Source organism: Dermacentor andersoni, chromosome 2 (genome assembly GCF_023375885.2).
Source record: "Dermacentor andersoni chromosome 2, qqDerAnde1_hic_scaffold, whole genome shotgun sequence".
Taxonomy (NCBI): Eukaryota; Metazoa; Arthropoda; class Arachnida; order Ixodida; family Ixodidae; genus Dermacentor; species Dermacentor andersoni.
In genome coordinates, this window is record NC_092815.1 from 106,332,833 (window position 1) to 106,404,921 (window position 72,089).

At 47.3% G+C, this 72,089-nt stretch overlaps 1 protein-coding gene and 1 pseudogene across 1 annotated transcript; one reads left to right on the plus strand and one right to left on the minus strand.

Moving 5' to 3' along the window:
* Positions 1 to 20,250: 20,250 nt before the first annotated feature.
* LOC126542106 (U2 spliceosomal RNA) lies at positions 20,251 to 20,413 on the plus strand (annotated as a pseudogene).
* A 1,002-nt stretch (positions 20,414 to 21,415) lies between these two features.
* Positions 21,416 to 22,048, minus strand: LOC126541929 (alpha-(1,3)-fucosyltransferase C-like). The gene has a single exon (XM_050188901.3). It carries the CDS (start codon positions 22,046 to 22,048, stop codon positions 21,416 to 21,418), a length of 633 nt encoding a protein of 210 aa, XP_050044858.3.
* Positions 22,049 to 72,089: the final 50,041 nt, after the last annotated feature.

Sequence of the window (72,089 nt, forward strand, 5' to 3'; positions counted from 1 at the left end):
TCTTAGTCCTTGTCTGATTATTTGCTGTTTTGGCAAATACGAACGTTTCCTCCGCTGCTGTGAGTGAAGCCTCGCGTTGGGCGGCGCTCTTTGCATGTTCGGGCAATATGGCTGATTTCATGAGAACAATAGCAGACAACGCCTCGGTGCGAGTGAGGAGGCCTGGACGCGTCTGGTGCGCTAGCTAGCTTCGGTTCATTAGCCATAGAGGCACCGCGATTGTATAGTTCAATGGAGCAGCTTAATATTTGCTGTGTACACACCTTTATCCCAGAACAGGTCCTTGATGTCGGTCCACTTGTAATCAAAAAACACATTGGCAACATACACACGCCGGTCAGAGGGTGGAATTCGCTGCGGAAAGGCGTTTTAAACTCCTCCATCGAACGAGCTTGGTGTCCGACAAGTCGGTACCACCATGCCGCGTGGGATCTTAGCGATCCCGGCCACGGCGGCCGCATTTCGATGAGGGCGAAATGCGAGAACGCCCGTGTGCTTAGATTTGGGTGCACGTTAAAGAGCCCTCAAATGGTCCAAATTTCCGAAACACCTCACTACGCCGTGCCTCATATCGTGGTTTTGGCAAGTAAAACCCGATAATTTATATCTAAATTTTTAAACCGCATACGTAGACCCGATGTCGCGTCCAAGCTTTATCTTGTTAGCCTCGCACGCGGACCCTTGAGGCTATCGGCCCGCAGTGGTACCATGGAGTCACCGTCTTACTTTTTTGACAGCCTGGAGTCGCAGCTGTGCTGCGACCACCGTTTTTTTTTTTCCTCTTGTGCCTAATGGCCACTCATCGAAGTTAACGACAACCTTGTAAGAAGATGAAGCTCTTTTTCCTATCCTTCTCGGCGGAGGAAGGTAGAGGCCCCCTTCTTCACGCGATCTGCGCTCTGCGTCGCTGCAATTTGCCCTGTTCAAAGGAGGTCGTTTATGTGAACGTTGGTGATTGTGTCTGCCTGTGACAGTGTGTGTGCTCGACTGCTGAAGAATAAGTATGCAGAAACTCCACTGGAGCTTGTCTAACTCTGCGTAAGCGTATACGCCCAGATTTCAGTTTACCTATACCCCTACTATTGACTTCCTTGTGCTTTCTTTTTTTTTTGTAAAGCCCTATGTATACGTATGAGTATGCATAAACCTGATCATATGGGCATTCTCTCTGATAAACTTTATTTTTCTTGCGGGGGAGAGGGGGGGGTTTCAATTGTGCCTTATCGATTATAAAGCTAGCAATCGTCTACATTTACACTATTATAACCAATAAATGTCCTAACTTCACAAATTATTCATTTTTGTGCCGATTCAAGGCATTACATCTTTTCACTTGTCTAACAGATTTTGCTGGGGTACTCACCAAAGACTGCTTACGCATTAATGCAGGGGTGTCTCCGAGCTAATTAATGTTCCGATTCCGGGAGTCATTGCCGTGCAGGAAAGTCAAAGGAATGTCCACCTAATTCCGGTAGATAACTGTTTTCTGCTAATTTCTAAAATTAGTATGATGCACGTTGTAGAGAAATGCGCTAACTTCAGCGCATTAAGTGCCTTGCGATAGCGGTATTTTCATTTTTTTTTCATAGCGAACAGGCGCTAAGTTCCGATCTCCTTGAGCAGTAACCTCCAAGATTTAAAGTTCTAGTTTATATAGATACCACCGCTTTAAACCCACCCCTTCCATCCGACCTGGCATACACTAACGGAAGGAACAAACCACCCTGCACTTTTTTGCGAACGATTGGCACCATATTTCGTAGCTAGTTCTTTCATTGTTTTCTTTTTATCCTTCCCGTTTAGTCAAGTCATTTCAGAGCCTTTCCCTGAAAAGCGCATTTCTTTGCTTCATTCGGCCTTTTTTCCCCTTGAGAACGCTGAAATAATGAAATAAAAAGACAACAAGAACCGGAAAAATAGTGAATGACCAAGAGGACTTAGGTAATCGAGCCTCCTAAGAGGCGCGGAAATCTCATTAGGACGTGAGCCTGAGATTAGAAGTAATTAAGTACTACGCGATCACTGCAAGCAAACATAAAGACTCGAAGATGAAAAGCGAGCAAACTTTAGCAGCGTACGTACTTGCATTCCTTTACGCTTAATTTCGTTAGTGGGAATTCGTTTTGTCGCTTTCTTTCTTCTTACTATAGCGCACGCTTGCATGGAGTTGCAAAGAGAAAATGGCCACCTATATTGGTTCTATTATTCTTAAGCCTTTTAAAAGATTAAAATACAAATACAACTACGCCCTAGAAGACCTTAAGAATAGAAAGGCGATGTCTCGTTGTGAAGGTGAGGGTGTGGCAGACACAACGTGGCGAGAAAATGCTTATTACGGAAAATGTGGGAAGGAACCATCCTTCCTGTGACGGATGCATGCATAATATGACGATGATGATTTTTAGTGTTTGGTTCTTGTAAGGTTACCCTGGCCTGTAACAACGCAGTCACCAACTCTTTCTTGGTTTTGTTCGACCTTGCAGTGCCCGCCGCTTAATATTGCACTTTAACATTTTAGACTTTTACAAAGCCACGGTCTGAAACATGCATTTTCGCCGGTGCTCTGCAGTAGGTATTTTTCCTTCCAGAGCCATATGCGGGACAGAGGTATTTTTATTTTGTTTCTGCAGAGAGACCACAATGATCTCTGCATCAGTCCCGCAATCGGATGTCGCACCGGCAGGCGCACCGGTGGTCGCTGCTGTAGTCAATGAAGATTCTGCAAAGGCGTGATAACTTTAGTGTTTGCTAGTCACTGTCTCAAATACAAAACATAATGGTCTGCCGGTCGTCTTGAGAATACGGCTTAGTTCAGCGGGAGTGACCGCTCTTAATACTTCTGAATTAGAGGCAATGGTGAAGCACCCGTTAGACAATCCCAACTTCTCAGTGAGATGGACTTTGTGTAAATGTAAATATTTGTCCGTCATGGGAAGTCCTGTATATAGTTGTTGCCATCCCTTTTTATGCTAAGAACTCTGTAAGTTAACTGCGATTCATGCCACATTCACAGAGCATAGGGTACAATACTAAATCTTTTTTTTTTATAATATGATATTCGCCTCTGAAAAGGTCATAGAAATAACATGTGAGAGCAAATCATTTACAGTTTTTCAGCTGTTAGCTTTTAGCCTCTATTGGCGCTTCAGTGCTGGAGTTTTCGTGCACATTTTAACAGAGATGTAGCACATTATTTAGCTTTCCAACTTGGTGTTCCTATGCTTACTGTCGCAATTTTACAAGCGTGCATTGGTGGCGATCGCCTATGGAAATGAACTTTTCCCATTATGATATTATAGGTCATGGTATACCATTCTATCAATACCCCTACGAAACGTCTCTGGGACCACTCAAATATAAATAAAAGCACCGTTATAGAATTAGCGCTTGCCTACGCATCTATCTGCTAATTTAGCTCCGGTGTAGCCAAGAAGTGCTACTTCATTAATTGCGGCATACGTGAGCTGGCCGACAGTTTCATAAGGCTCTAATATGTAAGTGCGACTACACATAGAAATTATTACACATATGTTTTGCATGTTCTTTCAATGTTATACGGCAGACCGCTTGGACTTCGGGTACGCTTAAGGCACGATAGATACCCTATACGAATGTCTTTTTGAAATGGGCACGGACGCTCGACTCTATAGCAACTGCGTGCAGGTAGAATTCAGGCCTCTGCGACCTTGAATTGAACCCGCGACCTCCTACTCAGCAGCAGGTCGTCACATCAACTGAGCCACTTCGGCGGTTGAAACATAAGAAGTCGTCGAACAGAAGCTAACCAACTTACGGCATCATGAAGAGATAAACAGGATGGGAAAGGCAGGGAGGTTAATCGGATGAGATTCTGGTTTGCTACCCTGTACCGTGGGGAAGGGGAAGTGGAAATGAAAGAAGGAAAGAACAGCGGAGAGAACAAAGCAAGGAAACGAAAAAAAAAAATGTAGGGAAGGTTGCGAACGACCATGAGAATTACATTCTCCCCAATAGGCCACTCAAACGTAAAAAATTCCAAGAGTGCCTTCATTGTCATGTGGTATGACGACTGCATAGGTCGTTGTTCCAGGACTGCCTGCTGCGAAAACGGCCGGTCGTCACGACGCGCCAGCGCGGTCGCGAGTGACTGCCTGTGTCCGCTGTGTCGGGGACAATGGCAAAGAACGGGTTCTATAGTTTCATCGTCGCTGCAGTGGTCACACGCAGCACTATCCATCTATACGTTGCGGGACGAAAACGGCTTCATAAATGCGACGCCAAGCCACAAACGCTAAAAGATCATGAATAATTTCACTGCACCGTTGGGAGCTCTGTTTGGTGGAGACAAGGAATACACGTTTTGACAGCTTGAGAATGGAGAGTCGACTGGTTTTATTAAAAAGTAAATGTAGATTTGCCGAGTGGCTGTGGTGGCGCCCCAGTAGGGCAGCCGCTTCGATTTCAAGAAAGAGCAGGGGGCAACGACCTCGCCCGCGAGGTAAACTGGATTTCTCAGAAGCCATGACAACCAAGTGATGGACGGTCGCAGGATGGATGGATGGATGTTATGAGCGTCCCCTTTGGAACGGGGCGGTGGGTTGCGCCACTAAGCTCTGTTATTATACTTCCTAATGTCCTACCCAGGTTAAAAAAGAAAGCCACGATGAATTCCCATAACGAAATTTTCTGACCCCCTATTACGAACTTTGCTTTTGTACGTACGCCTCCGTCTTTTCTTTTTGTCATTTCCCTATGTTCATCCACCAATCTTCCAGTCGCCTCTTACTAATCTCTATTGCGGACATGTTTACTTTCCCCTTGCTCTCGCTGAACCCAAGGGCTTCAAGGAGGCCACTGGTGCCTAAATCGGATCGGTGGGCAGATTTCTCCACATTCTAATAAAACATGCTTCATCGTTTCCCTATAGCTTTACCGCAGCAAGCAAATGCTTCTTCTTTCTTCTTATCTCTCGCTTTATATCTCGCTACAGCTCTACACACTGCCCACTGCGGTGAGTTATTGGATACGGTGCTATGTCGCTAAACTCGAGGTTACGGGTTCCCTCCCGGGCGCGGCGGTCGCATTTCGATAAGCGAGAAATGCGAAAACGCCCGTCTACTTGGATTTGGGTGCCTGTCGAAGCTCCCCAGGTGGTCAAAATTAGCCCGGAGTGTCCACCACGGAGTGTCCCATAACCAAATCAGCGTTCTGGTACGTTAACCTCTAGCATTGTATTTTTATACAACAATAAACTGAAGAGAAAGCATTGCGCACTGTGAAAACTAGCGAAATAATAACAATAATATAAAAAGATAAAGAATATGCAGATTCCTAGGAGACAACTGCAACGATGTTTCGCTTTGGCGTACAGTATGTACCCCTGAACCAATCTTGGCAAAACCGCAGAGATGGTAATTGTCTAGTATTTCTACAGCCTTTAAAACAGCACCTAAGCAGACGATGTGTCCAGCTGCTGACGTCGCTATGACATCATTGCCGGCACTCCATGTCCGAGATTTTTCAGTGCGCCGCGGCCATCCGCGGGCGCTTCGGCTGGACTCCGAGATTGCGGAGGTCATGCCGAGGAGCTACGCGTTAGGTCATGCGTCACTACCAGCGAGCGGTAATGGCAATGTTTCTTTTTTCAGTTTCAGTATTAAAAAAAAAAAAACGGATGTTTTTGCGAGCGCTTCGTGATCCTCCCGCTCGTATTTCAGATGTCATATATTGCCACAGAGGGCTCCTTTATATGTACATCATCTAAAGCTAGGCTTCATTACGGGATACAAGATTTTGTTGCAGTTGGTCTTTAAAAGTGCAAATTGACGGCGAGGGAGACATTTAACTTTATTCCTGAGAAGCTAACGGCCTCCTCTTTGTTTATCTATTTCTGTTGATCTTCCAACACCTACTTGTGCCGTGTTAGTACTGTTCGCATGTTCGTCCCCCATTTCTCTCGTCTTGAGACAACAAAATTAAGCTAACCGCGCCTTTGATTCTTAAGGAGGAGAAGAAGACGAAAAACGCCTCTCTTTTAAGGCGTCTGCTCCTGATTGGCTTCACTCGACACGGCAGAAGCGTCTGCTAATAGCACGTGGCCCGCGGGAGGCAACAAAACAAAGCAGGCGGCGACGCCACCGGTACTGCAAGCGCGCTCGACACGTGACCGCTTTTGTTTCTCGTGCGCCCGTACTCCGCGAGCGATCGCGTGGATCGTTACTTTACAGCGCGCTGTCTTTGTCGCGGACAAAGCCTCCACTCCTGCGGAGCCCTAGACAAATTATATTCCGTGGAACGCCTGGGAAAGACGCTTCGGAGCAGCTGCACACGCTTAAAGCATTTTTTTTGTTGGGAAAAAAGCGGGGGCGAAAATAAAAGGGGAAAGAAGCAAAGGAAACCACGCACAGGGCACTTCGGCACGGGTCAAAATAAGAAATACCTACTTCCTTTTTGGCCTGCGGCTACAGAGTTTTACACTAATGATGAGCGATCGGGCGTCCTTTGTAGGCGTCAGAATTTTCGTCCGCTGCCGACGCATGGTTCAGAGAGCGCTAATTAGAAGGCTTTGTTCCCTAACACTACCCTATTGTTCATACAGTAGGGAGATTTCTGACTAAATCAGAAGCAACGTCATTGAAGCAAAACTCAAGCAACACGGGGAGATCATGAACCGTAACACAAAGTGGCCTTCTAAGGAATCAAGGGTGACTAATTATTAATTTTCGTGACCACAACACAAAAATAAATGCATTCAAGGGAGGGCCCCTTTCTCGTAATTTTTCAGCTATATAGTTTTGCGGGTGACACTGACGCCAATAAGTAAGCAATATGACAACCGTTTTGGAAGTCTGGGCCTCTGACAAGAGTAGTAAGACTGTTACTTTGTAGAAAAGCAGATACGTCTGGGGGTCACGAGATCTGTAGACAAAAAAGGAAATAAGAGAGATAAAGCGAATGAAGGAGGTAAGGACAGAGGGCGGGGGGGGGGGGGGTAAACTGAATGTTTCTTTCTTTAATTATAACAACATCTTCATCGTGTCTTATATTTAAGGAGCTGTTCTCGTATAGCTTCAAAGGGAATTCGCAATTTTGAAGCTATTATTACTCTGCCCAAGGTTCTGCGTGTACTATATGATCCAAAATCTGGAGCGTTAGGTCTCGGTCAGCGGTGACGCTTTGCCTGGTAAAATCAAAATCTCATTTTTTTTTCGAGCGGCAAAGGGCTTCTAATGCCAAAGATTTCCTGTTTCTTCCTCAAGACGGGGAGAGATTTCATTTTCCCGAAGTGGACCGGGCCCCTCAGTCCTTGCCAACGTCCTGCCCTATATATGTACATATCTATAAGGTTTCCCAACTATCATGCACTATTATTTAGAGATATTCAAATACCAGGTATACCTCAACTGCACAGAGGTAATGTTGTTTGCCGTCGCTTGGAGATGTTCAGATTTTTTTTTCATGCCGCCTAATTAAATAGTCTTAATTAATAAACTTCTCATATATTATAATTAGATTAAGAGTGTCAATCAGAAAATTCTAGAGAAACGTGAGAAACTCCCGATACAGCTTTCTGTTGCTCAGTACGTGCTACAGAAGTGTTTTTCCGAGCGTGAAAGAATCCCACGAATGCACGCAAAATTGCCGCGTGACTGGCCTCTCGACTGTACGAGCAACTGCTAAATGCAGCTGCACATGTCGGGAAACTGGGTAGAACACAGCTCAACTTCAATACAAAATTTGCGCGTATATCAACACCACGCTGCGCGCATGTCAAATTGTGGCAAGTGGTGCGATATAGGCTGCTAATGATGACGATCTAGTGGTATCTTCTTTGAAACGGGGCAGTCACCAACGGTCACGTCACGAACGGTCACCTAGGCGGCTTGGTTTATTCAGGAATGCTATACAAGTCTTTCATTCCAGCATTTTTGTATTCGTTTAAGCCTTTTTTGCATACATCTCCTTAATTTTCTTTTTCTTCCTTAAACCTCCTCTGTCTATATACCTTGTACCGCTATCTATGAACTGCTAGGCGACGTGTCATCTTGTGTAATAATATGCAACTGCAATGCAAAGTGCGCTCATATCGACGCTACTCGGCGCGCATGTCGCATCACGTGGCGCCTCGTGCGCTAGGACGCGCGTGTAGGGCATTTTCCCCGCTGCATGCTAGCAAGCGCTGGCGTAGCTGACTTCCTCGTAGCGGGCCCGGGGTCGGTTCCGGCGCGAACCCCCTGGCGACCGCAGCATGCGTATTACGCTATGCAGCACGCTGCCGCTAATCTCGGGGGCCACGCACAGCTAACGCAGCTGTCGTGCGTAAAACCCAGTGCAGAGATCGATCATATTACTGTCTTTTTGATGTCGCAGGCGTATGCATGTTTCATTTATTTAACTAAAAATTAGCAATTGTGCATTACTGCGCCTGTTTTCGCTGTCGAGAAAATCAGCCAATAGCTGCTAGTGGGTCCAGCTGCTTGCGGTGACCGTGCACGACGACATTGGGGAAGCAAAAGCAAGCAGTTTCTCCCTGGTTTTCGACACGAGTTTGTAAATTACATTCTGAATGGAGTACAAGAATTTAAGCGGCCCTCGTTTATCCCTACGTGAGTGAATGCGAAAGCGTTGCGACCACCTCGCTATGCCTATGTTGTTTCAGTCGCCTTAATTCAACTTCGCCTTAATTAACGCCAGAACTTGTGGGTTCGACACCCACCAAAGGCCGAGTACTCGTAGCCTTTTTGGACCATGGTATGGTCACGCCAACGCCAGGTTTTCGGCCTCATGAACCATGTAATGCTTTCGCATTAAAATGTACTGCTGCCTTATTCAACTGTGTCGTGACATAGCACACTTCAACGTATAGCGTGTGTATACCTGCTTGTCTGCAATTTTCGTTCGGCCGTCCCAGGTCACTGATCATTGTACATGCGCAGTTTAGCGCTCGTGCAGTCAGGTTGAGGGATCCCGGCTTCTGTGGCAATACGCTGTCGTTTTCTTTAAAGCCAATGACACATCCCCCCCGCCTCCCCGCCCACCGAACGGCACATATATCTCCGTAAGCTATATATAATGCGCAGCCACCAGGTTCGTGGCCAGACGAGATGAACGCTTCTTCCTTCGGAGCTGGGAGTGGGCGGGCTCGAACACTGTGCGGAGTACTGTGAACCGTATACTGGGGAAACCGTGATTAAGTGAAGCTATAATACCGCGTCCGCGTGAGGGACGTATCAGCCGCACGACGAACTATAGCTCTGCACGTCATCGGTATAGCTGGAGCCAATTACACACGGTCTCACTTTGTTTTCGGCTGCAGAATCTATAGTCTCGGGCAGGACGTGCGTGGTTTTAGGGCAGGAGAGACTTGGTTTGGGAATAGGTGTTAAGGGTATAATGCCGCGCAAACGACTAAGTGCCTGTAGAGAAAATCACGCGTTTAATTTCAGAGTTTGCGGCTCGAGCGCTAACTCCAAACGCATGCAGTTATGAAAATAACTAGTGAACTCGTTGGTTCTCCCAAGGCCCCGCCAGCGACACAACGGTCATTCTGCTATAACGCTATAACTCACTCGGAACAGACACCTACAGTTGTGCCAGTTTAGAAACAAAAAAGAAACGCTTTTTTTACTGTAGTTAAAGGGTGCACAATATTGTTCGCGCACTTAGGGATCCTTTGCAATCTACCATTTTATTTTTTGCGAAGATATATAGCTAAGATATTGAAGAAACGTGAAGCGTTGTTAACGTTCCGCCAACGTATACTTGAATCCCGCAAGCCAGAGAAGCGGGAAAATACCATTAGTATTGAAGCAATGCAGAGGCGCACCGTATTGCCACCGCCAAAACTGGCTTATGGTGGCGCTGTCTGATAGCTGCGGCTGTTTTGCCGATCGTAGACGGTTCTCAGCAGCGGCGCATGGACGCAGCCATGTTTGATCGCGGGATCGCACCCGCATGACTGGCCTTGAAGGCCAACGAAGCTACCGCGTACAGCAAGCGCCGTTGTTCCGGGTCCACCGATGCACAAACGCTGAATCGACGTCACAAAGCTCAGGCCCGTGGTTCAAACTACATGTAAGTGAACCACCGTTTGTCCTTTTAACGTTGTATGTGCTCGCGCTGGAACGTGCTGGCACTCGATCGTCGTGCGTGCGCGTCCCTCCTTCGCGAATTGCGATCCAAGATCATGAAGGCGTTTTGTACGCCGTTCACGCCAGTGCGCTCATCGCTTGCAGTTCCTTTCTCTTTTTTTGCGTGTGTGTGTCTAGTGCGGTGTATTTGCGTCATGATCTGTTTGAGGTGGTTGTCCAGTCTTTCGTGATTTGCCTGACGGCCTCGAATGGGTGTGCTTGAGCGCCGAGTGGAAAAATCGGGTCCGCTTGTGTGTTAACATCTCGCTCGCTAGTATTTTAGCTTCCCGCATATGTTCCCGCTTGTGTCGGTACTGGTGCAACGACCCCTCTGGAATTCACCAGTGCAGCGGGCACGTGATAGTTTCACATAGCTGACTTTAGAGCTGCAGGCTGTGTTTATTAAATGCCCCAACTGAGTGCCCCCGAACGGGTGTTCTTTCATAGTAATACCCCTGTCACACGGGTACTTTCGTTCGCGAACGAGTCTCGATCCGAATACAATCGGTCGTGATCCGCGCGTCGTTATCAGACTTCCCGATTGCGATCGGAGACCGATGTAAGCAGCTTCTAGCTCAGTGTTAGAAAACGAGGTACAATGAGAAAGAAAGATGACCGAGGAAATAATCCCCTAAAAAAGGTGTTTTAACCAGCAGCACAAAAAAAAAAAAGAAATGCACGTGTAAATTTGTTTTCATTACCGCAGCACATACAAACTTTTCTCCCCTGTTTCAGTTGTCTACGAATTCGTGATCGAGGCAATCGACCAAGATTGGGAAGCCCGCAAATAACCGGCCTCGCGCATGGGCAGTCCTGATGCAGCAGCAGCGCGTGCATTTCACACACCAACGTGTTCCGCTGCTTCATGTCCCCATCCCAGTTCTTAGTGCATCCGACCACAGCACAAGCTATTCCTCTAAATCTCCACATTGTGCAGAATATTGTTCGAGATACAGCGTTTAGCAAACGGCGCTTGTCAGACGCCGCTGGCTAGTGCGTGAGCACTGCCATGACTGTTTAGTCATGCTTTTGTCGTGAGCGGCGTGTCGCGGGGCGTTTTTTTTCCTTGTTCTTAGGTTTCTTCAGTAATTTTTCTTTAAATTATGGGATTTTACATGCCAAAACCACTTTCTGATTATGAGGCACGCCGTAGTGGAGGACTCCGGAAATTTCGACCACCTGGGGTTCTTTAACGTGCACCTAAATCTAAGTACACAGGTGTTTTCGCATTTCGCCCCCATCGAAATGCGGTCGCCGTGGCCGGGATTTGATCCCGCGACGCATGTACTCACGGTGGGTTCGCGTTCCCATCTGTGTCTCTCCGCTGCTTGCTCTTCGATTTCTGCTCGGTCTGTTACAGCGTGATCCGTGTCCTGCGCGTGAACTCGTCTGTTATTTCCTTGGCACTAAAATTCGTTACATGTTACCGGGCGTGCACTTAAATCGCGGACCACAAGCGTTAAACGCACCTGCATCTTACTCTACCACCATGGCATTTTATCGCCACATACAGCAGATATGTCCTGTTTTAGATGTTCTTGAAACCGTGTTGTAGATACTATGTCAGCCTTACTGGTTCCCCTAGTTCCCCCAGCGCGCCGCGCACGTTCCAGTAATGTGTCGTGGGATGCAATAATGGCGTAATTTCTGCCTGGCCACCTACGCGACTTCATGTGGCGTCTGTAGGGTGGCAAGTGTTTCCAACTCGTGGCAGGTTAGAGCCGTGGGGCGTAGTCCCATCTTCGCTGTCTAAATTGCCCCCTTCAAGAATCCATTAAACATGTGCTGCTGCAATGCGTCGTTGCCAGGGTATTTTGGAGGGCTGTGCATACTGGTTTCCGTGGTCTTGGAGTTAACCACTATATTACATCTGTTCGCTGCTCACGTGGCCGCTTTGCGCGACTTTTAATTGCTGCGGAGGCCTTTTGTCTATGGCATAGCCGGTGCTAGGCAGTTGCTGCAGGACATCGTGGCCGCGCTCTGTTTCCACTTCTGAGGAGGTTTCACTTTGAGCTGCTGTCGTTTCTGTCAGAGGAGGGAGTTGTTCTTCCTTGAAGAAGAGGACTTCCTTCGACAGTGGTCATGCCGTTTCCTGTCGGTGGCTGATAGACGCGTACGGCTTAATTTTCGACCAGCCTGGTTCTTGTAGCCAGGCCATCAGAGGTGTTCACTGAATGTGCACAGAATGTAGGTGCCTGCGACTTCTGTGTGTGCGTGATCTCATATACCTGATCAATTTTGTATGCACCCATCTCATAGCAACACTTCAAAATTATGTAAAATGTCTCTGTCGCATCATCATTGTACATAACCATTGTGTACACTGTATATATCAACATCATTTTATACAACGTGATAATTAGTTTCTGTGTAACTGTGTGTTGCGTGGGTCTCTATAGTTATGTGTTATTGAGTGAGGACTCGGACACTTCTTTGAAAACGTGCCGTGTATACAGCGCTTCGTACTTTGTATATGTGATCGTCCTGGTGGAATTGTGCCGTAATTGTTACTCAGTGTTCGTGTCATTTCTTGTTGAACAAACTTTTTCTAAACACTACTCTGTAAACCTGCCATGTATGCAATGCTTCGTTTCTTGTATATGTTATCCTCCTGGTGGAATTGTTCCGTGACTGTTACTCATTGTTTGTATCGTCTCTTGTTGAGATAAACTTTTTCTAAGCACACGTTTGCCTGCATCCAGCAGTGGAATTCCTGCGATAATTGCGCCATTTTCATACGATCGCAAATTCTTGCGTCAAACGCAGAAAATTGACCGGTATTGCGCCACGCTGCGCCAGAACGGCTTCGGCATGCGTGCTCCGGCAGTGAGCGGTGGACATCCCACGCAGTGTGAGAATCGATATTAGCGAAGCTTACTATGCTGTTTTCTTTCACTGACCATCATTAGCGGTGATGGCGGCGAATGTGTTTAGTCCAATACGAGAGTGGTGATTTGACGTTAAAGGTTACCTTGTGTGCACCACTGCTGTTTGTCTGCCTAGTACTCAGAACACGTGTTTGCTTCAGCCGTTGTTGTGGGCCATTGTTTGTAATCTCCGAGACCGTTGAGCATTATCATTGCCTCACACGGTACGTGAACGTTAAGTGAATTATGGGGCTGTACGTAATTCAATCAATTTCCATAACTGTATGCATACGTTTTGTACATATACATTCTCGGTCTGCACCATGTTTCGCTGCGTAGCGAAGACGCTCCTGTTCCGCGCGACGCTTCTTTCGGGCCTGGATGTCCTCTACGCTTAGTACACACCTTGGAGCCATTTTGCTGGCGCGTGTTTACGTGCTCCTTCTGCATAGAGCACGCTGTTGAGACGCCAGCTCCAAGCGCAACGATTGTAGTCTTCACGCTATTACAGCCCATGACGCGGTGCACCACAGTCTAGCAACGGCACCTTTGTCGCGTAGGGAAGCAAGCACAGCACGCGTCATACGCACAAACCAAGATCAACTAACATGGTCGCGAAGGCGAAGCTGAAATGCGGTTCCGTGCGATTGATGCGCGACTACATCTTGCGGGGCAAAATACGAGTTCATCAAGATACAAGTTAACGAAGATACTAGTTGATGAATGTGAAGTCACTGGCTGCTTGCTTCCATCCGTGCACGAATGATTATAAGTACGAAACTGTGCAGGCTTTCTGAAGTTTGCTCGCTGCATACTTTCTCACTATAGTGAGAAACTCTTGGCTGGAGGCCATGCATATTGAGATATGTCGAGATTACATTACCCTAGTTAGCTCTTTCGTTCCGACGCCTATTAAAATCTATCACCGGTGAAAGATGCTTTATAGATCACCAATATCGACTTATTGGAGCCGTTTGTTATGCATATAGGGCGATCCAGTAGTTAGTACAGGCACTCCACTTTCAGCATCAGTTTAAATTTTCGCCCTCCGGTGATGTCGCGATTTTTGACGGACTTTTTTGAGAACTAATGTGCGTATGTTGTATAGCGAAAAGAGGCGTGGCGGTCACCTTCTGCCACGGTCGAGAAAAAAAAAAAAAGCATGTCGCTCACGATTATGCCGCACTAGCATCAAAATTTTGTTATCAAATGACTCCCAGCACGTCATGAATTAGATTATATCGCCGGCTTTGCTGTCCAAGAGTGCTGAGCGGCGATAATAAGCGAAAATGACGCCACCTGTTCACTATAGTGAGCCTTTGTTTGGAGTCCGAGTCGTTTTATTCCGCCCAAGTGTATTTCTGAAGGTGCGCCGCATGCCCAACATGTGGATCCGGCTTTTGCAACCAGTTGCCAAGGGTTTCGGTAACACTTTCCCCGTAAAATCCCGACAAGGGGCGCTGCCAGTATCACTGCGCAGTTATCGAAAGTCGCTTCCATGGTGTCGTCCCGCCTGGCTGCGTCGCGAGAAAAGCGTCCTGCTCGGTACTATGCTGCACCCGCACTTGAATTTAGTGATAAGGACTCGAGTTAAGATTCCGAAGATGACAGTAAAGCAGATTCAATCTCTGACGGCGACGATATTTTTAGTCAGCATGGGACATCCGCAGCTGTTCACCGCGAGTTTCCTTTACGCCCTTGAGCGGTCTCCTTCTTTGTGCCCGCTTATCTGCCGATATTTTTTCACGACCTGAGAGTTCTACTGATTATCCTTAGGGTGCATACTTCGCTTGCTTGTGATGTGCTGCCATTGGCAGCAAAGAAACTTCCGTTTGCGTCAGGAAGGTCGCCCGTATACAACATCTCGGCCCAGCATCCCGGATCAGCGCAAGACAGTTTACAACGGTGTGGGATTTTTTTCTACTATTCTTCTCTGCAGAGATGATAAAGACAATCTGCAAAAAAGCAAACAGATATGCTTGGCTACATAATGTTGTAGTTGACCAGCTACGCTGAGGGCGATCGGTCCTGGAAGAGGTGCATGACTCTAGACGAACTGGTGAAGTACGTTCCTTGCACTTCTCATCGGACCATGCTCAGAAGAGGCCGAAAAGGCGGAACTTCAAACTGTGTTACGAGGACCACAAAGTTGAACAAAAACTACTTGTTTTGTGCGACAATTACGAAGTGCACCTATGCTTCACGAAATCCAGGAACTGCTTCACCGCATGGCATGAGCGATGAACTGGTCTTAGCCTTTTTTTTCTTTTTTTTATCGAGAGAACGGCGGTGTACTAACCACTTATTTTTTTCAGACGCTATTCTTGGGCTATTTATCTTTGAAATGTATATTCTGCATTTTCTTTGATATTGATATTTTTGTAGATATCATGTCTTTTTCTTGTTGTTTTTATCAACTGGCAGCAAAAATGGCGATTTCTAGAATTTTGATGTTTTACCTAATAACCTTTTTTTGACAACGTATGTTTTGGAAAGAGCATTGCATTATGCACAATATGCTATGCTGCAGTGTATTATTTGTAGGATAAACTTTTTTTTCCGAGACCTATAAAAACGACCATTTTGACGCGGCAACGAGAGTTAATACTGTAAATTTGTTAAATCTCTCTTATGCGTAGCCATAAAAAGTAAAGGCAGTATTTATAGTACTAAAACTATATGAGATCAGTAACATTATTTTAAACTAAATTTTCACTAAAGAATATGTTCTAGCTATGTCTTCAGTACCAAAGAAAAACTACAGGTGGCAAGCGTGCTGTGTTAGCGACGATCCAAGTTTTTTTTTGTGTGAAATATTTCAATGTAATGTTGATTTTATCTAACAACGAAATAACAAATGTGTGTTGGTACTTTGTTCAAAACCTGTATCAATTCATTGCTCTGAATTGATGCTAAAACTCTCAGGGCTCACCGGTGTAACGCCTGCGCCGTTAAAGAATGAAGTCTATAAATACAGATAGGTGTACTCGTAGTCCATTGTGACGCGATGTTGTGGTGAATGTTCTCACTTACGCTTCATTTGTATTGTTGCTTGCTCTTTGTATGCGATGTGTTGTGAGCTGGCGCAGTAGAGGACTTGACGCAACAAGCTTCGAACGGGAAACGCTGACTTTTTTCCGCCGCGAAGATGGCCCCGCGGTTTGTAGATGGCGTAGCTATAGTGTAATGTTTTAGGAGTAGTGAGCCATGGAAACGCTCCGCGGTGAACCAGTTTACCCAGAAACGCACAGGAAGCACTGCTGATATACAGAAGAGAGAGAGAAAGAAGAGAAAGAAGCCGAGCTGTTTCGTTTCTCGTCCTTTTTTCTCTTGCGAGCACACAAGTTCAAAAAGTTACATCGGTACACACGAGTACAAGTACGCGCAAGTGGCACGACTGGCTTATCGAAACCTGCACTGAAGCGAAAACACTCAGCACACACACAGGTTTAGTTCTGCATAGAGCGCTTTATTTACACATTAAAAAAAAAAAAATGGGCTCCAACCCATGCTGGAACGCGAAGCTGTAAACGACAACTAGAACGATTATCCGTTGCGGTGTAGGTTGAAATTATTTATGTGGCGACATTCACATGCACTTTACCTAATTGTTAGCCGAAGTACTTTCAACGGCCTGCCAGTAGGCTTGCGCTGCTACATCGTGCACCTACAAAGAGTGGACCATGAGAGAAGAGAAATTTGCCGCGCCTCGTATGCACGCTGCTCTTCAGGAGTCTACGTGGCCTTCCCATAGCACTGTTACAACACAAATCATTTGCTAGGCGGGTTCTTCTTTTACATATGGAAGTGTAGTTACGTCACTCTCAGCTTCGTATACGCAACAGTCAAGCTGTCGTAGCCGCGGCAGCGTGCGCAACAGTAATCTTTACCGGGAAACGTATGCGGGGAGCCCTGCGTGCTTCATATTGCATGTACGCGCAGGAACATAATCTATGCACGTGCTTCGGATGCTTGTTTTGAGCTTGTTCTGTATGTTGTATGCATGATTCCAAGGAATGTATGCGATGTTCGCTTCACTTTGCTGAGTGCTTGTAGCCTCTGCCTTACTGAGATAGATATGAGCCTAGATGACGATAGTTTTCTGCAGACGTTACGCCATGAAGAAATCTCAGTATCCTAGTCATTGACCGATTCGCAGTAAAACAGTACGGAAAGAGTTATGCTGCACCTGTTTTGCTTCTTCCGCGGCGAGCCAGAGTGGTTCTGATATTAACGTAGGGCGAACAAACCTCCGACAGACAACGTCGCCTTAATAATATACTTCCGGAGTTAATGAAGACAGTATTTTCGATCATGACAGCGGGAGACTCACAGTTAAAGAGGCCTGGACATAAGCAGCACCACCATAGTTGCGAAATTTGTGAGCGGCCCACTGCTTTGTCGGTTGAGGCACATCCTAAGTCAAACGGCGTGCACTGCACGTCGATTGCCGACCCATTCGTTTGAAGCTCATCGACTTGCAAGCGAGGTTTCTTAGACGAGCCACACACTGCAGCTTCTGCGCACACCTTTTTTTCTTGGAGGTCTTTCGCGCACTGGCGCCTTCGACAGGTACTTGGGAACATTCGTCATAATGGTCGGTACTGCATCCGGTGAAAGCGAGGGCTTTCCACGTGTTATCCGCACTTGCTTTCCATCAATGACATGAACCTAGTCTCAAAGTACGTACTTCGAAATGTAGTTCACACACAGCATCTGTCAGTTTCAGGGTCTTATTAGCACGGTCAGTTCCGCTGCCAAACACAGCGCATTTGCTCGTCGTCGCGGACACCAAAAAACTCCGGCGTGTTCTTCACGCCGCAATACCCAGTTCTCCAACCGGAAGGGAAGCAGTACTTCTCAGAAGGTTTTGTCATCTCACATCATCGGTCAGAGAAAAATTGCACAGTAAATTACACATGCGCGCACAAAACACAGAACAACACAAATACGTGGACAAGTGCAGGCGAGACAGTCGGTCAACGCGCGAGCGCAGCGGTCATGGCGGGTCCCAGGTGAAAGGCTCCACGGCGCCGCCTGGCGGAAGCAAAGGCTCTCCGTATTTTCCGCTTCACGCGCGTCCATTGACCCCGCCCCCCCGTCTCGGCCCACTACCCCTAATATAGTACACCATAATACAATTACGGCAACTGGGATTACACCACATAGTACGCGCCCGAATAGGAAGCATTTCTTTTTCTTTCTCATTGTTCATTTTCTTATTTATCGCGTACTTGGGTGTACGTACGTTGCATTCATTGTAGAGCGGCACATTCCCAGCGGCACACACCTAGTTCCCCAATTTCGTGTCAGAGATACTCATCGAAGAGCGGCACACACCTACTGCCCAATGCTCCAAATTGGCAAGTGCCCAGTGCACCACGTCGTCGTCAAGTATTTTCTTCGCCCAGCGGTACCTGTATACCCGCATTTTCTGTGACCCGCGTTGGCACGAAACAGTTTCGTTGAAGACCGGCACGTATATGCACATTGCCGCATACACTCAGTGAAATAAGCTTTTTTCGACATTTAGTTCTGAATCCACGTCGCAACGACGCGTCATGAAGGCACCGGCACGCCGCGCTTGTTGTCTCGGAGGCCACGCGCGGACTTCTCGGCAGTGCCACCAGATGACGCAGCTTGTCCAGAAAAAAGCGCGAGAGGAGCGCGGTTCCCGCATGACGCGTTTCTCAGCATACGCACTCACCGGCGAATGCTGAGAAATGGCCTCCGAAATGCAACGCGCGCCGCCTTGCATTTTGGAGGCCATGCGCAGGCTTTGCGGCGGCGGCGCCAAGTGTCTTTAAGGAAGTGCCAGAGTTCCGCTGCCGTACACGCCTCATCATACCTTGTTTCGGCGGTGGTAAATACGTTGAATCGCCATACTGATTCTATGTCAACGCATTACCGTCGACGGTCATGGTGAGATGGGTCCGCCGATTTCTTTCATTGTTTTTTTGCGTGCGTGTTCGTGTGACATTTTAAGAAAAATTGAAGGGGCCCTTAGTCACGCCTACGTGGACGAATGCGAAGGGATCGCGACCACCGTGCGATGCCCTTGCTCTTTTCAGTCGTCTTAATTTAACTTCGCCTTAATTAACGCCAAAGGTCGAGGGTTCGACTCCCAACAAAAGTCGTGGGTTCGAGTGCCTTGATTAACTCTATCCTAATATTTTGTGCCTTAATTAACAACGAAGGTCGTGGGTTGGATTGCCACCAAAGGTCGAGTGCTAGTAGCCTTTTTCGGCCACGCAGCTGTCACGCCAAAGCCGGATTTTCCGCCTCATGAGCCATATAATTGCTTTCGCATGAATAATATTCGACTCCCACGTGTTAGCAGGAGCCGCTTATACGGGTTGATAATTCCTACTATATATAAAAAGTGCTTGAGGGCCACCTTTAAGCGTCAACTTCTGATACCTTCGCGATGAACGCGAGTGGGAAGCATGTGTTTTTGCACACCGTTTCGCTGCGGCCAGGTATACCAAGTGCCACGCGCAAATGATCACTTATGTAAAGCAATAATTATGAGGCCTACATAGCCATTATAGATTCATAGTCAGAAAAATTTATGCAAATTCAACGCACATTATGGAATCTGTGTGAAGCGAAACTTTCGCGAGGCCAGTAATGAAATGCTGTAAGTATGCCGATTTGATTGCAACGTTGTTGGCCTATGGGAAACTGGCGCTCACGCCCATGTGAGCCCTACGCAGTGTGACAACTCTTATATCGCTGTGTATTTCTTGATATTTATTTTGAATGTCCTTCCATTCTTGCGCAATAGCACCGTTGGGATATATGACAGAGCAGGAAAATCATCATCATAATGAACAAGAGGCAATGGCATCTGAGAGCTAGTTGGCATGATAGAAACAGACGTGCGATAGTGGGCCAATTGCGCAAGTTAAAGCTTCCTCAAACATGCTATTTCTTTTCTCTATTGATGTGGGTGTGCGTTTAAAGAAAGCCACTCGAACTGAAATGTCACTGTATCGCGAATGTTTTGCGATGAAGTTGAAGTTGTACAATAATGAAAAACTAGAAGAATATAAGATCACGAGCCATTCCACTCTGTGAAGACCGATGACCAGCGAAGCTGTTTAGCATACGACAGAGGTGGCACGGAACCTTGAACATAGGTGCGGACATTTACCCTGATTTTTATATACATTCGCGTGGATGGGACCGCCGCCCCGAGGAGCTGACGCGTGACGTTTCGACGGGACCGCCACCACGTGAGAGCGGAACGCCGACAAAGAGAGGGCGGTGCGAACGTATGGGTCAAGTGTAGAGTCCGTTCTTATCAGCTTAATATCTGATACGGGTCTCAAGATATTACTTATTTTTGCAAGTTGGTGGAGTGTACGAAGCCTGCTTCACCTCCGCCGCCGGTTGGTCTGCTATTGTACTATCTTCGGGATCGGCCCAATTTTGGTTTACGGAAATCTATCCGCTGGAAACTAGCCATACTGTAATATCGCGGTATAGGGAGCATCATCGCGCAGTGCGGTCAAACCGGATGTGCGCGCCAGTCAATGACCGGACTGTGCAGCATGCATGGCCGCAGGTATGCAGTCATGCTTCGGCCACGCGCTCTGCTACTGGAGTTACATTTGACGCCGATGGTACATTCTATTCATCTAAAAGCTAGTATTAGCACACCCCTATCAATTAAGAAAGTGCCTTGCCTAAACGTTTACGAAATCACAAATTCGCATGGGTAAGACATTAATAATGACCGACTGAATATTGCTAAGCCGTTATGTGTCCCACGCGTTTGCTCCGGGAGCTGCAGTGACCGCTGCGCAGCAACCGCCGCTCCCCTGCAGCAGTATCATTAGGAACCGTCCTCACTTCTATCGTTCGGCTTGCTACGAGACTGATAAATGCCCTACATGTGAGAAACAAACGTCTATGCGGCAACTTAAACTAATGATTGCTGGGATCGAATAACAAAGACCAATCGATTCGTATACATCGTTTGTATCATTTCATTTATTCAACAAGAGCTCAAACCTTGGCATCGCACGATGTCGAAGGAACATAGCATGGAATTGTTCGTAAAAATGAAATAAGCACACACGATACCTTGAATGCGGTCATACTACCAACACAGAAAGAGACAATGAGAAGGGAACGACTACAAAATATTGCCAAAAAAGGGACCTGAACAATGAAATGAATAAATATACAATAAACCACGTGCGAGAATAAAGTAGCGCTGCAAAGTGACAGTGCAAATATATCACAGAAAATGACTAATACATAAGCCTGAATACGACAGCAAACAACTTCTATTGCAGTGTACACACAGAGAAGATTACAGAATACAATGCCCCAAAAAAGTGATTACCTTCGGTGAGACACGTGGCTGCTTTTACATTGCTACTTTTACAGCTAGACGAGTGGCGGCAAATACTGATAGGCCTAGTAGACTTAACGCGAGCATTCGAAGAGGTCCTGTTGCAGTTGCGGAGCTCTGTAGTGCCGTGCGTTATGAGAACGAGAACGTGCGCCGCCAGCTATAGTAGACCTGAAAAAACTCATGCCAACCGAGTGCACGTCCTGGCATCTGGCGCGACGCTCCCACCACTCCCGGATGTCCAGCCCTGTCGGAGCCACTGGCCTGGTCTTCCCTTGCAGAGCTGCGCACAGCGGGCACAGCTCGTCCCCGAGTGCGGATACCGTGAAGTTTCGTTTCCAGGTGAAGTAGCTCTCGTACTCGGCGGGATCTTCCAGCAGGTGTATAAGGCGCGACTGAAGCTTGCCGGGCGCCGCCAAGGTCGCAGCGTTGACCACAGATTTGGGTGGGAAATTGAGCACGGTGTGGCGCTCCGCAAGCACGATTGGGATGACGTCGTGCTTGAACGCCTCGTAGACGAGGTGGTACATGCTCTGAAAGCAAGCCGGCGACGCTGTCACCACGATAAATTTGAAGTTCTTGGCAACCTGCGCCACGCAGTCGGCTGGCGACTCGCACAGGGCAGCACCACAGTTGGGTAGAATGTGTAGGCCTATGAGGCGTGCTAGGGGGCCCCTGTAGTGCCGGCCATTGTGACTAGAACGCATCTTATCGTGTTCTTCCTTGTATCTTTCCAGTTCGCAGTCCGAGACGATCCAGGCAGCGTCCTGCCTGGTGTCCATGGCCGACCGATCGCCGGAATTGATGGTTGACGTCGGGGAATCACCGGCGGACAGGACGCCAGGACCAAAAGTCCTGTGGGGAATGTAAACCACGGAGTCCTCTCGATGGGACATGGTCCAGTTAAAGACCCGTGCCAACTGGATGGGCAGTGCGGACGGAGAAAGCTTACCCCGTAAGAAGCGGGAGATAGCGCCAAGGAGACCAACGTCCCGCACGAATGTCGGCATTACAGGGTGAGTGCGCGCCCAAAACACCCACAGTTGGTCGGTAGCGCGTTCTCTGGGAAGGTCGCTGACGTTCACGCGGTCAGCGTGGAAAACGATTGCGTCACTTTCCATAAGAAGGCGCCGGTCGTAAGTCACTGCGCACTGCTTCGGAACGTCGTAGCTGTCGACGTTCTCATCGGCGGTGAAATTGCACGCGGTCCAGTTCCCGTGTTGAGCCGTGGAGGCATTCGCTGTCGCTAGGCATGATACTGTTGCGTGGGCACCGGGAGCCTCGGAAATCTTAGAAGACGGGCCGGTCCAAATCAGGATGCGAGGGGACACGTCACCGTGTCGATCGTACCATGGGCGCCACGACGACGCCAGCTCTGTGGCTGGCGAAGCCGTTGCTGGGAATGCCCACATCTCGCATAATGTGACGACAAAGACGCAACAAAACGTAATACAGAAGGTAGTGCTAAGAGCGTGCCAAAGGGCCTTCATGTCCACGAAGCCAACTGCACTGGAGCGTACGTTGCACTGCTGCCCTTCACCAGGAGGTGAATATCGAGGGAACCCCGGTGTCACTGGAGTTCCTTCGGCCTGGGCACCTGTCGAGCTGAGCGTCTCCACGTCGCTTGTGTCACTGTCGTCCGAGCTGCGAAGAGTATGGAGTTTTGCTCCATTATATGGCGAGAACAAGGCCATATACACGATGGTCGCACCGTTAATCACATTTAGCAAAAAAGAAGTAAAAAGAAGTACAAATGCAGAAAAAGGTAGAGCAATAGAAAGAAGAAAGCAACATCTCCATGGTTATTGCAACGAATAAAAATTCTGATAAAAGGAAGAAACAGTTGAAGAGGGACGGCAAATGGGGATATACGTGTAGACGTTTTATATACCGCGATGCACGGCACTCATTTTCCCGCCATATTGCTACGCATGTTTACATCTGAAGCACGTTCTGTTGTCAAAGTTGATCCGTGAAACTATAGTTGAATTAACTCTAGCAAACTTTGCCAAAACAACTACTAATTAATGTGCTCCGTGTATTTAGCAGTGGGGAAAGTGTGATGTGTTTGGGTGCGTGCAGTTCTTCCGTTGTCTTCGCTTTTCGTAGTAAACACAGAAACAATTAGGCTAACACAGCATGCTTGCTCTTTCTTTAGAGCCGTGTTTGTTTAACAGAGTATAGCTACAAGATCTCGCTTTTGTTGTCTGACGGGGGAAAAAGGTAAAGACAGCCAGCATTCATTTTGTGGCCTTTCTGGCCGTCGGCTGTTTTATCCCAACGGGCATCAGACAACCCAGTAATTGCGATCAATTTCCGTGCAACGAAATCGATTGCCGTCGGTTGAGTTCTTTTGATATGTGTCTAAACTAACCGCAATGATAAAAAGATCCCTCCCGCTCCCACTAAAGGGGAATAGTAAGTAAAGTACGATTGGAAAATCACACTTTTCGAATACTAAAATATGTCAGCCTTATAACGATAAAAGTATAGCGGACGGCTCCCGCTGAGAGTTCACACACTATATACTGACAAACACTGTGCTAATACGAACAGCATTCTTATCCTATTTAAGTCCCTTTAAGTGTCTATTTAGCCTCTTTACGTCGCTATTCAATCAAAAGGAAAAAAAAAAAAACAACGTTAGAACTTCTCCGTTACTGGGCGGGATCAAACCTGCGCCAAACGAATTTTTATGCCCCCCCCCCCCCCCCCCCTAGTGCTGTCCCACGAATGCCCGCGACAGATTCTCTCGTGAAACTCCCGTATATTCACGTTGCACGAGTTTCACGTTGTGCGGAGTGAAACTGAAGAACAGACAGTCGGCACAATACCACCGCTCGTTGTTGCAAAATCAAGATGGCTAGTGGTGACTTGATGCTTGAGCTGTGTAATAAAACACAGCTAACTCTTTAACCTTGTTACTGTGAAAAAAATATTCTTTCCGCTACTCTTCACCGATCATTTAACACAGTCCGTGGTGTAATCATTAAACAAGGCGTTTTGTGTCTCACTGAAGCTGAACTTCTTGAAGGATGTTCGACCGAAACCTAAGTAACCTACAGAAAATCGAATGCAGGTGCGACAACAAGCAAGGTTGAACTTATCCACGAGCAACTCGTCAGTTTATTCGTACATTCATATCTGTCTCAGACCACGCACTATACCGAATCCCGACCGATGTCTCAAGCATGTGCTAGATTTATTTGGCTATATCGGCGATTTTCGTGCTTGGCGGTCGGAACACCAACGCCAAGAACGCGCTTGTCTGTGAACGCACGTGCTGCTCACCTATAATACCGCCAGAGATGCGCTAAGTAACGGCTCTGTTCTCTACAGGATTACGCAATGAAACAAGAAACGCCACACAAATATCTTCCCTGCAAAAAACACGCCGTGAAGTGCATCGGTCCTTTAGCAAAGCGAATAGCTTCCTACGGAAGCATTCGACCATACGTTTACATTAACAATCATCGCCGACGCTCTCTGCATTTTTTTTCAAATGCCAAAATTATAGCCGCTGCTCACAGAGCTTCCCAGACCGCCTCACCTGTACACGTGATAACTCTCCAGATAGCTGCGATAGAACATCCTGTTGCGAAGACGAGCACCAAGCTGGCTCCCGCTCCTGGGCTGCATGGAGAAGGGCGTTGTAACCCGCCAGGTGCAAGTGACCATCTCATTCAAAAAGGTGCGGCAACATATCTGTTGTACAGGAACCCTTTGTACTGAACTCCTTTGCACAGGAAACTTCATTACTCCGATGTGGCAAAGCAGGGTACTGCACAACAAACAGTTCAGAGCGGTCTTTCTCGCCTGAGGCGTAAAGCACAAGCCTCTTTCAATATGTAAGTACAAGCAAATACTGCAGCGGAACGTGGGAAGAAATCCTTCGCTAGTCTGAGGGTGACGTGTGTGCGAGAAAACGCATCCTAAAGTACTGATTGTAATTTTCTCCGGCAATACGCTATTTTCCGCAATGACTGTGAAGACGCGGTCACCTTGTTGGGCAGTGTCACCATAATAGTCAATAAGGGTGTTTTTTGCCACCACTTGCAGCTCCGAACGCATCTCCGAACGCTAAGGCTATCACATTCAGTTGTAAGACATTCCGTTTAACTATCAACTTCACAGCACAAAATTTCAGAGCTTTATCGATGAAATTGGTGAGCAATATGTAGTCATTGGAGTTGTAATTGCACATAGCACCGTGTGTGTGTCTGGGGGGAGGGTGGGTGTGCTTGCCTTTTTTTAGGTTCAAGTTCTTTTAATAAAAAAATACCAATTTTGTACAGCCTCTCACATAACACGTAATCCTCTATAGGCTTAAGCATAGCATCAAGTACAGTCATGCTGTATGTGGAGTGGAATGTTATTACGAACCCTTACAATGGAAGTATTTTGCGATGGTGGTAAGTCTAAAGAAATAAAAACGTGGTGAATGTTCTTCACATAAGTTGCCCGATGTAAAGTTGGCATTTGACCTGGAACAACATCTGCGCATTTCCCATTGATGACGCTAGAGCCTATTTAACAGAATTTGTAATCGATGCTGCATCACCTTCGAAACGATGTGTTCTCTGGTGGATTTATGAATACAAGGAAGCATGCAGCAAGGAAACCAATGCATTTCGGCGTACACTTCGAAAATCAAGATCTTGGAACTGGTGCTGTCCAGAGCATTCGTTCCAAGTGGATACGTGGTGCGAACTCAGCGGCTGTAATTCGTAGATTGAAATATGGGGCGTAAAGTAGTTAATTAGAATTGCCTAATTGTGTGAACTGTTCAATTTATTATTTTTATTTATTGTAGAAGTAATGGCCGCCTCGTCGAGCAATTTAGATCAAGGGTTAGAACTGTGATATCTGCCATTGGCAATCATTAAAAAAATTTGGTGCAGCTAAAAAACAATAACCGTGTAGTTTGCAGCAGTTTGAGTAGCAGAACGCAGAGTCAACTGGACACACCTCAAAGGAAAACACAGATAAGCACAAGGTGGCTAGCGTTGCTGTCAGCACTGCTATGTTTAGCGAGCTCACTGGTACGAGGTGCATGTTTTCCGCATCAAATATATTGAACAATAATTTTATGGAACGAGCGTTAACTATAATAGCTACGAGCGTAATCAGAAGTTACATTCTTGCATTTGTACAAAAACCAAACATCGCCAGTCACCACAGCGTCCTTGAGGTCGAACCATCGACAAACTTGGACGAAGTAGAGGCATGTGCACTGTTCGGCGGTGGTAAAGGTGCAGTGGTTGAATGGGAACTGCTATTAGAACGAAGCCTTCTTTGCCTCTTCCTTCGATTTTCCCACTGCTGCCGTATGGCACACCGCGTCGGGAGCTGGTTCAGAGCTTGTGTATACACGACAGGAGCGTGACAGAGACAATAGGCGACGCGAGAAAGTTGTTTGGACCTCTATACCGCGTCGAATGTGCACAAGGGCCTCTCTTGAGCTCTCTACACGTGGCCACATTAATCTCTTGACAAGTTGAGTCAACACCGGCACGGAGGGACCGGTCTGCCCACGGTGCGCTAGCATTGAAACCGCATGCGCGCTCTTGCTTAGAGCAACCGAAATGGCACAAATGTTGCTTTGTGAATTCAAGCTAATAGAAAAATTATTCACATCCATCGACGACGAATGATGTGCGCAGCTGGACACGTTCTCAGAACGTCTCTTTTAAAGCGACGCTTTCGTTGCCTCTTCGACTGGCCCATTGCGGCTGCTGCTGTAAGGCGCACCGCATGGGGGGTCAGAGCGCGGGTATACATGACACGAACAAGCCAGAGGAAAGGCGATCCTAGAAACTCGTTTCTACCCCACCACGTAGAATGAGCACAAAGCCCTCTGGAGCTCCCTGGACATCGCCACATTAGCCTCTTGACAGCTGTAATTATCCGTGACTCCCCTCAAAAACACTGCAGGAACTGCAGCGCTTCTCTTTCTACTGTCTACTAACGTGGAGTACGGAGGGGACATAGATGGAGCTGTAGAGAGGAGGGAGAATAGGCAATTTCCGCACAAGAGGGAGGGGGAGCCGACGTGAGAACCCTGCTACTATACGACAGTAGTTGCGGGGAAACTGGATAAACTGAAGTTCCCAAGGTACGATACAGTACGTTGCTGCTATTTCTGAAAAATAAGCACCATGCAAATATGTCAAGCGGACACACTACGCAGGGCGTGCAGAAGGAGAACTGCATTAACGAAGAAACACCGCAGGGTCCACGAAGTGGTCGACCGTCAAATCAACACTTCTGTGCCCGCCGCGGTAGCTTTGTGGCTATGGCATCGCTAGAGGTCGCGGATTTTTTCCCAACCGCGGCAGCCGCATTTCGACGGAGGCGAAATAGAAACGCACGTGCACTTAGATTTTGGGGCACGTTGAAGAACATCACGGGGTCAAAATTAATCTGGATTCCGCCACGACGTGCCTTACAAACCCATTGTGGTTTTGACACGTACAGCGCCATAATCCAATTCAAGTTTAATACTTCTGCCACAATGCGATGTGCCATGTGAGGCAATGACTATGCTCTACCCTCTCAGAGTTTATGAAATATGGGGCATAACAAAGCCTCAAGCAAATACCTCTCCCTGTCTGTTCTGTGTACTACGCAGAAAAACAGTAGTGGTACTCGCAAGCAGCTTCAGCCGTCAACATCAATGCCAATTATCGTCAATCAAAGCATTCAGCACGGAATGCTTCGCTTAAATCGATTCCCACATTGCGTGGGATCTGCATAATTTTTTTATAGCAAAGCTTTCTTTGCCTCTTCCTTCGACTTTCCCGGTGCTTCTGCTGCTGTCTAGCACACCGCGTCGGGGGTAGTTAATAGCGTGTATATACGTGGAACGAGCGTGGCAGAGAAGAAAGGATACGCGACAAACTCGTTTGACCTTTGCACCGCGTCGGATATGCACAATACCCTCTGGAACTCACTACACGTCGCGCCACCTTTGCCTCTTGACAGCTGTAATTATCCGTTACCTCCCCCCCCCCCCCCCCCGCAAAGGCACTGCAGAAATTCCAACTCTACTAACTACTACCTACTAACGTGCAAGTCCAGAGGGAAGCTAGATAGAATGGTAGAAAGGAGGGGGAAGAGGTGGCATTTTTTCAGGAATCTTTAAGCACCGGCTGTGTACCACGTGACTGGCGGGAAGGTAAGGCCATTCCAGTCCATAAAAGTGGAAGCCGGCCATGTCCGAATAATTATCGCCCAATTTCTATCACTAGCGTTTGCTGTAAGGTAATGGAGCACAGTTTATACTCGCACATTGCTACATTCCTAACATCTCTGAATTTCTTTCACCCAACCCAGCACGGCTTTCAGAAAAGTCATTCGTGTGATACGCAACTCGCCCTTTTTCTTCATGATATCCCCTCTAGTCTAGCAACGTCCCTACTGATGCAATTTTTATTGATTTTGAGAAAGTCTTTGATAAAGTTTCCAATGCTCGCCTACGACTAAAATTATCGTCACTTAACCTTCACCCCTGTGTTCTTAACTGGATACAAGGTTTTCTAACAGGCCGACACCAGTTCGTCTATGCCGATTCACACCCGTCATCTTTAGCACTCGTACTCTCAGGCGTACCGCAAGGTATTATCCTGGGACCCCTTCTTTTCTTGATATATATTAATGATTGGCCTTCTAATATTTCCTCTGACATTCGTCTCTTTGCTGACGATTGTGTAATTTATCGTTCAATCACCAACAGCTCTGACACCATTGCTCTTGAAGACGATCTTAATCGCACCCAACAGGAGTGTAGCACTTGGCTCATGTCACTAAACGTCTCTAAAACAAAGCTAATATCATTTCAGCGTCGCCGTAATTAGGTCTTATCCAATTATACCATTAACAACCAGATGATCGACATTATGATTCGTTAAAATACCTTGGTGTTTATATTTATTCTGATTTAACTTGGTCCACTCACGTTAATAGCGTAGCAAATACGACTAACCGTGTGCTTGGATATCTCCGCCGTAATCTTGCCCTGACGTCTCCTTCAGTTAAATTACTCGCCCACATAACTTTTATCCGATCTAAGCTTGAATACGCCAGTGCTGTTTTGGATCCTCACCAAATTAGCCTGATGAATGTTCTGTAATTCGTCCAAAATCGCGCAACAAGATTCATACAAGATTCAGCATCTCCGCCCTGAAAACCCAGTTCCACTCTTGTTTCCCGCCGCAGAATCGCACGAATTTGCCTGTATAAGTTTTTCCACTCTTTGACCTTTGAAAATAAGTACATCAAAAGAGCCCACCGCATTTCTCGCACCCCCCATCCCAAGGCAGTGTATCCTGAGCATGCCCGCACAACTGCTTTCCAGCACTCGTTTTTTCTGCGCACTGTTCGAGACTGGAATGACCTGCCAGCCGGAACCGCTATTATAATCGATTCGCAGTGTTTTAAGCGAACCATTGAAGCACGCACATGATGTTTCGCGATAACCCCATGTGCCGTATGTACGCCCACCCCTCATGTAATGCCCCTCGGGGCCCTTGCGGAACCAATAAATAAATAAAATAAAATAGAATGGAGGCAGAATCACTCGTTTGGCAATCGCAAAACGAGTGAATAACAGCCTTGCCACTATTGCCTCGCAGTTCCCATGCAAGGGGGGCGGGTGAGGTCGTAGCTCTTCGAAGTACTCGAGCTTGCAATGCCTTCCAGAAATGCAGTACAATTTGCAGTGCAAGTAGCACTGGAGGAATACCGTGTGTCTCCCCGAGAATCAAACAGAAAAGCACAAAGAAGCCCAATGTCTTTTGTGGTGGCTTCCCCTCGCCCTGTTATTTGCGAGTTGTCTTTAAGTCGCATCCACAGCAGCAGTGCTTGCTGTCCTTTCGTTTTTTTTCCTCGCGCGTTCGATGCCCGAAACGAGAAAACATGGAAGAGTCATTACGCTCAAGCAGCATTACTTGAATCGGAATGGGAGGACAACGCACTACACGCGATTCTCGCACGTGAGTGGCACAGAATGTCCTCACTTGTATTCATTCTCGCACGTGGCACTTTTCGCCTGAAACGAGAATAGCCCTACTAACTGAGAGAAACTCGCGCTAGGGATCTCGAGAGTTCGAGATCGGGCCACGACAGCCGCATTTTTTATGGGGGCGATCTGCTAAGACATCTGTGTTTCGAGAATTTGGAACCCTATAGCACTGCAAACAAAGAACACGCCGTCACATGTAATGCGCTCGCATAATTTTTTCACTTACTACAAGCAGAGTCCTTCCAAATGGAAGGACTCTGCTACAAGGTTCTACAGAGGCGATGGCTTGGTTCCTGACTGCATATCGCAAAAATCGCAAGAACGCTGCAAGTGACCCCCTTCTGATATATTATTTCTGACTGCGTAATTTTTGGGCTGTGTAGTATCAATATTTTTTTTTTTTTTTGCGGCATATCAGCTTTGTTTTCCGTAATTCGCACACGATTCTTTATTGAAGAGCAGCAGATTGTGATGTCCAGTCTCCGAATCCGAAGAGAAAAAAAAAGAAAATTCTACTAGAGTTCCACTCAGTCTGTTATGCTGCCTTTTTGTAGGTGCGAGGATCCGGCCTATACTACGAGGTATATTTGTAATCGCCATTTTTAATTTCTCCTTTTTCTTGCGCTGCCCAACCGATCCCGCGCGAATACTGCACGTGCGCGCTGGCCGTGTCGCTGCGTAATAGGTGTTGCAGTGCGCTATGCACGCTGCTGGGAGGGAGGGGATAGCACACTTTCCTGGGTGGCCGCTATATTTCTGAGTAAGTCATACTTAAAGAAAGAAAGATGGATAACCTGCTTGATGCTGGGATAGAACCTCGGCCTGTCCCAGCTTAGGAACCCGATACCCTAACCACTAGGCCGCATTTTTTTTTTTAATTTCCGGTTTCGACAAAACCAACGAAGTACAATATAGTGAAAGCGGGTCAGTGTTGGCGAGAACGAATGCTACGTGCGATTGTGGCCTAATGTTTTAATTTCGTTGTATCGGCAAACATTAAGCCGCAAGGACCAACTGTAGCACTTTGAGATAACCCCCACGTGTTGACGATGACTTCCATACTACGGCGCTAATACCCTCAACTGGGGATTGACCAAAAAGCGTGCGGTACGTCTAAAATGAAGAAGACGAAATGTAGAAATAGAAATCAGTATGGGCACTGTCAACATTCCGTAGCACGGGCACGCGAGAGCACGCGCTCGCGAGCCAGTTTCCTTTCACCAACAGCGCAGAAATGAAACAGGCTGATTCGTAGCAATATTTTTTTTTTCGTATCGCTCACTTCACGAAAGTTTTGCTTCAGAAAGGTTTCAATATGTGCGCATTGAGGAAGTGGAAAGTGGAGGAGTTTAGCGACAGCCCACTGCCGATTTTTTCTTTTTTTTGATTGGACTAATTTGCCCACCTAAGTCGCGTAGACAAACGCGAGCACCATGACTCAGTGGGGTGGAGTGCAGTAAGCAAATAAACGAAGAAACAAAGTCGTGCGTGTGTCAGTAAGCAAAATGCCACACAAGAGCCTAACAAAGTAGACTTAACATCAAGAGAAAATTAAAAAAATATATAGATATACGAGACAGAAAACAAAGAACCAAGCGTTACGACGGGAAACATGACTGTATGCGACGCTTAAGAAAACGCGTTACCTGCACCACGTGCGGGGTGACCGGAAAAGGCCTAGCCTAGTAGATACGACGCACACTTACAGGAATTAACCATCAAAAACAGGAGAAAAAAAATATGTTTGCTACGAACCAGTAGATGGCCCATCGGTCCTTATGCACAGGAGTCGCTTCGGCTGATTTGAAGGCGGGGGCCCGGTGGCTGCGGTCGACGACGGTGGTCACGACGAAGGGGATCGTTCCGAACTTCTGCGGGGATAAATCCGTGGCGCCTCTTTCGACTGCTGACCAAACGACTTCTGCCTGAACAGCCAAAAATTCTCGGATATATACAGACAGGGGAGAGGGGTGAGCTTGAGGTGAGAAAGAGACATTTCTGTAGCCCGAATATGAGCACTACTCAGTGTCTGGGGAAAGAAAGAGCATTGAAGCAAGGGGGAAGGGAAAGAGGGGGACACCACCGCATGTGCACCATGTTTCGTGTCGCACGTGCACAATGGCATCTGGAGTTCCCTAGTGGAGCACCCTCTTGACCGGTGCAATTATGCGTGCCCCTCCCCCCCCCCCCCCCCCCGCCCTTCGCAAAAGCATTGCTGCAGAAACTCCAGCGCTCACATTTGTACTACCGTGCAGCAATCCAGAGGCTCGGAGAGGAGGCAAATAGAAATGCAGAGAGGAGGCAAAGAATGTGAAGAACCGACGCACTCACGAAACGAGGGAATGAAAAAGAGTATTGCCATTCCTCGTTCGCGACTCCCATACATAGATGAAGGGGGGGGAGGGAGGAGGCGACATAAAGAGCCAAGGAAACTGCCACTAGACGACCGCGGTTGTGGACAAACTGGATAAATTTAAGTTCTAGGTACCGTAGGTTTCTGCTATTTCTGAAAAATGAACGCTGTGCGAATTTGTCAAGCGGACAACTCACGCAGCGCATGCAGGCGCAAAGCCGCGTTAAAGCGCCGTAGCCTCAAGGTGACACTACGGAAGCGGTCGCACTTGAAATCAACACTTCTGTGCCAACCGCAGTAGCGTTGCGACTATGGCATTGCTCCTAGTCGTAGGATCGATCTCGGCAGCCGCAACCGCGTATTGACGGAGGCGAAATGCTAAAACGATAGTGTATTTAAATCTACGTGCACGTTCACGAAAAATTAATCCGGAGTCCCCAACTTCGCTGTGCCTCACAATCCAATTGCGGTTTTGACACGTGCAGCCCCATAATTCAAGTAATGATTTTGCCGCGTTGGAATGCGCTGCGTGAAGCAATGGCGATGCTAACCGTTTCGGAGGTTATGAACAAAGCCGTTTAACAACGGATCAAGCAAACACGTCTTGCTGTGTGTTCTGTGTATTATGCAGACAAACACCAGTGGTTCACGCGAGGCAGCATTTACCATCAACTCGCCACTCTCGCATTGCACTAAGCAACATTTGTCGTCACTATCACCACTAACTATCGTAAAGCAAAGCAAACAGCCCACAGTGCATGAGTTCCGCATAACTTTCTTTCATATGCAGCTTTCGAGTCTATGTTGCCATAATAGCTATAAAATAACTAGCCCGAAAGCGAGTAGTGACAAGCTCTATATTTGTTCTGCCACTCGCATACCTGTTACAAATAGCGCAGAGTGCATGAGTTCAATAAAAACATCATGTAGAGCCGTTGAATTGCAAAATACAGGAGCGAACTATAGAACACCAAACAACAACAAAATTATGAAGATCCCACGCACCGTGGGAATCGATGTAAGCGAAGCTTTCTGTGCTGGATGCTTTTACTGACGATAATTAGCGGTGATGTTGAAGGCTAAAGCTTAATTTCTTCAACGTTTAGTCTAACTCGATAGTGGTGAGTTGAGGTTAAACGTTACCTTGCGTGCACCCCTGCTGTTTTTCTGCGTAGTACACAGAACACGCAGGGAGAGGTGTTTGCTTGAGGCGTTGTTGTGCACCATATTTCATAAACTCTGAGAGGGTTGAGCATAGTCATTGCCTCACATGGCACATTGCATTGTGGCAGAAGTATTAAAAGTGAATTGGATTATGGTGCTGTACGTGCCAAAACCAAATGGGATCATGAGGCACGCCGTAGTGGCGGACTCCGGATTAATTTTGACACCGTGATGTTCTTTAACGTGTCCCAAAATCTGAGTGCACGTGCTTTTTCTATTTCGCCCTCGTCGAAATGCGGCTGCCGCGTTTGGGATCAAATCTGCGACCTCTAACAATGCCATAGGCTCAAAGCTAACGCGCCGGGCACAGAAGTGTTGATTTCCCGGTCGAACGCTCCCGTAGCGTCGCCTGGACCATGCGGTGCGTGTTAATTAATGCGGCTGTGCTTCTTTACGCCCTGCGTAATTAATAACCGCTGGTAAAAAACACATGCACGAAACATCTTCGTCGCTCAATTCCTCCCCCACCGATTCGTCACCAGTTCCTTTCGCATGAACACCATGGAAGCAGGGTGCACATACCCAAGACTAATCTGCAGTAGGAGAAGCGCCGCTTTAAGGCGAAGCTTTCCTTGCCTCTTCCTTCGACTTTCCCACCGCTGCTACGGCTGTCAAGCACACCACGTTGGGGGGGGAGGAGGGGGTGCATACATGAGCGGAGCGAGTCGGAGAGTATAGGCGACCCCAGAATGGTGGCAGCTCCCCGGCTGCCACCATTTAGCCTTGGTCAGCTGTAATGATCCGTGACTCCCCTCAGAAGCACTGCAGAAACTGCAGCGCTACCCTTTCTTCTAAGATGCGAGTCCAGAGGAGGTTTTGGTCCAGAGGGGACATAGGTAGAACTATAGGGAGAAAGGAGGAAAAGAGACAGTTCCCATACAAGAGAGGGGAGGGGAGGCAAATATGCAAATATGTCAAGCGGACAAGCTAAGCAGGGCGCGCTGAAGCAGAGCCGCATTAATTAAAGCACACCGCAGGGTCCAGAATATACTAAGGAAGCGGTCCACCGTCAAATCAACTCTTCTGTGCCCGCCGCGTTAGCTTTGCGGCTGTCATTGCTAGACGTCGTGGATTTGATCCCAATCGTGGCAACTGCATTTCGACGGGGGCGAAATAAAAAACGCGTGTGCACTTATATTTTGGGATACGTTAAAGAACATCACAATGTCAAAATTAATCCGGAGTCCGCCACTACGGCGTGCCTCATGATCCGAGTGTGGTTTTGGCACGTACAGCCCCATAATCCAATTCAAGTTTAATACTTCTGCCACAATGCTATGTGCCATGTGAGGAAATGACAACGCTCAACCCTCTCAGAGGTTATAAAGTATGGCACACAGCAACGCCTCAAACAAACACCTCTCTCTGTGTGTTCTGTATAGACAAACAGCAGTGGTCCACACAAGGTAACGTTTAACATCAACTCACCACACTCGTGTTAGCCTAAACGTTGGAGAAATTAAGCTTTAGCCGTCAACATCACCGCAATATCACCGCTGCCATCGCCACCAGTGTTAGCCGGCGCCATCAGAACCCTGGGCTAACACTCTCAAGGTTTTACTAGGACACATAAATACCCAAGAAAGTGGATGGCGAAACGGTGCCGCGGTAGCTCAATTGGTAGAGCATCTCACGCGAAATGCGAAGGTTGTGGGATCGTTTCCCACCTGCGGCGAGTTGTTTTTTCATCCACTTTCATTTCCATTAATTTATCATTTCTTAACTTCATTTATTACACACAAGTAATTTCCCCTATGTTGTCCTTGATGTCAGCGTTTGTTGGCTTCTTATGATATGACTAATAAAAATCGGGCCCCTCGGTTAAGCGGGAGACACATGGTGCGATTTTGCGTGCGATCGTTCGTACGACCATTCGCATCGGCAGCCGCACTCAACAGGTTTTCAACCAAATCCGCCGCACGCGGCGCCGAATCGCACACCCCGCATGCGACCAACTCGCTGAATATTGTCGTGCGACTGCCGCATCGGTCGGGCGACCGCAGCCAATGACAGCGCCGGTAGCGCGAACGTCACGGTCACGTCGTAGACCCGACGGGGCGGAGCCGGCGAGCGAGCGCCTCGCCGCTCCGATCATGTCTGTTTTTTTTTTTCTCCCTGTTCGAAACGAAGGCCTCTTTCGCCGGTGACAGCGGCACATAAATAAGCTGCAATTTGTTTCTAACACGAAATAACTGATAGAATAAAGTGGCCTCGAAAGAGTGCATGTTATAAAACGTTGTGCGATATAGTAAATAGTTGGCGTGATTTGTAATCGGACGCGGTCAGCGCAGATGCGCCAGCAATCGTCTATACGAAGCGGCTCGCCTGACTGGCGTGTTTACTCATCGCTACTAACGGCACCGAGAAAACTAACCGTATTTTCACTTAAGAGAAACATAAATGTTCAAGCATTGATTGTGCTGATGAATTTAGGTGCTTTATTACGAGCTGCGGACGCATCGGCATGGGACCTCGTCCTCGGATAGACGGCCGGCGAGCTAGGCCTACACAGTCTCCCAGCGATTGCAAGCTCGCCTGGCATGCTCGTTCGCTTCCGTCGGCGCCAATGAAATCAAATGTGCTGCAAATTAAGCGTACGATAACTGTGTACACGTTGTGCCGACTAACATAGACGCTTCGTTATACGAGCTGCAAGCGATCGTGTCACAAGCGCCACCGGTGTCGGATTCGATGGCCGAGCGAGCTGTGCCTGCCGGCTCCTATAGCCATCGGCGGCTGTCAAAGGAGCCGTTACTGCTAACGCGGCCTTGCGGAAACACGTCTACAGTTCTTGCATAGGCGTGTTTATATTGTCATCGTTTGTTTCAAACAAGAGAGCTGAGCAAATACGTTTGCTTTCACTTTCTGTTCGAAGTTACGCAGCATTCTGAGCTTCCACGCAGGGGCGCCGGTTCTGGGCGGAGCTACCCGCCGCTCGGTCATTCGTACCATGTGTCCCGAGTCGCCGCATGCGGCAAGTCGCACACGACGCGCCGTACGACAGATGGCACGGAAAATCGCACCATGTGTCTCCCGCTTTAACCTCCTTTCTTCTCGTTTATTGCATAATGAGGGACTCGAATCCGGCAATATTGATGGCTTCAGGTAGCATGTGTGGGTTTATTGACCGGTTGCCTTCACCCAAAAAGATCACGTTCTCGTGACGCCTGCGGTAGAAAGGATGTTCTACATCCGCCGCCAAGGTCTGTGAGTGGTGGCGCTGGCTAACACTCCCAGGGTTCTACTAGGAAACATAAATACACAAGAAAGTGGATGGGGAAACGGCGCCGCAAGTAAGAAACAAGCTGCGTAAATTTTAATGCTTGCACGCACGCACGCACGCACACGCACAGATACACACATATATATATATATATATATACATATATATATATATATATATATATATATATAGCCATGATTCCTGAGCCTCCCGGTCTTGCTGCGCGTAAAAGGGTCAATGCATACGCTTGCTACGTCTTCTTTAATTCTCAAGCAGATCTTATGCCGCATACTCGGGAGGGAAATCGTCTTCTGACCAAGATGTCATTTAATCTCCGTCCCCCCCTTCTCATATGCAATTGGAACGCCATAAAAATGGGCGTCTTTTACGCTTTGCGTATATAGAGACCCCTTTCGGTAGAAGAAGACATAGAGACACAATGTAGGCAGATGTGCAGTAATAAAGGAAAGTGATGGAGGAAGTAAAATAAAACAAAGAAAATGCGCCTCGATTTCGGTGGCGCGGGTCGGAATAGATGTATCTATCTGCCGCTCGCCACAGCTGGGATCCTGCACTCTCGCCTTGCAACTATGGGGGCGTAATGGTCGCCAAGTCGTTCTATTTCTTTTTTCTTCCTCTCTATCTTTTTTAATTCTTTACCCGCAGTACAGGAAGCTGCATACAACTCTCAAGTGAGAAAAATGTGGCCTCATTACGTATAGCAAACGGCCGTCGTCCGTTCGTTCCACTCACGGCTGTTTTTCCGCCTTTTTCAGGATAGTTCTTTTTTTTTCCTTTTTGGACCAGATATTTCGACTAGGTACTTATATCGCCTCCTTTCATTAGAAATTCCCTTATTTTTAATGAAGATCGCTGGTCGCCAACTAAACGTTTCACTCCTTGCACATCATTACACCGTCCGCCTCCTCTCGCTGTCGCACTGTCGGTGCGAGTAGCACTGTTTGGCTGTTTGCTTTATTGATCGATTTGTATGAGTGAAAAAAAAAGTGGCTATCAAGTATCTCGCGGTGCTTTCCCCAACCGTATAATTGCGGGAATTACGAAAATATCACTTTTGTGAAGTTCGGGGAAAATACGGGGAAGGTGGGAGGTGGAAATTCCAAGACGAGGAGCAAAACGAGAACAATGTAAGAGCGGGAGCCAATGTTCTGTTAGAATCTGGGTCGCAAGCCCCAAGGGTAGCGTTGGCCTGGCGGCCTGGGGCACAACTGGAAGCATCCGAAGGTCCTGGCAAAGCATGAGTCGACTGGTAACAGAACAACTTGTTTATTCTAACATCGCAAAAGAGCGGCCGGTCAGGTCGACCGAAGTGGAGAGACGGGAGTGCACGTTACTCAACAGAAGAAATCGGAGCCTCTTTCTTGGCGTCCGGGGGCAGCTGCTCTTATACTTTCGCAGTTGAGGGCAAGAAGGAAGGCCTCGTGACGAGACCACGTGACGGCGGGTACGGACAGACTGAGAGACACGTTGAGACGAGTGTAGTGACGCATCGCCAAGCTGGCGCCTGTCAGACCTCCTCGCTTCACACTTGGGGAGCTCCTCTCCCCGGCTGCCGCGCTTTGACAAGCGTGGGCACACACACACACACGCACACACGAAGACACGGGGCACTGAAACACGCCTGGACGCGCTTGGCGGGGAGGCTTTGCGGGAGCTCCGAACGGGCCAAAATGTCCGCCGCTTTGAACGAAGCTCCGGCGTCCGTTGCATCCGCGCCGGCTATACCGCGCGTTGTAGGCGAAACGTAACAGACCGCGCCGCCGGGGGAAGGAGATCCCGATGGTCAGGGGACTGCATCCGCTGTCCGGAGGGATGTCGCTCGATGATGCTCATAACCGAAGTCGGGCGTCTTTCGGCGTTTCTTGAGCGCAGCGCACAGAGAAGGCCTCGTTCTCTCGTTCAGGTTCACCCAGGACACTGCAAAGTGACTTCGGGAGAGTTGACATTTTTGTTCTCGTTCCCGGCAAGCGTTAGAACTACGCCGAAACTCAACCGCTCAGTCAGCAAGCACGGCACAACCCTCACTAAGCCCTGCCAGGCTCTTTCCCCTTTTATACTACTGCCTAGTTCCTTACAGTAGTTTAGCAGCACTCAGAACACGTCCACAAATTGGAAAATTGCACGAGAAAGCACATCATCACTTTGAAACACTACACAAAAGCAATATGTTAAAAATCCTGCCTCAGGAAGAAAAACATCAGTAACAAACAATTTTGAGGCTGATTCCCACGTTAGGGGCTTCGACTTAAGCCATCGGCGTTACCGTTGAGACTCCCCTTTTTGTAACGCACCTCAAAGGAATATTGTTGCAAAGCGAGGCTCTAGCGCAGGAGGCGGCCATTTGTGGTAGAGATAGTCTGCAGCCATTGGAGAGGGCAGTGATCCGTCTCGAAGCATGCGAAGCGGAGAACGCAGCGAGCGACCGTACACTAGCTCAGCTGGCGAAAACCCCGTAGCCGCATGCGGCGCGGTACGTAATGCAAACATCACCCCAGGCAGACACAGCTCCCAGTCAGTTTGATGTTCAAAACACAATGCTCTCAACACGCGCTTCATGACGGAGTGGAGCTTCTCAACGGAATTCGACTGGGGGTGGTGCACTGAGCTGTGTAACAGCTTTACCCTGCACCTTTCGAGAAAGGCTGTCGTCAAAGCGCTCGTAAACACCGTGCCCTGATCTGACTGGATTTCCGCAGGAAAACCAACTCGCGCAAATATGGACAGTAGTGCATTGACTATCTCAACTGAGCTTAGTTCTTTAAGCGGCACTGCTTCAGGGAACTTTGTCGCTGGGCAGATCACAGTCAAAATGTGTCTGTACCCCGTGGCTGTTACCGGCAGAGGTCCCACTGTATCAATAACCAGCCGTCTGAAAGGCTCCGTAATGATAGGTACCAACTTCAACGGCGCCCTCGATTTGTCCCCTGGTTTGCCCACCCGCTGACAGGTGTCGCATGTCTTCACAAAGTGGTCTGCGTCCCGAAAACACCCTGGCCAATAGTACTCTTGCAAGAGACGGTCCTTAGTTTTCTTAACTCCTAGGTGTCCGGACCACGAACCCCCATGCGACAAGCGCAACAGATCCTGACGGTAGCACTGAGGCACGATCAGCTGATCGAACTCCACTCCTCTGCGGTCTAGATACTTTCGGTACAGGACCCCACTTCTTTCCACAAAGCGAGCATTTTTCTTGGCGACACCTTCCTTGACAATGCAGCGTATGTTTTCTAGGCTGCCATCCTTCTTTTGCTCGGCTATCAAAGCCGCCCGGCTGACTTTTAGCAACCTATTAAGTCCGTCTGACGTAGGCGCGATGAGCAAATCTGCAGATAGCTCTTCTAACTTTCCCGCATCGGGAATTTCCTCTCCAGTATCTGGTGCCTTTAACGCTACAGGCTCAATTTTATTCAGTTCGGGCGTGCTCTGAATATCAGCTTGCTGCGCTTCTGACTCTTTCTCATTGTTCGACAACGTCGGCCCCGCAACTACTGCCTTTGCAGCGAGCTCCCGAACCTTCGATCTGGTTAAGGCCTGAACGCTAGCCTCACCAAACAAAAGCCCCTTCTCGCGCAGGAGGTGATCGGACCTGTTCGAAAATAGGTACGGGTACTGGGGGGGCAGCATAGATGACACTGCGGCCTCCGTCTCAAGTGCTCCGAAAGGTCCTTCAATCAGCACTTTTGCTACGGGCAGACACACGCTGTGAGCTTCCACGGCTTGCTTGATCCATGCGCACTCGCCCGTGAACATATCGGCTTCTACGTAGGAGGGGTGAACTACATCCATCGTAGCTGCGGAATCGCGAAGCACTCGGCACTCTTTCCCGTTCACGAGGAGGTCTCGCATGTAAGGCTCGAGAAGCTTCATGTTCTCGTCAGTGCTGCATAAGGACAAAAACACGACTTTTGTTTTTGTTTCTGGACACTGCGCCGAAAAGTGACCCGGCTTCTGGCACGTATAACAAACGCGCGCTTGCCTCGTCTCGAACCGCTTTCTGCGTTCGGCTTCGGTTGCCGCCGTCTCCTTACGTTCGGTCGGACTGCTTTCACTCGCATCCGCACTACGTGTGTCCCCCTTTGCTCTCATGGGCGTGAACTTCGGCCTCTCAAACTTGGAGCCAAATTCACCCTTTTGACCGTCCTTAGCTCCGCGAGCCCGACGCGTCACAAACTCCTCGGCTAGCTCGGCGGCTCTAGCCACCGTACTAACGTATGGCCTATCCAAGACCCAGTACCGCACGTTCTCAGGTAACCGACTATAAAACTGTTCTAGCCCGAAACACTGCAGAACTTTCTCGTGGTCACCAAACGCTTTCTCTTCTTTGAGCCACTCCTGCATGTTTGACATTAGCCTGTAGGCAAACTCTGTATATGACTCACTTTTGCCTTTCTCATTTTCCCGAAACTTCCGACGGAACGCCTCCGCGGACAGCCTGTACTTTTTTAGCAGACTCGATTTCACTTGGTCGAAATCCTCTGCCTCCTCTCTCTTCAAGCGAGCGACTACGTCGGCCGCCTCGCCGGGTAACAAAGTGAGCAAGCGCTGTGGCCACGTTTCCCGAGAGAACCCCTGCTTCTCGCACGTTCGCTCAAAGTTAACCAGGAACAAACCAATGTCCTCTCCAAGCTTAAACGGCCGCATCAGGTCAGTCATTTTGAACAATACTCGTTCTCCTGCACCGTGTGCCTGACTTCCATTACGAGCGCGTTCCATCTCTACCTCGAGACGCTTCATTTCCAAAGCGTGTTCGCGCTCTTCTTTTTCTTTCTGCTCTTTTCGTTCGCGCTCCTGTTTCTCTTTTTGCTCTTTAAGTTCGCGCTCCTGTCTTTTTGCCGTCTCCCTCTCCTCAATGGTCTCAAGGCATTCCGACAGCTCGTCATCCTCAGCTTCTAACTCAAGAATAGCCCTCAGCAGTTCTGGTTTTCTGAGTTTGTCTGAGACATCCAGACCCAACTCTCTTGCAAGCTCCAGCAATTTCGGTTTGCGCAACGACTTCAAATCCATGGCTGCTCTGAACGCTGCTTTCTCTACTGCCTACTATTGTCTTGCCGCAAACTAACCCGGCAGCAACGACAACCACAATTACCAGCTCTGTTTCTGACACTAACAAAAGCCTGGCAAAACTCAGTAGAAGAAAGTCCCGCACTCACCAAACCTCGCAGCCAAGAATTCAGCGCAGTCGTTCCGCTGCAGGCAACCAGTCATCACACAGGGCTCGTTGCACTGCTCCCGGATGGCCGTTGTGCTGCTCAGCATACAGTCAACCGCATATCTTCGCTGCTGGCCTCCGTTGTCGCGATCTCACCGCTGGCAACCAGCTGTTAGAATCTGGGTCGCAAGCCCCAAGGGTAGCGTTGGCCTGGCGGCCTGGGGCACAACTGGAAGCATCCGAAGGTCCTGGCAAAGCATGAGTCGACTGGTAACAGAACAGCTTGTTTATTCTAACATCGCAAAAGAGCGGCCGGTCAGGTCGACCGAAGTGGAGAGACGGGAGTGCACGTTACTCAACAGAAGAAATCGGAGCCTCTCTCTTGGCGTCCGGGGGCAGCTGCTCTTATACTTTCGCAGTTGAGGGCAAGAAGGAAGGCCTCGTGACGAGACCACGTGACGGCGGGTACGGACAGACTGAGAGACACGTTGAGACGAGTGTAGTGACGCATCGCCAAGCTGGCGCCTGTCAGACCTCCTCGCTTCACACTTGGGGAGCTCCTCTCCCCGGCTGCCGCGCTTTGACAAGCGTGGGCACACACACACACACGCACACACGAAGACACGGGGCACTGAAACACGCCTGGACGCGCTTGGCGGGGAGGCTTTGCGGGAGCTCCGAACGGGCCAAAATGTCCGCCGCTTTGAACGAAGCTCCGGCGTCCGTTGCATCCGCGCCGGCTATACCGCGCGTTGTAGGGGAAACGTAACAGTTCCGAGAAGTGGACTTGTGGCCTTGAAAAAGACAAGTACACTTGTCGAAACGTTGGCCCCCGCTTTTACCTTGCTCTCGTTTCACTCGACTTCTGTGAAGTGAACCATATATACAGCCGTCAAGCCATACGGAAGCACATGCGAAGCCAGTCATACGCCACAAATACAGCCACAGCCAAGCAAACACATGCGCACATGATGAAATCTATGTGGAGCGAAGCTTTAAGTCGAGGGAGCATAGCTGAATGCTAATTAACTAAATTCGAAGCGAACAATTCTGTATAATGCCGATGCAATGAGGGTGCCGCTTCTGAACTGTAGCTAAAACTCGCATCTGCTGTCCGCATATTTAACAGCTACACAATGTTATTGCTCTGATTGCTGAAGTTTTGGTGGTCCGCCCAATTAATGAGCTGTTTCGTTTGGTTACGCGTTGTGTAGCTTGCCTTTTGACCGCGCGGACCATTGAGCATGTTGGGCGGACTAGTCCTTTTAGGAATTAGAAAGCTAGCTATCTGTGAACAAAAGGAAAGCAAGAGCATTTATAGTAAATAATGGGAACGTCGCTAACTTTTATATAATGATGTGTATTATAAAAAACAACGCAAGTATACTAAGGCAATTTGCCCAATAACCAGTGTTTTCCTCTCAAGTTCTTTTAAAACTTATTTGACTCCGTTCTCAAGTTGGACTGATCGTGAGGGAAGACTAGGTTCTGGATGCCAACTTCCTTGATCTTCAGAGGCTTCCGGCGCCTTAAATATAGGGTTGTTCGTTTTCGAGTAAAATCCAATTTTTACACCCCGAAAATGCTAGAGGAGAATCATGTTAAACCCTATTTCTCCCCGAATGGACGTTTCCAGTAGCCATCTGCACAATCGTGCGCCGACGGTCCGCTGTTCGCGCAATATAATTTCTATAAAGGGGCCCATTCTCAACCTGCTGCTTGGAGAGTTGACATTGCTTTCTAGCGCTGCACTTTTTTATCCCCGCTTTCTGGACAGGTCGCCGTAAGTTCGTACGTGCACACGCACACATACGCACGCACGCGCGCGCACACGAAAAGGCTTTCAAAGGAAAGGAGCAAAAACTTTCGACGCTGACCACCTGCGAGCACATGGCTGCCAGTCAGGAAGTAACAAATTTAAGACGAAAACGGCGCTTCGCCTGCTGCAGATTAGTCTCGGGCAGGTGCACCTGCTTCCACGGCTTTCATGCGAAGGGACGGCTGACGAGTTAGTGGGGGAGGGTTTGAGCGAGAAAAAGTTTCGTGCACGGGTTTTTTTACCAGCGAGGGTCCCAACGCCTATTATCAATTTTCTTCAGCCAGCGTCCGTCAGGGTGAGTTAGACGCGCTCGTCGGTCGGCCTTGTTGAGAACCATGTAGCCTCCTGCATACCCCGCGCTTCACGCAGCTTGTGATATCCCTTTTTTCACTGCCCACGAAAGAAGGAAAAGAGGCCTAGAAGAACTTCTTGTTGGGCGAGTTGGTGCATATTAGCGACCAGTTTTAGAAATACGCAAACAAACGACCAAAGAGAGAGAGAGAGCACAAGGACAGGCACAGACTTGCAACTAATCTTTATTCCACAAAGGCCACATATAAGTATATCCCAACACCAGTGAAAGCATAAACACCAAAATAACTTCCTGCTCGAGCAACACGCAACCTAACTAGGTTCATCAATAAACCTCAACTCATTATTGTACAGATAAACTGAGGTGTCGTTTACACAATCATATCCCTTCTTATACGATACGCCTGGCATACCTCTCTCGCTAGGCTATCTCGGCATCGGCACAATACCTTCACTTCTTTCAGAACCGGCTTACACGGGCATGCCAAGCAATGGATAGGAAGGTGCCCATTCGCTTTATTTCTAATTGACAATTCATGCTCACGCTTGGGTATATTCACGCACCTTCCTGTTTGGCCTACGTGGACTTTGCCGCATGATAGAGGAATCTGACTGACTACACCAACACTGTAATCTACTTAGGAATTGGTGCGCTTTATTCCGCACCCTTGGGACCTATTCGTGCTTCTTCCTATGCGCGAGCATAATCCAGCAAGCTTGCCAGGAGCCGAAAACGCCACCTCTACTCCATATTGTCGCAGCCTAGTAGAAGACGAGAAAGCCGGCGTAGAGGACGTATGGAAGCACTTTATCAGAGCAGTCAACGCGGCGTCGTTGTCGTCTCTGTTGTTTCACTCGCGCGCTACTTCAGCGTCGTTCCCATCGCCTGGCACATACCCGCGGTGACCATATAGGATGTGGCATTTGCCCCCCCTTTGAAGAAAGAGGCATCGTCCCGATGCACCAACGTCCGAAGGCTGTGCACAGACGGTGCAAAGTTGAGGTCATGAGGAAATGTATGGCTTCATACGAAGCACATGCACAACCTCGGGCAGATGCCGCCGGCGTTTGGAGCAGTTATGGCTGTCGGTGACAACTTCATAATTAACATCGCTGATACGGCGCAGAACTGTGTACGGGCCGAAGTATCTTCGCAGGAGCTTTTCAGACAGCCCCCGCCGACGAATCGGAGTCCAGACCCACACTTGGTCACCGACGTTGTACGTGACGGGTCTGTGTCGAAGATTGTAGTGTCGGGCATCGTATTCCTGTTGTTCTTTGATTCGCAAACGCGCAAGCTGCCTGGCTTCCTCTGCGCGTTGCGTAAACTCCTCGGCACCAGTCTCGTCGTCACCGCACTCGTGCAGCAGCATTGCGTCCAACATGGTTGTCACTTCACGTCCGTAAACGAGGTTGAAAGGCGTCACGCGTGTTGTCTCTTGGCGAGCCGTGTTATATGCAAATGTAACATATGGTAAAATCTCGTCCCAGTTCTTGTGGTCGACGTCGATGTACATACTCATCATGTCTGCCAGAGTCTTATTCAGACGTTCTGTCAGCCCATTGGTTTGGGGATGGTAAGCCGTGGTCTTTCGGTGAGTGGTACCACTTAGTCGCAACACGGTATCCAGAAGCGCAGCCGTGAACGCAGATCCTCTGTCTGTTATGACCACTGCGGGAGCGCCATGCCTTAGGACAACGGCTTCGACAAAAAATCGGGCTGCTTCGGCTGCTGTTCCACGTTGGATAGCACCTGTTTCGGCGTATCGCGTAAGATAATCCGTGACGACGATTATCCATCTATTTCCGGCAGTGGACAGCGGAAACGGACCTAAAAGGTCCATGCCAATTTGTTCGAACGGCGCTTGCGGTGTCTGAACAGGATGCAGCAGTCCAGCTGGCTTGCCATGTAGGGGTTTGCGGCGCTGGCAATCCAGGCATGTCTGTGTGTAACGTTTCACGATCGACGCAAGTCTCGGCCAATAGTATTTTAACCGAATTCTTGCTAATGTCCGAGTGTAGCCCAAGTGACCAGCGGTCGGCTCGTTGTGACAGGCGTGTAGGACTTCGTCGCGAAGAGATGCGGCAATGACGAGTAGGTAGCTGCTGCCACTAGGTGAAAAGTTCTTTTTATACAGAACGTCGTGGCGTAAGCAGAATGAAGGCAGCCCTCTGGCGAATAACTTCGGCACGCTGCCTGTTCTTCTCTCTAAGTAATCAATAAGAGGGACCAGTTCTGCGTCCTCGCGTTGGTGGCGTGAAACGGCGACAGTATCTAGCACGCCTAGAAAAGCCGTGTCATCATCGTCGTGCACTGCAGTCTGAACAGGAAACCGAGAAAGGCAGTCGGCGTCGGTGTGTCGTTTCCCTGATTTGTAGACAACCGTGAAGTCGAACTCTTGGAGACGAAGACTCCAGCGCGCTAGCCGACCAGCTGGATCTCTTAAATTAGTCAGCCAGCAAAGTGCATGATGATCACTGACAACGGTGAAACACCGACCATACAAATATGGCCGAAATTTCAGGACGGCCCACACCAGTGCGAGACATTCTTTTTCTGTCGTGGAATAGTTTGCCTCCGTTCTTGATAGCGTCCTGCTGGCGTAAGCAATCACTCTTTCGGCACCGTCCTGCCGCTGTACAAGCACTGCGCCGAGGCCGAGATTACTAGCGTCGGTATGAAGAATCGTAGGAGCGTCGTCATCAAAGTGTGCGAGCACGGGAGGCGTCTGCAGCCGTTGCCGTAGGTCGTGAAATGCCCGTTGCTGGTCTTCACCCCATACGAAGGGGACATCTTCTCTGGTTAGATGCGTTAATGGCCATGCGATGCGGGAAAAGTCCGCAATAAAGCGTCGGTAGTAGGCGCAAAGGCCCAGAAAACGTCGCACGGCCTTTTTATCTGATGGCGTTGGGAAATTAGCAACGGCAGAGATTTTATCAGGGTCAAGTCGGACACCTTCACGACTGACAACGTGACCGAGAAATTGAAGTTCTTCAAAGCCAAAATGGCACTTTTCAGGTTTCAAAGTTAGACCAGCTGAGCGTATTGCTTCAAAGACCGTCTTTAGTCTCCGTAAGTGTTCCTCGAACGTGGCGGAGAAAACAATCACGTCGTCGAGGTACACCAAACAGGTTTGCCATTTGAGGCCTGAGAGTACCGTGTCCATTAGTCGCTGAAACGTTGGTGGCGCCGAACACAAACCGAAGGGGAGCACCTGAAATTCATAAAGTCCGTCGGGCGTCACAAAAGCGGTCTTCTCACGGTCTCTCTCATCAACTTCTATTTGCCAGTAGCCGCTTTTCAAGTCCATCGACGAAAAGTAACGTGCGTTTGAAGAATAAAAATTTGGCCCAGTATATGAACGCGATCTTCAGCGTTACTCCCTGCCTTTCGCTTATCCTTCTCGCTCTGCTTATCTTAGAGGAAATCTTAGGAGAAAAGGTGAGCGGGAAAGAAAGTAACGGAAGAAATATATTAAGAGGTCACAAATAAGGAACATTATGAATATTGTCGCAACCGTATGTCGCATTTCACAACCTTTTTTTAAATTGTGGCAAGTCTTGTGAACATAAGGCACAACTTACGTTACTTATCTTTGCGTTCCCTTGCAGCTTCACTAATATTGTTTTCCGTTTTAATCTTCTGGAGCACTGCCTCTTCTACTGCTAAAATTATTGATTGCGGGAAACCAGCTCCTTCTAACCTTACAATCTGTGTGTCGAATAATATCCAGTTTTTAAACAACAGTATAACCTTCTGTGGCAACCATGTGGGCTGGGAATATAACCCAAGGATCCGAAAGAAATTGTTGCCCTACGATTCGACTCATTTGAAAACGGTGAAGCGGGCTATAGCCACCCAGTGCATCAAGTTAGCCTTAAAGGTGTCATGCACACATAAAATTCAGGAAAGGTCTACCAAAAGTACATTGAAATTTGGGCTTCTAATGGCCTCTTTGGACCTGATGTCGACAAGTCACCTTCTGTTGTGCCGAATAGATGGCAAACCTTCTACAAAGCGCTTGTGATCGTCATAGAAATGTGGAGCTCGTTAACGGAACTTGCTGAAAGCTCGCAAAATAGTAGCAAAGCGGAAGCTATTCGAGTGATACTTTCTGAAAAAGAAGTTTCTTACGCGAAGGCAATCCTCATGAGAGACACACTCGGCCCCCTTTTAGACGCCCAGAAAACGCTTGAAAGCGTAAAACTGCCCTGCTTTCATCACCTGGTAAACGTCAAGCTGAAGCAGATTGTCAGCGAGCTTTGAACGATGATCGGTAAAAGCGATCAGGCCAGAGCTGTTTTGTCTATGTTACCTAAGAGCAGCGCCGCATTAGTAAAAAGATGCTATGAAGGGTTCTGCACGAAATTCGCCACAAAACAGCACTGCACTGTTGAACGGAACGTTTCAGACAAAGACGAAAACCAGCCAACTTTGCGAAGGCTGGGAGCCGTGCTGCATCCATTTGAGAAGCGTCTGTTGGGGGAGTAATTTGATGTGTACCGAACGCTGTTCATGTCTGTAACCGACGACGTAGATTCAGTTCACGACGAGTTCAACCAGTACTTGCTGGAAGCAGGCCCCACAAACACAGCTGTCGAATTCATTGAGAATTGGCACGACTCCAACGCTCGCTACCCGAGGCTGGCAAATGCTGCCCTGAAAGGAATGGAAGCTGTGATGTCGAGAGAACTTTCTTCCAGCTGAGATACGTTGAACGACTGGACAGGTCTGGAATGGAGACCGACATGTTGCGCATGGAGATGATAATGTATGTATGTAAACAACGGTGCGTAAAAAATCGATGACCAGCCCTTCGTCAATAAAATGTTTCATTTCATAGAAGTTATCAATGCTCTTTACTGTGATCTTTACTGAGTCATTTCCAAACAAACGCCAAATTTTGGAGAGTACTTGCTGGAAACCCTGATGTCCCCTTCCCCCCCCTTCTCGATTACCAACTTGAAACAAACGCCAACTTTAACGCGTTAGAGTTAAAAAGCCCGTGATTCCTTCTGATAAAACAAACTGGGCGCATTACTTTGTACATATGTAGGTTTAACCCAAAAAAACCCGCATTACTGAATGGTTTCACAAAAGAACCCGATTTCTCCCCGATTATTACTCTGAAAAATAGCAGCCGATTCAAAAAAGAAATGACAACACCCTTAAACGAGCAACCCTACTTAAAAATCGCTCAGGTAAATTTACGAAGTCTACGAAAATTCCACGTATCGCGAGCGCCCTTCCAAGTTATTCCGAGAGTTGGGCGCTGTTCACGTTTAACTGCGGTGACAAGCGCGCGCACCGATTCCTTCTTTCAAACGTTTGACAGGGTTCTGTTCTTTTCATCATCCCTAATATTCAGAAAGGGCTCAAACGTGTGCTGCACCTTCCATGCTGACAGATCGTTTCACAGGTCAATCACACGGCGCGGTGCAGGCACCACTGGCTTTCGCCCAGAGAAAAATGTGGAGGAGAAACGTCGGCACAGAGATGAACGCTTTCCCCCCCCCAAATTTTTTCCCGCAGCTTCTCTCCTGTTGCCGGGGTGACCGCCGCATAGACGGGCAGACGTCACGTGGTTTCACAATCAGCGAGGCTCGCTGCCAGGTGTTAGAGAAGAGATCTCGAGAATGCAATCTCTAAACTTGGGCCGGGCCATCGCTGCTCTCCTTCGACAGAAAATGAATAAAATAAAATACACCTTTCAGGAGTCGATGAACCTCCTGGGGACGAAGCCACCTTAATCCGACCTTTGCTGTGGCAGTTCTCGTTCTTGTCATGTCGGCCTAACTTTGCTGTGTTTACCCAAGGTTGCCTTTGACGTTGCACTGAACGAAGGTGAAGACTGAAAACGTGGGGGAAACGTCAGGCAGCAATCACCAAGCGCGTGCTAGCGATAGCGAGATGCTCTTTACTGGACGCCTTCTCCTGTCTATACGCAAATATAAAATAAAGAGAAACAGAAAAGCTTTGTACTGTTCGCATGCACGAGTGAACTCAAGCAACATCTGTTTTTTTTTTTCACTGAAACATACAGAGGAGCGATATTTTCGCCGTTACCGACTGCGGCCCAGCTTGCCCTAAAAACTGAGAACGCTTTGCAACCATAGAGGCTACTAAATATTCTTTATTATGTTGATGGATGGATGGATGGACGGAAAAACTTTATTGTGGTCCATTAGGTTGATGTTGATGATGATTTTTTTTCCGTCGCTCGATAAAGCAACGTGAACGACAGATCAACGGCAACTGGCGGCCATATAGCCAACATTAGCCGCGCTCAATTTCGGGGGAGTGTTTGAAGGGCCTTAATGCATTGCCAGTTCTCGGTTCGTCTTCGAAGCGCCTAGCCGCTTGTATTGATTAGGAGTTATCACAACGAGTCTTTCTTTCTACGTTATCTGTTCGAAGTTATGCACGAGAACCAACACGATGTTCACATAATATTCAATATAAACCAGTTACTCGCCGCGGTGGCCGCTTAGCAGCTACGGCATTGCGCTGCTAAGCACGACGATGTCGCAGGATCGAATTCGGGCCGATATTTGATGGGGGGCGAAATGCAAAAGCGCCCATGTCCCGTGCATTGGGGACGCGTTAAAGATCCTCTGATGGTCAAAACTAATACGGATTTCCTCTCCCCCTCAGCCCCACCCCACTTTATGCCTCACAATCAAATTGTGATTTTGGCACGCAAAACCGCAGAAGTCAATTCAACTGAATTCAATGAACTAATTGTGGACTAGCCGGTGCATATTTGTATGATTTATTTTTTGCGTTATTAGAACGAAAGTGTAATACTGATATGACAAAAAAATAAGGGCAACGACATACGAAAGTGCTTCAGGCATCTGGCGGCACCTTTCTATTCTTAGCAATCGAGTTCCATCTTTGCATGTGCTAAGAAACCTCTGAAGCGCTGAGATAATGCTTGAAAACGTAGGTTACGCAAGTGATACACAGCCGACCTTGGGGCAAATGCTGGGAGGCACCAACGAGCCCGTTGTTACATTGTGGCTATAGTTATATATTGCCACATGGGGCGTTACCATCACTACAACGTGATAATCAATATATGTTTGAATTTTCACAAGATGGCCGGTTATGGAGTTAGCTGAAAGTGGCTGTCGTGCAAATCGCATGCAGTAACTTCTCTACTCGGTAATAACGTTTACTTGTTCATACATGGTTAGTCACTGATATTGCCGAACGTGTTTTGCAGTCCTTACGTTTACCGTCTCTGTCTATGTTCTCGTGTTATGTTCTTATCAAGAGGGCTTGGACAAAATCAACGTATCACTGTCGTTCTAGCGACATAAAAAAAAAAGAATGAAGGCGGCCACCGCGCCAACCGCACTCTTTCTATGAATTAGAGGTCTCGCGCTAAGGATTGCAGATTTACGTCTTCGTACTACTCGCCACGTCGCTCTACACGACTAGGCTATACGAAAAGTCTGGCCTGGGTCGTCGCAGTTTGAGAGTCGAACTTCGTTGGTGTTGCTATCGCAGCACCTGCTACGCCTCTTATTGTGAAAGCGAGTGCAGTGGCCGCTAGCGTAGCGCAGATGCAAACTTGGCATCTTTTCTCTCTCTCTCTATCCCCCCTGCCCCCTTCCAGGCCTTCAGATTCAGGACACTCGTTCTCCCGTTATAGCGTGTCTGCTGTCTCCCTTCTTTTTCTTTTCTCTCTGAGTAGAGTTTGCCTCCATTTCTACAAGTTCAGACGGATTGCCAGAGCGCTGATCCTCGCCGGTTATGACCCGAGATCCTCCGGTTCTCGGCCTCATCTGAACTTAGCAAACATGGGCCTAGGGTGACGCCGTTTTCTTTATTGAATTGCTTTCCTTCTTTACTTTTTTTTTTAACGCTTTATGACTTTCATGTTGCAGTCCAATGTCAATGACCGACCCCATGCGAAGCACTGATATTAGACAGTGTGGTATGTTTCCCTTTTTCTTTCCTTTTACTATATTTTAAGGACTTCTGACGAAAGTGCTTACCAAAAATTATTTTAAATAAATTAGTGAGTGCTTTAGCTAAGCGACTACAGCAGCATTTAACCTCCAGAAGGCACTTTCTGAGTACGTGCTACAAGTGCTGAATTTAGATAGGCGCTAAACATTGCGTTGAGCAACCTCCCATAGGCCCCGTTCTTCATTAAATTACGATATAGTGAGGTAGAAAATATATTCTCGCGCACTGTAATCAGGACACTAAAACCTGCGAAAAGTTATTCCGCAAGGTAATTCTACATTACACTCATATTCTACATTACACTCATTACACGGAACTTATATTGTCTGGTCACTTCAGCTCTAACTAAGAATTTTAAAGTATTCGAATAATTCTGAATTTGTCGACAGATGTGACCCATTACATCCAAAGTCGATTTTCAACACAAGTGAGCAAACATCGGTGCGCCATCGCAAAAATCGCTTGCCACTCAAGTTCACGTGCTTTCTCTCATAACTTGCTGCGATGATATTATGAAGCTTTTAAGAAACGGGTTCTACTGTTGAAGCAATAATTTTCTTTCTTTTTTTTTTGCACCATGACATACGCATACACCACCTGTGCACGCGGTTCATTACGTAGGCAATAAATAACTATTTTGAAGGTTGCGTTGACAACTACGGAAGTAGTACTCGCATAGTAAAAACTGTAGACGTCTTAACATTTATGATTTCGATCATGCTGCGTTCGTTGAAAGAGTCTGCGGCTGTGACTTACATTACGAAACACCACCCAGCTATATAGTTATCTGCACCGACAGGTATACATGGGCACCCTTATCCCAAACGTGGAGCAGGTCTTTAAACAACCAGGGACGCTATAACGTAAACCTATTTCCGGCTGTTTCTATTCCAGTTCTGCAATCAGCTCCCCACGAATGGTCAAAAAATTTTCGTGCCACTTCCCATTTCGCCTGTCTGTCGCGAAACGTTACAAAAACAGCAAAATCTTCCAATCTGGTATGACGTGTACACACTGATGATACATGTATAAAATTACAAAAAGAAAAAAAAAAAGAAAATAATTATTTTTGATTCGACGCCTTCTTCGGCATCAGCCCTTTGCTATGGTGACAGAAAGCGTTGGGGCTGCACCCACTTCACCTGTCCGCCACGCGACGTCATAGATCCACGTCAAAGTGACGCTTACGCTTTGAAGATGCATTACGCCCTCCTACCAAGGAACATGAAAGTGGATTGAAATAATATACCAAATAAAACTGTGCTTTCTTTTTAGAATAGCCGGAGGCTGTTTAGTGCCGGAAGGAATAGAAGATAGCTGTCCGCCGATCGCCCTGGCCCTGTCTACTCACAGCTGCTGGGGATCACGGATTCATTTGCGAGTATCAAAATTTTCACTTGGCAGTACAACGTTAATAATTGTCGAGCCCTTTCAGCACGTATACGACATCACTCTGTTAAATATTCTTCGGCGAGGATATGCTTGACGGCATTTGTAACATATAGTGATTCGGAGGAAGGAGAAACTGACGCTTTTTTCTGCTACCCATGGGGGAGCACGGCTCATTTTAACATTCTGTTGCACGCCGCAGCGATTTTCGACGACCTACCGCAAGCTAAGCCAGGGGGAGTGCACCAATCGCAGACGTGTGCGCTGCACTGGCTCGGCGCCACCGACACCCTCTTCACTTCAGCGCGTGCCCCTCGCCTCTTTTCAGCCAATTAGATAAGAAAAACTACTCAACGGATGCAATGCTTTTCCCTTTGAAAGCAAACAAAAGTGCCCTCCTATAAACGAGGAGACTGTTTGATTGGCCTCTTCAAACCACGCTGTGCGTTACCGCCCGATCCTTGCGTCGGTGGTTGCGTAAATTTGACGTCAGAAGATTGGAACAAAAACCGATTCGAATTGCTTTACGTTATATGACCCCAGTGCCATTACTGACGTTGTTAAATATGATATTGGTCTCTAGCTCTTAAATTTAAACAGCTGCTAATACAAGAGGCTTGGGTATTACATTCTTTTGCGCAGTCGCATACGAGCGCTGCCTTTACTTTCTGCACGTTGCCCAATATATGCTACATTTTATGTTTGCTGAAACATATTTGGATATACTCAAACATACACATGCTCAATCATACGGAAGTTGTTTGAGCAGAATTAGGAGGTCGCTCAAAATTGTGTATGAGAATTACAGGGTCATTATTACTTATATTATCCGAGCATGGAAGTGATCACGCTGCGTAATAAATTTTGTAACTTTATTTTTGCGATCCTCATTCATTTTTTCTACATAGTATCTCTTTAATTGTCCGGATGCGTATTTCTTATCTACTTCGAAGCTTGAAAAAATACTCGTTCACGTATAACTGTGGTGTCTCGTATCGTTGGCCTCGCAGTTTATCACATGTGAAGCGGGTGCGGAAGCATTTCCCATTCTTTAATAGTTCAATAGAAAACGTATTTGATCTGTATTGGTAAATCACCCTGCCACAATAACAACAAAAACGAGATTCTTAAAGATGATGCGTGAGCCAGAAAAGACGAGTAAGCGAGAGACGGGTAGCGGCGCCACCTTAAAGTTTCCGCACTATCTCGCCGTGACCTCATGGATTTTGACGGCCTTTGCTCAGGCACAGTTACATTTTTTTTATCGCCAGAGATCGCCTTCATTGTATTCTAAAAGAGCCAGAGACTTAGCAAGCTTCAAGAAGTACTGGTGAGCCCGCTCGCAATGGCCGAAATACTAAAATAACTTTTAAATTCATTACGTCGCAATCATGTACCAGCATTGACGTTTCGGCGCAAAATTTGAACAAAAATTTCACTACGAGCTTCATTTTTTCTTCTTCTAGTAATCAGCTACTATATTACCCGCGAGATTTACGAAGATAGAGTTTTGAAAGAATACATTATCAGCAAATTATTTAGCGTTCCTCATTTTTTAGTGTTCCTTTACAAGAAGAGTACGAGGGCGTACACTGCAGTGCTGCAAGAACACTTTTCTTGCAAGTCGCTTACCGTGCAATGAGCGACGGAGCTGCTGCAAAATCTCGAGGTATCGAGCAACATTTGTTTTCCGGTAACATTCTCTAGCATTCTTAATTGCACGCACTGTGCCCTCTATTCCAAGCATTATCAATATTTTGTTTATTGTCACTCACATGTTTTCTTTGATGGGTGCATCAACGGTCTAATTGCCGGCTTCAGCTACGACTGTGTGACGGCGACCACTACTAGGCTGATCGCCGTCACTGCAGGCCCGGCCATCTTTAACATGCGCCAGACCCAAGTTCACCCACTGCTCGAGCTCGTTCGCCAGCCACCATACCAAAAAGCTAGAGACTCTTATACCCCATGGCCAAAATTCACTCTGCCGCCAGAAATTCTGTCACCACCCGTTGACGAAGCGAGACATCGCATGCACTTCGTTTGTTTGTTTTGTTCTGTTAAGCGTACTGGGGGCTAGACTATGTAAACTGCTGATGCCAAATTACCGTTCCCGATTGAAGTAATGGTGATTCCACGTACCGCTAAACAGCCATGTTTGTGTGCTTCAACACTAGCGTATATAAAATAGTTGATCATTACTTTCGGTGTGGCCGTTACCCTTGCCGTTCAATGAAAAAAAAAATATTTCAAAAACACGGCGCAGTATACATTTATAAGACCTACGGTGTTCTGTCGTTAGAGGTCTGAAAACCGGACACTGTAGGTCTTAAAATCATATTGCACAATGCTTTTTTGAATCACTTTTCCATTGAACAGCTTGACTGTTCAACGGAAAACGGAACAGCTTGACTGAAGTTAGCTGGGACACCCTATATACTCACCTACAAAGGGAAGTGTGAGCCGGAGGTCGCGCGAACGTCGCGGGCATCTTTAAGCCTCGACTCAATCAAGTGCATGTTTCTGTTTGTTTCCTCCTTTCTTTGTTTACTTAGGACGAGCGGAAGTCATTCGGTAAAAGAGTAGACAAATTTTCGCACGGAGAAGTTCTGTGTCTAATATCATTGGAACAGAGTAAACCGCCCCCCCTCCCCCCTCCTATAGTACAAGTATTTGTGATTTGTTGGGAAAAAAAACGAGGGGGCATGTACTGTCTAAACAGTCTGTTGAACAAAATACACCGCGAATGATGCCTCTATGCGAAATTCTGGAGTGAATTAAGGAGCCAGTGATTGGACCGTGAGCGTCGTTTATAACCCTCTCTATTTACTCAATACCAACATAAACTGTCGACACGAATCCTTCTTTCTATATGTTCATCTCGCTGCAATGTTTATTGTTATTGCACTTTTTAGAAACGTTGGCAGCCATTCTTTTTTTGTTTCATACTCATCTTGTTGGAAAAAATATTCGGAATTAATAAAAAAAAACACAGAGCAAAAATTATGGAAGTACGATCAACGTACATTCAAACGAGGGAAATTTCTAAACGACTCCAATACGTTGTTGCATTTTCAGGTTACGTTGTTACGTTTCCAAGTTCAACTGGCTTGGTAAAAGTGGCTCAACTCAGGCCTGATCCAAAACGTTGCACTTCGGACTACTTCATGCTAAGAAGCCGCCAATAGAGCGATTACACACTGCAGTTCTGTGTAATTACATGCAGCAGGCGTTGTGATCAGTTATTTCGTGTTCGCGTTTAAATGTATGCTGATGGTAAAAAAAAAAAAAAAAAAGACACGCGAAAATATGAAGACTCACAGGCAGTAATGCCGGAAGTCAAGAAGCGTAAGTAGTGGCATTGCAGTCGGAACGGGAAAATCAACTCCACAATAAACAAAATAAACAATGAAGACATCATTGCATGAAGTTCTCCGTCCCCAGCGATATTTGCGAACTCAGGCAACGAGCTCCGCTTGCAGGCAAATACATTCGTACATTTTTAGACAATATGCGAGGTAGCTTCGCTATAGTGATTTCCCTCTTGGTATCAGTGCGAATAATGAACCATTCCTCCTTATGATAGGGCTCCCGAGGAAACATCAAACATTCTGGCGCCGTATTTCATACGTAATGTAACTGGATGGGCAAGCATTGAACTGTAAACACAATGCCCTGTATACGCGGGCCAGAAGAAGCTCAACAGTGGTTCAAGCCTATAGTCGCCGTCTGTCATCTTTCTCGTGACTTTCACAGATGCCGAACAATCAGAGACATAAGCTAGACTCGTGAAGAGCTGTCCTGCACCCAAGCAACTCTACGGCTCAGCGGACAAATTGCTAGCGTATAAACAACGCGGGCTTAGGACACGTGGCTTCATGGACAGAGGCTGGTGCCGCCCCAGGCAATGGGGTGCTTAGCTGAGGAAGGTAATTCTGTTTATTAGTCCTGCGTAGTTCCGGCTGACTCGATTACGCAGCCATCGGTCAGCAAACGCCGTCTTTCCCTTCCTTCCGGACCCGTCGCCGCCTCACCATTATAATCTCGTCCTCGCAAGCTGTCTTGTATAGCTCTTCTTCTACGGTCTCTAATAGGTGCGTAGAACTGCTAGGCCAAGAGTCCCCATTTTCTTGCAGAACAAAATCATTGTTTAATTTCTTTTTCTCGCACTTTGCTGCTATTTTTTTTTGTGTGCACGAGAATGCACAGAAATGCGCGCTGTAACAAATTCAGGAATATGTATGCCGCGAAAACAAATCATTCCGCCACCGATTCTAAATAGTTGCGAAAAAAAAAGTAAACGCGCGCTCGAGGACAATTGCCATATATATCAACTTTTTGTTCACTGAAGAGAAAACTGAACAAAATAATGCCAGCTAACGCATGTTGAAGGCTGAAAGCAGCCCGCTCCTCCCTTTTTAGAGCGGCAAGCATGGTCCCATCTGTTTTGGCAACCCTACCCCCCCCCCCCCCCCCTACAAAGCGGACGGCGCAGGCAAACAGCCTATTGCGCAGGCCACCTTCCAATCGCAAGATGCGCAGTCCAGACCGGCCGTGGCTTCTGGCAGGAGCAGTAAACGTCCACGGAATGTCATCTAATATGGTTCACTTGACGCTGACTAACGCTGATAGATTTCCAGTTGGTCTCAGCTCGTAGACTGCCGGGGTGCGAAGCCTGCATTCTGAGACCCCTGGTATCTGCCAGAGCGCTGTTTCTCCGGCCCAGCAGGAGTTCCCTCGCGTGCTGCTTCGAGCGGACGTCTAATCGGCATGTAGTTAGAACACTGTCCTAAGAGTTGTTGTGAATTCGGGGTGGAGGGGGAGAGACGAACTCTTGGAGCAGACGCAGACGGAACGAAACGCTTTAAACAGTATGTACAAAGATTGTAGACAATAGTATACATGTAGCGGTAAAGCGCACCAGACCGATTGGACGAGTGGTGTCGACTGTATGCTATAACTGGTGGGCCGATTCTATCTTAAATGCCCTTGCCGACCCATCGTATGCGGCAACGAGGCGGGACAGCTGCTGACGTTACCCGCGTCGCATTCCTTCTCGTCGCGGTTGAAGGCTTGGTGCTGAGTGCCACAGGGCCCCTCACTTCGACCCGCGGGAAGGGGTCAACATTTCAATGAAACTTTGAAGGCTCGAACTGTGGCATAGAGTCAGGTAATTCGAGGGGGAAAGCACACAGTGTATGTTTGAAGCGTGTCACGAGGGCAACCACCTCAGAAAAACGCGAGGCAGCACCACTCGCCTCGATAACATGCACGTAGCATGGCACAATAGAGATCAGTCGGAACACTGAACCTTGCTATCGCCGTCATTTATGCGCGCTTCTGGTGAAGCTGTCACATCTTATTGCCATAGCAATTAGGTAAGAGCTAGTTAATACCTACCCGCTTAATAAATAATTCTGGTTTGAATATAGACGCCAGGAATCCCCCTCCCTTCGCTATGGAACCTGGTGCCCTTGGCTGACCCTTTAAGCCGTAGTCGCCTCACGCAGACCAAACGGTTAGTGCTTAGTGTTTACTTCACTTTACGGCGCCTACAAGTGTGGGATCACCGAAATGTCGTGCGTGCACACCATAGACCTTAGCGCCATAGCACCATAGCGCCATAGCACCATAGATAGCGAAATTGTGGCGCACAGACCTTTCCCGTACTGCAGCTGCCATCCATAGAGACGTCAAAACATAGCAGCCATGACGCGTTTTCTGCTCCCATAGCTTCTAATGCTTCCATGTCGTCGTCATGGATGACGACGTGGATGATGGCCCTTTCGTATCCGGCGCGGCTACTTCGTTGAGCGTCATGAGGGCATTCGTAGAGAAGCGGGGCATGATAGAGAAACAGGCTCGTGGACTTGCTGAGTTTGAAGGTGCCATCGTCGCTGTAAGCTTGCCACAGCGGCAAGTGAAAATCACAGATTTTACAACGGAGCTTATATGGCTGGTTACAATACTCGCCGTAGACCACAAAGTAGACGGCTAAGCGGACTGCGGCCATCTTAAGACTCGTTCCAATTCTCACGAAGACGTCGAAGCAGACAGCTTTGCGAAGACAGCATCGAAGTTAACAATGATGCAGGCTGCTTTCCTGTCCAAACAAGATGGTGGCTGAGCAGGACGCTTGGAAAAGTGGCAGTAAGGTTGTCTGCGCGCACACACACACACATACACACACAAAAATAACGTAAAAACGCTTTCCTATTCCCTTAATGTAAGTCATATCATGTTTTTCATAGGTTCGCAGGCACAAATACATGAAATATAGAAATAACGCGTGCTTTTCTCAACTTTTTCTTGTCGCCGCGAGGTGGCGTCATGTCGCAGAGGCGTCTTCCATACATCTTCCAGACGGTTCGGAGCGCGTCCCATTACATGGCCAAGAAGCTGTCTCCTTGGCTGTCTACGTAGACTGTCTCCGATGCTGGCCGGAATTGTAACACACTATGGGTGTGTTCCATTATATATCAGTGAAGCACAGAAGCACGTGGGCAAGCCAACATTTGGCTGACGTTTCAGCCGAGGTCCGGCCTTCATCAAGAGTGCGACTGCAAGCTCACAGAGCTCAATTTATACATTTTTTCAGTAAGAAGAGAAAGAATCGTGCGAGAGGCAACAAAAAACGTGAATACAAACTTTACAATCTTGTGCGCGTAGAAAAAAAAAGACAAGGAAAATAAAGTGGTGTCAAGAATACCAGCACGTGTACTGGCTCATGTCAAACTTAACGAAAACAACCGTGAATGCAAACTTGAGTGAAAAAAAAATGAAAAATACTTCAAGGAAAGCAAAAAGGCTGGGTAAGCAGTTTGTGAATGACTCACACGTCAACACGCCCACATTCAGTCGTGTCCACAAGGAAAGATGACAGTGCAGTCCCTGTAATGTAGGGAGGGGTGGCAGGTTTGACAGGGGTTGCTGTTGGCTGCGACCTTGAAAATTATCAATGCCCCCGCTTGGTTAGAAGGCACCTATAGTGTGACCTCCACTGACCCCTCAGTTGAACGAAGCTGCGTTCCATTGCCCTGTTTGCACATGTGGTATCGTTTGTGTCTGCGGGCAAGCTGCTTTTTACACAGTCTATGTGTGTGCGAAGAATAAAATAAAATATAAGTGAAATATTATTTTACAAGGTGAACTGGTAAGTATGAACATAGCAGCATGGCGAGATTAATTTCTAAGAAATGTGAAAATATAGATGTAATTTCATAAACGTGCCCTATGATATGCATCATCTAAACCGCCAGGAATTGCATAAGGCAACCAGGAAAATTATTCAGTGGTCAACCAAACTTTTGTTTCGGCCGCGCCATCAAGAAAAAAGAAAAAGGAATACAGGAAAAATAAAGAAAAGTAGGGAGGCATGACAGCTAGAAATGCGCGTGCACCTATGTTGACGTCATGACGGCGCCGTGTTTTTCATTGAAAGAATTCGCCGCTATACGCAATGGCATCGACTCGGCCTCTTGGTGGTCCTCGCGGTTGGCTTCGAAGCTCGGAAAACACGGCGCGTTACATGATGCTGGTTCCCGAAGATCAGATTCGCCTCAATACTAAAATGCTACGCGGTGAAACATATGCAAAAGTCTTACAGTGAAGCATAACAAGCGTGGGAAGAGGCAATTGACACGAGACACGGTGTCTACTCCTTAATTATACACGCGCCCACTCGCCATCTCCTGTCACAGTACGAGCACCGATATGCCTAATAAGTGTACTGGTAGGCCTTTTGGGATGTGCCTGTGGCGATTTGAGCCCTTAACGGCAGTAAAATACATGCATTCATTTTTTCGAACTGCCCGATTTTACGGACGTCCTCGCGGCCCCTAAGGAGTCCAAAAAATTGGACGTTGACTGTACAACTGACGAAGGGGATGCTTCAAATGGTCCGTGTGTTGCAGAGGTAGCACTCTCCGCAATGTGATCGATGATTTCACACAAGAGACGTCGCCTATATACTTGTCGACGCAGTGAACTGCACAGTCGTAGAAATTCAGGAGAAATGAACCTGAGCTGAACTTCTGGTCAAACCAGTTCGGAACGCTTCCTCCAAAAAATTTTCAGTTCAGGTTCAGTTCCAAGATGGCAAAAACGTATCTGTTGGGTCCGGCTTCGATCGGGTTCCGGTTCGGCTACAACTGACGGTTCAACTTCGGTTTTCGGTTCAGTTCTGGTTCGGTTCGACGCCCTAAGATGGAGTGCGTTCGCAGCAAGTCGATAGCGGTTAGAAACGGACACGAAAGGAGGAGGTGGGGAGAGGGGGTCGAGGCCAAGGAAGCTTCGCTTTAATATACCGTGGTCAAAAAGTCTAATGGGAAGGAATAACGATGTTCTTGCAGCTCGCACCTGCTGGAAACAGTCACGAGGTAATAAATGTGATGGCTATAAAGGCCCATTCCTGTCGAGACGGGGACTTGAAACAGGATCGGAGCGAGCTTATGTCCTCCGATTGGATATCTGAGAGCCAGTTGAATAGCTGATCCTCCAACAGTATCGGTTTCCTCCTTTGTGCGTATTAGTAAAGACACGATAAAACAACAGCAAAACGAACCGCCGCAACGATAGGGACCTGAAATAAAATATGAAAAAAAAAAGAACAAACGCGTTGTTTTGCGTGGCTGCTTTCTTCTCCAACCCTCTCAATCTCAGGTTTGAGCCATAAACATACTTCTTGTATTTTGAGGGCATTGCTACTATAGCCTCGCTTCCAGGCTTAATTTTAGCCACTGGCGGTCTCCTTTAACGACCGGCTTCAGCGACCATAATGCCGGCTCGAGCAGCGAAATGTGTGCGCACCGGACCTATTGATGGTTCTCGGCCGAGATGTTTTTGTGCCCATTGTGTCAAACGCCGAAGAGTCCTCTTTCGAGATCACAGCCTCCAAGTGCCGAGTTCGAATTTCACGAAGGCGATTAACCCGCCCGTATCATCTTTCTTCATTTTTCAGTGTGCCGATACGCTGTCTTTATCATGGCGACGTTTGCGTCTTTTTCAATCATGTAGGACCATCAAGTGCGCTAGTGTATGTAAAAAGGTCTTCCTTCTTTCATTTCACTTTATCAGGGGGTTCCCAACCCATGTATCAGTATAGCGAAGCGACAAACCGTTGCTCAAATTTCCAATACATTAAACTTTATGAAACATAAGTAGCGGCACTGGGCTAAACAATCCGAGCTTAGGAGAGTGCCGTCGTTATGTCTTATATCTTACTGCAGCCGCTATGTTATCCAACTCGCTTAACAAAGCAGCACGCAAAAAGGTTATTGAAAGCAGCTGAAGTTTATTGGCGCTGGTCAGCGACAGCCTCTGAAAAGGTTCCTTCCGTAGGCCGTTCTTTCGTCGTGCCGTGAGCTGATTACTTACGCCCATTTTGCTTCGTCCACTCTGGGACTCAATAAAACGTGGAGTAGCATCTATCAATTCAAGCACCTGGTTTGCCCCATTTAATTAGTCTAAAGGGCACAGTACGCTAATGCAGCGATAAACTGCCCAGTTCACGTCCGATTCTTTTGAATATTTCTTAAAGATTGCAGCACCTATACAAGAAACGTTTTGCTAAGAACGTGCTGTCGTAATATTTATGAAAGGCAACACACGAGCGCGTGGCAAACAGCCTCAACGGCCAACGGCTGCCACAGAAAAATTGCGCAGAAACTCAACTTGAGTTGTCTGCGCATGCGTAAGCATTGTGCCATTTGCTCATCGCTACACAGCCGGGTGTCATTATCGATCTTCACAAACTTGATACGACCTCTATAAATACTCATCAACCCTTATTCGTCCTTATCAACATTACCAGGCTTGATCCGACCTTTATGGACCCTTATCGGTCCTTATGAGAATTGCTCCGACCATTATAAGCCCTTATCGCTCTTTAGCACCTTATACATCCGCGTCGAACCATTACCAAGCGTGATGAGACCCATTCAACCTGTCATCACTCCTTATCATTCTCATCAACTCATTTACTGCTTATACGCCTGTGCTGCACGACACGAAGCGTATGAGCCTTCAGAGATCGGTCGCATGTCGGTCGGTGAAGGAAAGCCTCAACGGAAGGCGCCGTTCGCGACCACCGAGACCTATCGGGGATGTGGCGTCTTTGGCATAACCTTCTCGCAGAATCGCCATTTTCCTAATGTCTACAATGCTCCTAGTCGACTCTGCATGATCTACAGTTGGCTTTTATTCCACCACGCTGAGCAGCTGTAAATGTTAGCCGCTTAGTCGAGTTCCTACTGAAAGACTTTTCTTATATTAGGGCTTAAACAATGTCCCGGCCGTTGAACTGAATTTATAACTAGCACGTCGCGGTTAGCTTCAGCCCATGCGCTTTTATTCATGCTCTGCTCTGCTGTTGTCAAAAAGAATGCGAAAGAATAAAACATGTTATTTGTCATTTGATATTCGAACATTTATGGCAGTTTACCCATATTCACGCTGTTTAAGTTAAACCTGCGCACAAGTTAGGCTATGCATTAGTAAAGGAGCAAGCTTGTCCTCTGGGACCAAGTGACAGTTGTAGAAAAACATGCGTAGATATTACGCGCAATATCTTACGCTGAGAGGTGCACTGGTATAAATGTAATTCGCTGGACGCAACGGGCGAGTTTCGTTTCAAAAAACGTTTACAATGTATTATAAGAGACTGCAGGTGGACTAGATTGTTGGGCACCATGATAGTAAATTCAGGCTCACGCTTCCCGGAGCTCCACTGCTCCTATGTAGGAAAGATCGATGCGAGTGCACTATTCGTACAAAGTGAACAAATTTCATATGGGCAAATAACATGCAGCGAAGGGCGATACAAAAACTGCCTCGTGACAGGACACCCAGTGCGACTCGGACGGGCCTAGCCCTCGGTTACAGCGTGCTAGGCTTCCTCGCCTCGTCTACAGCTGGATGGAACCCTTATCCTATAGGATAAGGGTGCGATGGCCGCTTATATGCCCAACACCTTAAAGCGTGATCTGGCAACCATGCAGCGAGAGTGACACTATTTATGCGGTTCTTCGTTGGTCTCTTCCGACATCATTCACCTGACATCGGGCATCAGCCTCGCCATCGGCCAGGTCTATATGGCTACAACACTGCTGCATCCCTGTGGTGCAAAAAAAAAAAAAAAAAAACTGGAACCGCGATGAATCTTGTGAGGTACGCGTATTTGATCGCTACAACGCCGGACAAAAAAGTAATCAGACAAAAGGAGCTGGCGAAAAAAATTACAATGATGATGCACGAACATTATGCTACACTGAAGATGTATGGCCAGCGTATGCGAGAGGCGGGGCATTTAACTAGCACCAAACAAATTTATTACAGAACAGCACACGTATGTAATGTAACCCCAACCACACTGTCCTCCCGAACATGAATTCAATGGAGCTAAATTCACCTGAGAATCATACTTTATCTTGAATCAAAGAGCGCATACTACCTTCATGCTAAATGTGAAAACCACCCTCCCCTCCCTTCCGACGTAATATAGCTCTAAAAGACGAATTTTACAGAATCAGAGGCCTGAAATACTCTGCATTTGTTCACTCTTTTCGAATAGGCAAGAATAACCGAATTACGTGCAAAAGAAGCGCGAGCGCTAAAAGAAAGAAGCTACTCTACGCCTTAAAGCGAGCAAGCACTAATCATTCCAGTTAACCACTCGGCCTGTCAGAAGGTGAACAAGTCTTGCCTTCTTATTAAGCTTGCATTCTTGCCTGTTTTTTCTCAAATTACCGCAGATTCAGCTCATCGCTCTTTTACAAGCGCCGCATGAAGAAAAAAAGAAAGCTTAGCACATTGTGTGATCAACAATAATCTTGGGCGAAAAAATTGTCTGCGATACAAACCGGAAGCTCCAAGTAATTGATTTACAAGAGAACGGGTACGTAGAAAACAAGTGAGTAAGGGGCGAGAAGCCTAACGCAGCCGCCGTGTATTGAACACGGTCTTCTTCGGTAGCGTCTTGCAGTTTTCAGTGCTTCCCTTTGAGTTACGCTAGAACAACGATGCTCCTTTTAACGTGGTGAAGCAGCGTACTGTACATTGGAGATACTTCTTATCGGATTCCGCTTCGCGAGCTTGCCAACCTTAAGCCATGCACCTTCTCGAATATAACGACTAAGGTCGTCTTGAGCCCTGTACAAAGGACTAATTTCCGGCATCTTGTCACGCCATATCACATCAAACGCTGTGAGTAAAGTTATGAAAGTACCAGCAAACACGAAGTTATATTGGAAGCTCCGCAATACGAGAAGACACGTTTCCTGAAGAGCGATTTCTAAAGATTATATAAATAAGCGAAGAATAAAAGAGCAATGTTAGACAGGTGGAAGTTCCTCATAAGAATAATAATAAGCAGTTCATTGGGTGAACACAACACCTCAGCTGCTTATACTGATCTCATGATTATAAGAGAAGCAAGCGACAACTTATTGCTTCCATTTAGTGATATAACCTTAGAAAGCTTAATAAACGGGCTAAAGTTATCGTGCTAGCCTTTATTTCTCCTAGTCGGAGCAAAAAGTTAGCAAAATCTTATGAAGCAGATTTAGTGCGAAAAAAGAGACTTCAAGCTGTAGTTAAAGTTGTTTCGGAGTTGGTGCTTTCGCACCGGGTGGCAGACTGTAGGGCTCAGCGCCGACTATTTAAGCGTATACGTTGCGGTCTCTTGTTCGAATATGCAATATGGCTCATGTCTGGTTTGGGAGAAGATAATTCAGAGCGGGACATCTCGACTTTTCTCCCCCTTTCTATTAACTTCGCTGTTCATAACCGTAGAAACGGTAGGCGTCATTTTATTATTTCACGAACAGGAAAGCCCTTCCACGGTGTATGAGCGGGCGAACTGTTCCCTAAAGAGTCGTCTGAGAAAGTCTGCGTACTTTCTTTTCTTGTTTCTGTAGAGCTAGCCATTTTCTTTCATTTCATTGTATTCTCGCCAGGCAACTCTCTGCGGAACGGAAGGCTTTAAAAGTTGGAAATGTTTTTCAGAGAACTCTATGCAATGTTAAGTTCGTGCCACGGGGATTCGTATTCACCCGCTAATTAAGAGATGCTTTACGTTCTGCTCATGCTTAGCATAAAGACAGAGAGGAGTGAAGCGAAATTTACCAACTTAATAAGTACAATATCTTTTTTTTTTCGTTCTTTTTAATTCTCTTTCATATAGTGGTTCCTCGGCTCATAACGAGAACACAGTCGGCACGATGATATAGTACATGAACACCACTCCCAACATGCGTGTATACGGTTTAGATCCAACAGTTTTGCTTATGTAGGTATTATTCGTCGAACGAATCGTCGCTCGAGGTATTCATATTCATTCTTGAGCAGCTGAAAGCAATTATCTCAAGAAACGCGTGCGTTTTTTTCGCGAAGGTATTAGCGGTTTTAGTTATCTACAGTGAATGATTGAAATCACCTAACCTGCACTCACAGCACATATTGTTCTTCACCACCATTAAATTTACGTGCCAAAATATTCTACGTGGTATAGCGCATTTGCAGGCTTGTAATGCGATTGAGAGACACGGTCCAACCTCCCAGATAGCACTCATCACCATCACCATCATCATCCTCATGATCATCATGATGCTTCTACGTAAAGTAATTATTTATTGGTTTATCTGTTTGACGACGCAGTTAACTTACGAATATCAGCGCTGCCCATATATACATATATATATATATATATATATATATATATATATATATATATATATATATATATATATATATATATATATATATATATATATATATATATATGTGTGTGTGTGTGTGTGTGTGTGTGTGTGTGTGTGTGTGTGTGTGTGTGTGGAGAGAGAGAGAGAGAGAGGGTGTTTCGCACAACTTGAACCGCGGATTTTGGAAAAGGTCGTTAACTGCAGCTGAATGAAACCGACGACATATGGTTTGCCACCATGTCACGTCCTTGACAGCATTTCTTATAAACCGCTTAATTAGTTAATTAACTGATGGCAATTATGCAAACGTTTTAATAGTCACTTAAGGGGAAGCGCGTTTCGTTGCGCTGTAGAGGGGATTCAGAAACGACCAATCCATTTTTTTTGTGGCAACATGCATGCTGCATGGCGATTTTCTCTCCGCATTCTCCTTCTTGCGCGCCATATTGAGCCGCGATCATCGGCTTCGCTCGTGCGCTTTCACTCGTACATGCAGCACACATCGCGCGGCAACGGCGTTATCGCCATTGGACTTTGTACGAAACATCACAGCGACGCCAACGCTGACAGCAAGAATGCGCCTGGAGTGTCCATCTAATTGTTATCGCAATAAAAGAAAACAAGCGCTGCAGGTATTGGGCGGGTAAATTTCACTTCGCGTTTGTTCGACGCGGCTCCTCTCTGTCTTCACGCTTAGCGTGAGAAGAACGTAAAGCATGGGCGCTATAACGCAAAACTATTCCAAACTTTTCTATTCCGATTCTGCAATCAGTACTCCGCGATTGGCCAAAAACTTTTTTGGACCACCCCCACTTCACCTGTCTGTCACACGACGTTACAAAAACCGTGATAGCTCTCCATCTGATATGACGTGTACACACTGTTTATGCGTGATTTTACCGAACAAAAAAAAATAGTTCTTTCTGATTCAATCCCCTTTCGCAATTAGCCCTCGGCTATTGGTCAAAAGTTTTCGGGCTGCACCAAGTTCAACTCCCTGTCACGCGACGTCACAAAACCACAAGAACTCGCCGCGTCAAAGTGACGTGTACGCGTTAAACATGCATTAATATGCCGAACAAAACTGAACTTTATTCTGAATAGCCGCAGGCTGCCCCATTCCGAAAGGAATAAAAGATGGCTGCCTCCGATCGCTCAGGCTCTGGCGACTCGCACCTGCCGGATAGCATGGGTTCATTTGCGTATAATAAAACTTTTCGGGTGGCCTTGTAACGCATTCGAGCATTTTCGGCACGTTTACGACCTCGTTCTGCTAACTCTTCTTTGCCAAGGATCCGTTTCAGCGTCATTCTTCAACTTCTGTTGTATGACGCCGCGATTTTCGACCAGCCACCGCAAGCTAAGTGAGGGAAAGCGGACCAATCACAGACGGTGGCACCACCCTCTTGATCCGGTTATCGATTTTCAGTGCACTGGCTCGGCCCCATCGAATCCCTCTCCACTTGAGCGAGCTCTTCACCTCTTGTCACCCAATTAGATAAGACAAGCTGCTGAGTATAGGCAATGTTATTCGCTTTTCAAGCAAAAGAAAGTGACCTCTTATGAACAAGGAGAGCGTTTGATTGGTCTGTTCAGACAAACCTGCGGGTGACCGCCAGATGCTTGCGTCGGCGGTTACGCAAATTTGACGTCAGCAGAATGGATAAAACATATTGGAATAGCTTTACGTTATAGGGCCCCATCTCTTATTTAGCGGGTGAATAAGAATCCCCATGGCACCAGCTTAACGTTGCGTTGAGCTTCCCGAAAAACATTTTCAATCTTTAAAGCCTTCCGTTCCGTTGAGAGTTGTCTGGTGAGAATACAATGAAATGAAAGAAAATGGTTAGTTCTACTGAAAAAAGAAAAGGAAGTACGTAGACTTGTTTGGACGAGTCTTTAGAGAATTTTCGGCCCGCTCATACGCAGGGGAAAATCTCTCCTGTGTGCGGAATAATAAAGTCGCGCTTACCGCTTTTACGGTTATCAAAAGCGAAGTGAAGAGAAAGGGGGAAGAACAGTCTAGATGTGTCGCTTTGAATTATCTTCTCCTAAATCAGAAATGAGCCATATTGCGTATTCGAATAAGAGACCGCAACGTATATGTTTAACTCGATGGCGTCGACCCGTACGGTCTGCTACCCATGCGAAAGCATTAACTTCAAGAGAACTTTAACCACAATTTGGAGACTCATTTCTCTCACTAAGTCTGCTTCATATGATTTTGCTCACTTGTCGCTCCGACTAGGAGAAATAAAGGACAGCACAATTATTTTAGCCAGTTTAAGAAGCTTTCTAACGTTATCTCACTAAATGAAGCAATAAATTGTCGCTTACTTCGCTTAGAATTATGAGATCAGTATAAACAGATGAGGTGGTGTGTTCACCCAGTAAATTGCTTATTATTATTGTTATGAGGAACTTCCGCATGTCTAACATTGCTCTTTTATTCATCGCTTCTTTAGCTAATCTTCAGAAAAAGGTCTTCAGAAAACGTGTCGTCTCGTATTGCGGAGCATTTAATATTAATTCGGGTTTGCTGGTACTTTTACAACCTTACTCACAGCGTTTGATCTGATACGGCGTGACTAGATCCCGAAAATTAGAGTACTTTGTACGGCGCTCAAGACGACCTTAGTCGTTATATTCGAGATTGTGCATGGCTTAAGATTGATCGGTAAGCGCGCGAAGTGGCACCCGATATGAAGTATATGAAGTATCCGCTGCTATACGACGTTGAAAGGAGCGGCGTTGCTCCAGCGTAACGTAAAGTTAAGTACTGAAAACTGCTACACATCAGGTAAGAGGCTGCGGCAGCTGAGTTAGGCTTCTCGCCACTTACTGATTTGTTTTCTACGTTATCTTATAACTCAATTACTTGCAGCTTCTGGTTTAATTCGCAGGCAATTTTGTCGCCCAAGATTGCCACTGATTAGACAATTTGCTAAGCTTTTTTTTTCTTCACGCTACGCTGGTAAAAGAGCGATGAGCTGAACCTGCGGTAATCTGAGAAAAAAGAGACAAGCACGCAGGCGTAACAAGAAGACTTGTTCACCTTCTGACAGGCCGAGTGGTTAACTGGAGTGATTAGTGACTCGCTAACGTTAGGGCGCAGTGAGTGAGTGAGTAAGTGAGTGAGTGAGTGAGTGAGTGAGTGAGTGAGTGAGTGAGTGAGTAAGTGAGTGAGTGAGTGAGAAAACTTTATTTCAAATCAGAATGATTCGCGTCCGGCGAGTTAGTGGGCTGGGGCACCCGCCGAGGTTACGGCCAAGGGTTCTTGCCTCTCGGCGGCTTCCTTGGCCCGCTGGACTGCACAGAGTTGGTCTTCCAGGTTCGAGCTGAGCAGCGCGGCTTCCCATCGCGCGTGGAGGAGGCTGACGATGGAGGCTGCACTCGCATTGTCCTGTATTAGTTCCTGGCATTCCCATAGCATGTGTTGTAGCGTGGCTCTGGTGCCACACACTTTTCATCTATCTGTTGTGTATACGCCTGGATAAATATCGTGCAATAGTGTCGGGCTCTTGTATGATTGGGTTTGTAATTGTCGCCACTGGACAGCATGCGTGAATTAGTATCGGGCTCTTGTATTATTGGGTTTGTAATTGTCGCCACTGGACAGATTGCGATCTAGTGAGTTGTGGATGGGGTGGTGGATAAGTGCATCTTTGCATCTTGTAGTGGTTGGTGATGTCGTTGAACGTGGTCATTCTGTCTTCCCATTCCCACACGTTGGAGGGCCCTGTCGAGAGGTCTACATTCGTCACAGTTCGGGAAGTCAGTCCTCGAGCTACGTTGTGCGCCGCCGCATTAGGGTTGTCCTCTTTTGTTGAGTCGGTGGTGTGGGCTGGTATCCATAGGATTTGGACGCATCTGTCTTGCCTTGTTGGTTTGCCTTTTCTGAGCATGTTTAGCACCTCAGTTGAGATCCGGCCATTCGCGAAGTTGCGTACTGCCGTCTGGGAATCGCTGAGCTTCTTTCTTTTAGCACTTACTCTTCTTTTGTATGTAATTCGGTTATGCTTGACGATTCGAAAAGAGTGAACGAATTCAGAGTATTTCAGGTTTCTGTTTCCAGAAAATTCGTCCTCGATAACTATATTGCATCGGAAGGGAGGTGAGGTGGGGTGTTCACTTTTAACATGAAGGCGGTATGCGCTTCTATTCAAGATAGAGCATGATTTTCAGGTGCGCTTAGCTTCATTAAATTCATGTTCTAGGGGGACAGTGTGGTTGGGGTTACGTTATATATGCGTGCTGTTTTGTAATACATTTGTTTGGTGCCAGGTAAATGCCGCGCATCTCGCATACGCTGACGATAAATCTACAGTGCAGTATAATGCTCGTGAATCATCGTTGTAAGTTTTCCCGTCAGCTCCCTTTGCCTATTTTTGTCCTGCATTGTACCGATCAAGTACGCGCACCTCACGAGATTCATTTTAGTTAGACGTCAGGCATCGCGAGGCTGATGCCTGACGTCAGATAGATGATGTCAGAAGGGATCAATGAAAAACCACTGAAATGATAGTAGTCTCGCTGCATGATCACCAAATTATGCTTT

Bases quoted from the DNA above. Each gene is read 5' to 3' on its own strand.
- LOC126541929 (XM_050188901.3), bottom strand. From the start codon at position 22,048: ATGCGTTCTAGTCACAATGGCCGGCACTACAGGGGCCCCCTAGCACGC.